The sequence below is a fragment of the Phragmites australis genome, chromosome 20 (assembly GCF_958298935.1).
Source record: "Phragmites australis chromosome 20, lpPhrAust1.1, whole genome shotgun sequence".
NCBI classification, from domain to species: domain Eukaryota; kingdom Viridiplantae; phylum Streptophyta; class Magnoliopsida; order Poales; family Poaceae; genus Phragmites; species Phragmites australis.
This window is the reverse complement of record NC_084940.1, coordinates 7,246,153-7,314,526: the sequence shown is the minus strand read 5'-3', so window position 1 is coordinate 7,314,526 and position 68,374 is coordinate 7,246,153. Positions and strand designations below refer to the sequence as shown.

Sequence of the window (68,374 nt, the reverse complement as noted above, 5' to 3'; positions counted from 1 at the left end):
GTGGTGAGTCACGCTTTGAGAAGCGTGCAAGCAGTTTCGCGGTTTGGTCTCAAAATCGTGGGAGGACTGGAGGAGTATGTGGTACCATCGCGAAGCTTACGTCGAGGTAAAGCTAAGTCGTGAAGGCGCTGTGACCGTCTGATGAATGGAAAAAAAATGAACCAAAATACCCTCGGTGGTAGGTTAGAGTGTACTACACGAGAAGGGTATTTTGAGGAAAAGTTATGAAATTTAAGGGTTAAGTTTCTTAGACCTATAAATAGAGGGGTAAGGCTAGAGAGAGCTTTGAACCAGCCACTTAAACCCTCTTGTGCCACCCATTTGAGAGTCTTAGAGTTAGGGTTTTAGAGGAGAGAATGATGAATGTTTAGCCTATGTAATAGGTGAGAGTTTTGAGAGATAAATCTTTGTAATCCGTATAAAATAGGGCTGGCTTCTTTGAATAATTAAGTTTATGTTTTTGCATATGCTTGAATTCCGCTCCTTCTAGTTTCCCTCTATTAGTTCCCTTGCAAGTTTGCAAGTTTTTCGGTTTTCGATTTTGATTTTCGTTTTGATTTTTGGGCTGAAATTTTAGCACATTGTGAGATCATTCTTCTTGCTGTTAGAGACATAAAAACTCACATACAAGTGTATGCTCATGAGTCTTGAGTACCCTTGCCTCTAGATCATCAACTTGGAGAGGTTCTTTACCCGGAGATCTTTTCTTTGAGCTGCAGTTTTTCACCTTTGCAGTGTTATTTTTCTTGATGCTAGTGGCTTAAACACTCACATACTCATGTATTTGAGCGGGTCTTGAGTCCCCTTGCCACTAGACTATCATCTTGGAGGGAAACCTTGTCCAGTGTCCATCTTCTCTAGTTTATTTGAAAGTTACGAGTTTTTATGCACAAAGACACATGGAATGATTTTAAATGGAATTTATGGTTTATATTTCATCTGTGGAGTCATGTTGCCATGAAACTAGTCTTATTGTTTTGTCTCTCTAATTCTTTTGCTTTCGTTTGAGCGTTTTGTGGTGTGTTAGGTGAGAAATAGAAAAAGATTATTTATTTCAAAATAAATTTGTTGAGATGTCTGTGCACCCGGCCGGCCGTGCAGTTTCCTTGACAACACGTTCGTTGGAGATCTTCCGATCGGCGCCCCAGCTAGCTGGTTCCTTGACAATACGTCCGTTGGAGATCTTCCGATCGGCGCTTTCCGTCGGTGAGATTCCTCACTCTGCCGTTCCCCGGCCATACCGCGCGGTCGGGCGGATTTCTTTTTTCCCCTTCGAAACGGACGGGTGGGGCGGAGCTTTCTGGTGTGTGTGTGTGCGCGCGCGCGCGGGCGTGCCCCCCGCCACGAGAGCGTGGAGCGAGTGCAAACCGACGGCCGTGGACGTGATGGGATGCTGTGGTTCACCATCAGTCGCCTGTCTCGGCTACACGGGAAAGACGGACGTCACGTCCGGGCTGGGGAGGTGGGCCGGTCGCCTTCCAACTCCCGCCGACGTCGCAGTCGCAGTGATCGAGCATGCATGAGCCGCGCATGGGCGGATGGGAGCTTCGACTTGCCGAAAACAAGCCGACGTCGGCAAGAGAACTCCCACCGCCAGCCCGCGAGGAACTTGACGAGCAGTCGACTCACCCCTTTCTGTCCGAGCCGAGGCGACGCGGATCGCCCGGAATGAAGTGGACCGCGGCCCGCGGTCTGAAAACGCAACCGGCAGCGCTGCTAAGCCCCCCGCCGGCCGCCGCCCCGGGTCCGTCAAATTTTAGCCGCCGCACGGCCGTGGCGTGGAGTGGAGGCCGCCAAACAGCGCGACTCCTCGGCGCAGCAGGCCTCGATGATTCGCGTTTTGGAACACGCCTCTCCGATCGTTGGGCTCTTATCTTTTCTATGATCCTGAACATGCTCGAGAAATTGAAGTTCTGCAAACGTGTTAAACACATCATTATCCAATTTCATAAATTCGTTCCAGTGAGATTTTCAGCGACAAGCAAATATAGAATCGCCACGACTGCCCGTGAAACGCGGTCAAAATTAACTCGTGATGCACGCTCAACATTACATTGCAGGCGCGCTGTTGGCAACAGAATGTTCAACAGACAAGCATGAAACAGAGTACAGTAGCCAGAGCAGAGTGTGTCAAGAACATGCCACAGAAGGATGAAACAAATATACCTTCGTGCATTAGTGAGACTAAACCATTGCAAAATCTCGTCGTTGCGTGCGTGCATCGAAGCCAAAAGACCTACTAGAGTGGTGTTACCTCACGTCACTGAAGAGGAGAAAACAGGAGGCAAATCCTAATCTTATACAGGATAAATCTCATCCGACTATCTTGTGTTCTCAAGAAAGGAGTCGCTAGTTTGAAACACGACACTATTGTGTAATAAAGTATGCTTTGAGAAGAAATATGTAAGATCTCCTACTGAGGTCGTTTGCTATGCTTGTTCGTCCTCGAAATATTGGGCAGGGCTTCAAAAGGCTGAAGATCGGTATATTTTGGAGGAAGGGGCTGTGAAGCTTCAAGCGGCAGAACTGAGCTACCACCCACAAGCGGATCCAGTACAAGTGCCGGCTGATCAAACGCAGGAGATGCAAGACGACCATCAGATGGTGATATTCATGAGAAGGACTGGCTGACTAGCGACAAGATTCTCAAGCTGGACATAGCTCAGTGGTGTGCGTGCTGATGACCTTGGGGTCTTTCTGTTGCAATCAGTGAGTTGCAACAAGTTAGCAGGGGAACAGGCTCCGATAATGATTTTGGGGGTCGTAGCTCTGTACGAATATTGTCAGTGACACCCGTTCCACCTTTTCAACTTTCCTGCCTCTCTACTTCGGTAGGGTTTTGCCGTAAATTTTCTCCTTCACCCTCCTCTCCTCTCTCTCGGATAAGTTCGAAGCAAATAGTGCGCTAACATCAGCAGGGCCGCACCGACCAAATTATACGCGGACATCGCAGCAACGAAGAACTCGCCCGTTCAGTGGGCGAGATCAAGATCTCGTCCGTTGAACTGGCGAAAGCTTAGAAAAAATTATTTAATATACTTTAACCGTCGGGGGATGATAGTCTATTTATGTTATTTCTTGAAATGGACGTGTACTGTTGCAAATATTATTATTATATATATAAATAAAATTCCCGCACAAGCAGGTCAGGTCCCCAAACGGAATAGGCCTCCGCGCGCAAGGCCAACCTCGGCCGAAGCTTAGCTGCTCGGGAGTTTTTTTTATTTTTATATTTTTTTAGTTAAAATTTAAATAAATAGATTACGAGGGAAAATATTTACAGAACTAAGCGCCCGCAGCCCTCTGAGAGGGCGGTTAGGGGTCCTAACCGCCCCCTGAGAGGGCCGCTGGGGCCTTCCCGCCCGGCCCCCGTGCTTACCGCCCCCTGAGGGGGCGGGTAGAGCTCCTTACCACCCTCTCAGGGGGCGGTAAGGGCTCCGCCCACCCCGCCACGCCGCACCAGCCCTCTCGGCTATAAATAGCCCAAAAAATGAGAAAAACTCATAAAATTCGGAAAAAGTGAAATTTGAGAAGAGAGGGAAGTAGAGAGGAGAGGAGAGGGGAGGAAGAGAGGTCGGCGAAGCCCTGCTGCATTTGGGCTGTGGATTTGAAGAAAAAGTTCAGGTAATTTTTTTTCCTTTTTATTTTTGTTAATTAGTTCAGTAGTAGTATATGACATATATTTTAGACATTTATGACCTAGGGTTTAGATAATTGTCAAATTTAGTTAGAAAATGGTACGATAGCAGTTAAATATAGAATATTATTTTTAGTATATTATTTTCAGTATGTTATTGGTAGTATATAATTTTCCGTATGTTATTTGTAGTATATAGTTTTTAGTATATTATTTGTACCTGTGGACGTATGAGGCAACATTTGATAATAATTTGCGAACAAAGGGTACCATTTAAAAACTATTTTATCCGATAATCAGAAATATAGTTTGTTGTCTTAACATGGGTTATATTTGCGGGTGTTTCCAGGGATGGCAGACAAATTAATTTTTCAGATATATTATGGTGAGGGTGAAATTAGGTATGGTCCCAACGGGGTAGATCTCTCTGGATTTCGTCATGTCATGAAGGGACTTAGTAAGGCTAATGAGAGGACTATTGTGGGTGTATGCAAATGGCTCATGCGGTTTTTCCAACTGGATCCGCAGCAATATGAGCTGAAGTTGAAAGCTGTTCTGAACCGTGCTAGTCAATGATACATTGGTGAGCTTGTTCCCATCGAAGCCACATCAACTTGGAGGCAATATGTAGATATATGCTGTGAACGTGGCCTGCCGCTTGTTTTATTAGCTGAGGTGTACTTGAAAGATCAAAATGAGGTGAACTCTGCAGAAGCAGTAGCAGGACCAAGTGAGGCAGTGGAAGATGAGTCAGAGGCGGCTAATGTAGGGTCCAGGGAGGAGGATGGTGATGTTCCAAAGCTGCAGCCGATGGGTGTAGCTAATGAAGAGGAGCACATCCCTAGCATCATTGAAGATATGAATTTGGAGACTGAAGAGTTGGAGGAAGGCCTTGCCGATGGGGATTCGTCTGATGAGGAGGCTAATACTCCAGTTCCTGCAGAGTGGCGGGATCAAGAATTTTTGAAGTTGGTGGTTAGCGAGGTTGACCAGACACCGTGGCAGTACCATGAGAATGAGGTGTCACAGGGTGCTATGTACCCTACAAAAGAGGCAGTTATTGATGCAGTGAAATTCTGGTCGTTGTCTCTTCGTAGGCAATTCAAGGTTGTTAAATCAAGTAAAAGAGAGTATGATGTGAAGTGCTTGGTTCCTCAGTGCCCTTGGCGGGTGCACGCATTCAGAGGAAAATGGGCAGACTACTGGCAATGCTCAATAGTAAAGGAACATAATTGTCACATTGAGGAAATAGAGTTCGCCCACCGGAACCTGTCTTCTGCTTTCATTGCAAATGTTATGTACGGAGAGATTGTGGACAACCTAAGGTATGAGCCACGATCAATAATCCGTGCTATTGAGCAAAGGTTCCAGTACACAATAAACTATGTGAAGGCATGGAGGGCGAAATAAAAGGCTATTGAGATGAGGTTCGGTACATATGAAGATTCGTATCACAACCTACCTCGTCAATTAGCCACAATTTGTGCAAGAAATCCAGGCAGCTACTATGATATTAAGCATTACCCCTCTACTGATGTGGAATACAGCGGAAAAAGAGTGTTGCAGCGTGCTTTCTTTGGATTCGGTGCAATTATCAAAGCATTTAGATATTGCCGACCCATCATATGCCTAGATGGAACATTCCTGACTGGAAAGTACAAGGGGCAGATTTTGTTTGCAATAGGGGTCAACAGTAACAACCAAGTCCTGCCACTAGGGTTTGCGTTCGTGGAGAGTGAGAACGGGGACAGCTGGTATTGGTTCCTAGAGCGGGTGAAGCATGCAATTGTTCTTGACAGACCAGATGTATATCTCATTCATGATAGACATGCAGGATTGTTGTAGGCTTTGCTGGATATGCAACACGGTAGCGTGCGACGGGGTGTGCCAGTACAGTGGCCAGATCTCAAAAGCAAGTGGTGCATGCGCCATATGGGTGCGAACTTCTACAGACAGTTTAAAAACAAAGAATTAATGAAGCTCTTCAAGAAGTTGTGCAGTCAGAACCAGTAACGTAAGTTCAACGCATTATGGGCAAGATTTGATGAACTGACTCTTAAACAAACTGCGGAGGCTGCACCTAATGGTGAGGAACCAATAGCTCTCGGTCCTCTCCCAACCGATACTCCGCAAATTGTAAGGAGATCGGGCTCATCTATTAGGAGCTTTTCACAGTGGATACGCAATGAGCCGAATGAAAAATGGGCTCTGCTGTACAACAGTGGTGGTGCCAGGTATGGAGTAATGACTACAAACCTTGCAGAGGTTTATAACTGGGTCATGCGAGGAATGAGGTCCCTACCACTGGTTGGAATTGTAGAAGGCATTTTGCATGGGACCTAAAAGTACTTCATTGATCGGTATGCAGCTGCTAAGGTTGTAATGGAGGACAATCGTATGCTTTACGGCCGGATGTTGTGTGAGTACATGGAGAAGGCAAATAGGAAGGCCCACATGCATCGCGCAAATCAAGAGGGCACTGCAGAGCACAAGTTCAGTGTCCTGTGTCGGGATAAGGGTCGCAGGGGGGGTAGACGGGAGTGGCATGTTCAAGAGTATGTGCTAAGGACTGGGACATGCATATGTAGTTGTCAAAAGCCACAATTACTCCACAAACATTGTACACACGTCATAGCTGCGTGCGCGGAGCACCATATGCTTCCGAGGCAATATGTGTCACAATATTTCATGAAAGATCAAGTATTGAACACATGGAACCAGGAGCTGTATGGTTACGGCATTGTTGACACTTTTACAAGTAACCCAGGGGCTGCAAGAATATATGTGCCTGATTTGGGAAAGATGAAGAATGCACCGGGGCGAAGACAAACTCGTCGGATTCGCAACGATATGGATGAATCCGAGGCTGGCCCTAGGATCAAGCGATGCAGTCAGTGCAATGAAATAGGTCACACTTACAAATATTGTCGCAAAACTACAGGCGGTGATGCACCTGTTGTCTAGGTGAGCTTCGTGTGTGTTCAGCTTGTTTTGTACCATTTTAATATGTGCTAATTTCGCATATAGTTAATTTGCATTGAAAGTATATTGTTGTTGTATTTATTTATCAATGTATTAATGTACATGCCTTTCAAATGCAGAGATGGCTCACCCTTCGACTCCGGAGCTTTTGGACCCTGTCGTGGACAAGAAGCATCGCAGCTTCTTATCCGCCGAGCACCAGACGGAGCTAGGTGTTTTTCGCCCACGAGGCCCCGGAGAGTTGCTGATGGTAGACGAGCGATGGACCCACAGGTACTAACATAATTTGATACGAAATTGTCATATCACTGCTGTTGTTACATATTATTGATGTACTGCAATACTTATAGGTTGGCAGCGGTCGGACTCCTACCGCTTTGCCGGTTGGTCGAGGCCCGATCGACGGAGAACCCCGAGGTTGCAGCCCGTCGTTTCTACTTCGATCGGTCGCTGATAGCAGCACTGGTCGACCGTTGGAGGCCGGAGACATATACGTTCCACCTACTGTGCGGAGAGATGACCCCGACCCTGCAGGACGTGTCCTACCTCTTAGGCCTTCCTTGCGCGGGAGCGGCTGTTGGGGTCATCGATATGCAGGATGACTGGATCAACGACATGCATCAGCGATTTGGGCCAGTGGAGCGAAAGGCGGACGCACCCCCCTATGTGCCTGAGTTCTTATCCGATGCACGAGGGCCAACGAAGAAGTGGATCCTGCAGTTCCAGGTACGGTAACATGGAACCTATGGAATACTAACAAAGTATGTCGTAATGATCCTTTCTGACACCAGTCATTTTTGCAGTCGGCGTACACCCACCCACACGCCAACGCATACGCGGTCTCCAGACATTTGGAGGCCTACCTCCTTTGGTTGTTTGGATGGGTGATGTTCACTAGTGGCCAAGGCCACCTGGTTACGCGGACACTTGTCCCGTACGCCCGGTCGATAGCGGACGCTGATGCGGAGGACGTACCGCAGTTCAGCTAGGCATCCGCTGTTCTTGCAGCGACGTATCAGGCGCTCTGCGACGCATGCACGAAGAAGGAGGCACTTGCCACTTTCGCCGGGTGTCCACTTCTTCTTCAGCTGTGGTCGTACGAGCATTTCGCCATAGGGAGGCCGGTGGTGGATCGCTCCCCGTACCCAGAGGAATGGTACGGCGAGACGGACGAGGACGCGCCCACAATGGCCTCGCTGTGGTGTCATCGACGGGTACATATTTTACATTAACAGTTTCGTTCGTACTATGTTAGTCGCTTAATATTTGTATTCATGTTTGTCACTCAGTCACACTGGGCCCACGAGCAGCCTCGCAACGCGTACGAGCATTTTCGTATCCAGTTCGACAGGCTACGTCCCAACGATGTGATATGGGAGCCATACATCGTTCGGTCCGTGCATACACGGGCAGGGTTGGGTTTGTCACCATTGTGCACCCGCGATGAGGAGTACTGGCTCACCAAGGCGCCACTTGTCTTCGACATCTACGTCGAAGAGTACTCACCGCACCGCGTCATGCGGCAGTTTGGCCGTCACCAGGCATTCCCGGTCGTCCCCGTCCGTACCGTCCCCTTGCAAGTCCACAGGTACACTTGCAAAGTTACAGTTTGAGCAACCTTCTGTTCAGTTTCACTTACATTTGCCGTGGTATGAATGCAGGTATACGCGGAAAGGCCAGCCAGCTGGCAACCTCTGGGCGGACCGCTTGGCCCCTTACGTGGCAACATGGGCCCAAGCGCTACAGGACGTCGTTGATGAAGCGTGTCCCCACACCGAGGGGAACTTCAGGGAGTACCTACGGTGGTACGTGCCACGTACTCGCACACGTGTCACGTACACCCCTGAGGATGTCCGGCCCCACATCGCATCGACAACGGAGACATACCCGGTGCATTGGGACGAGGACGCCGCTTTAGCAGTAAGTAACTTTTTCAAGTCCGTACTCCATATTGAATGAACATAACCATATACTTCAATTGTTCACTTTTGTTCATTTCCGCAGACAGATATCATTTATGACGTAAATAGGGATGCAGCTGCTGCCATGGAACGCGTCCGGCAAGGGCATCACCTAAGTGCGTCGGATGTTGCGAGCTTCATTAGACGGGTTTTCGACAAGACGACGCGCGCCTTGAAGCTCACCTCCTTCCGATCTAGCACAGATGTAGCAGGGCCGCCTCCCAGGACGAGTGGTGTACACGCCGAGTTGTCTCGGCCGTCTGACGTGCACCGACGTTCTTCAGTGTCGGCACCCACACGACCCCTTCGATCACGTCCTGGAGGGTCCGAGCAACATGATACGAATTATACTTTTGAATAATACTGACCAATATCCTTTACTTATTGTTATTAAACATTCATTAGGTCCGTCTGCACAAGTCTCGATGCAGCCTCGCAGATTGAGCCCTGTGCGTCCACATTCAGGTACTCCGGGAACTCTTCTTCCTACTTTCTAATACTTTCGGCAGAATAAGTTATAATTGTGCTCAGGTTACTTCGGTGACGAGGCCGGTCCATCTTCGGCGGCCCCACGCCCTACCCCCCCCCCCCCCCCGCAACGCACTACGGCACGTCAGCGTGGCTTTCTTCTGCTGCACCGTCGTACCACGCAGGTACAATGATACATTTTTTTACTACTTTCAAAACCATATTGTTCGTATCTAACGTGATTATTTGTTCACATGCCCCTTCAGCCAGTACACATGGACGCCTGCCGAGCCTTCACAGTCCTCCTACCCTAGTCAGGAGGATGAGGCTGGCCCCGACACCGCATAAGACATCGTCCGGGACTTCTTCAGGGGCACACCTGACTACGACGTCCTTCAGCGGTCCCAGGTTTCCAGTGCACTGCTTCGGACACAGCCCACGCACGACGAGCCCTCGACACCGGTGGTCCCTACTAGGCATACCAGAAACGTCGGCCCACCCGACCCCCTCACCTACTCCAGGGGTCACGTGAGGGTTAACCAGCGACATCGAGACCACGATGGGGCGCACGGGCGATGGCAACGAGAGAGGCATGAGTAGCATTTTACATGTAATGTAACTAACATATGCATACGCTTCGTGATGTACTCCTATGTATTAAGACACGTTCACTTTGTATGGTCGACTTAGCATTTCGTAAATGCATTTCATTTTCAGACACGTTCAATGAAGAAGTGACCACGGCACTAAACTTTAACCATGACTTGACAACACATGCCTCCTGCAGCAGGCTTTAAACAAGATGTGACAACACATGCCTCCTGCAGCAGGCTTTAAACAAGATGTGACAACACTACCTAGCTTTTTTCAATCAGTAAATGACAACACGAGTACCAATAAACGTGGAATCTCTGACCATGGGCAACGACAAAACTTTCTCATTCTTCAAGATGGAATCCGATGCTCGTCCCGGCAGCTACGCCCATGCACTCACTCCTTTCTTCAAGACCAAATCCAATGCTCCTGCCTCCCCCAACTATAAATAGCCGAACCTCCTTATGGTGAATCATCGCTCGTTTCTCCTATCTCTCAAGGGCAATGTCTTCCTCAGCTCCATCAAACCCACCAAAGAAACATTGGGGGACTACCATACCTGAAGGTCTCGAACCACCAATATATTTCTGTGGTGACCTTTGTAAGCTCCGCGAGTCTCAGGACATCTCATACACCTATGGACTGCGCTTCTTCATGTGTGCCAACTACGAGTATGACAAGCATCGCCATGCAACAACTGGTTATCGACCGGTACGGTAACAGATATCCGCCTCATCTCTTCCGATTACGCACCCTCTTTTACTAACCGCTCATCTTGTTCCATTTGTTCAGTCCCCTCCACCGTTCTGTGATTTTATTCAGTGGCTCGACAATGAGCAAAATGACTCACAGAAGCTGTGGGTCGACATGAACATGAGGTGGAGAAGGGAAGCCTACGCACGTCGCGAGTACGAACAACAGCAAGAGGAGTTTCGCCTCAAGCGGGAGGAAGAAGAGCGTATGAGGAAGGCGGCCCACGATCGTACCGTGGCTCAGGCTCGAGAAGTTGAGAGGGAAAGGAAGCGGGAGAGAGCCCGCCGTGCTAAGGCGGCAGGTCCCGATGCCCTCCGAAAAGGAAAGTATCCTAGATGCACGCAGTAGAGAGTACCTAATGTAACCCGACATACGTTCCTTCCCTAAGGCATGTTATGATTAGGATCGGCGCACTAATAAGTAGGTCTTAGTGCGAACCGTACATGCCACCTTTGTTTCCTCATCGTATCGTCGCGGTTACAGTGTATTGATATGTTTTCACTATGTGTTCAATACTATGTTTGTCCTCGTTCCCACCCTATACCCACGTAAAATGCTGCAACTATTAATTATTGATTTTTTCTCCCGTTATTACATAACCAACTCCAAATTTAATTTCTTAATTTCCTTAGACCCCTTCCTTTTTAATTTCTTTATTTACAAAAATAATATATTTTTAGAGGATAAAATGGGGAAAAAATTAATTTAACATGAAAAAAATGGCCCTAACCGCCCTCTAAAAGGGCGGCTAGGGCTAACCGCCCCCCTCAGGGCCTAACCGCCCCCTGATAGGGCGGTTAGCCCCTCTTGCCGCCCTCTGAGGGGGCGGGTAGGCCTACTGCCCTCTCAGGGGGCGGTTCAGAGGGCTACAGCCCACTGAGAGGGCTGCGGACGCCTAGTTCTGTAAATATTTTTCCCCGTAATCTATTTATTTAAATATTTTTTAAAAAATATAAAAATAAAAAAACTCGCTGCTCGGCCGCCGAATTAGTCGCAGGCGTCATGCCAGCCCAGGGTCATGGTGCTGGGCTTTCACGGACCCTCGAGTAGATTGTCTTGGCGGGTCTGGGCCTCTGGCTGCTCCGCGGGCGTGAGGTGCCGTGGCCGGCACACCGCCTCTCGCTAATCCAGCTGCAAACGCGGGATCTGCCGCTCTGGGGAGCGCGCTGTTTTTTACTCGACGCGCAAGCGATCATGGCGTACTGTACAGGAGTGGCATGGTTTTTTTTTTTCCACGCTGAACTGAGAGCTTGCATCGGCAGGAGAGACCTAGGCTCACTTTGTTAAGGAACATCATGTGAGTGCACACAGCTCTAATCACGAGAGGAACTGGTAGATTAGCGATTTTAAATTGTAGCTAAAACCTTACCAGAAGAGGCTACTGAGCCAATGGATGTATAGCCATAAGGTGCGAAGTGCGAGGCAAAGTGACCAATCAGAAGAAGCACTTTTGAGAAGAAAGCAAGAATATTTGGACAGAAGGGTAACAAAAGGGGAGAAGTGTTGATTGGAGATAAAAGGAGTGCCTTCTATATATAAAGCTTTGTCTGTAGTGTAATTTACTTGCCTTCCTTTTCTAAAATTTGATTTGGTCAATTGAAGGCATATTAGAAAAACATGATATTGCCACCTGGACTCTTTTCTTTACCTTTTTTCTTGAACATGGCCTTCAGTTTTGTTGGCACTCTTCAACAACTAGTAACCATACACGTGCGTCGCACGCGTAATTTTTTACATCTATGGTTTTTAATATGGCTTTAGAGCATCAAGAATAAAAATAAACGATACAGGAAATAATATATGGTTAAGTAGATAAGCACGTGCAAATATAATATCACAAGTAATTTATCTTTAGAAACATCAAATGCCTAACACTCTTGACAATTTCCCATACACGGGATGAGATGTTGTCTTCCTATCCGTTCCCGTTATACTTCAGTAAGTACCAAAAATTACTTTCTTAGTACCATCTTGTATGTGCATTGCATGTCAATAACAAGGATCGGTGCGAATTATGCATCATTGTGCGTTGGAGAAGACTTACTCTATGAATTGTTGGTTCTAGCCTTTCTACATTCTATGTGCGCTCGCACTCGATAACGAAGAAACCAAAAGCGTTCCTACAAAACAATTATGAAACCGATCTTATCTTACTGTTGATTAACTTTGTAGCTGCTCCAATTAAAAAGGAGGGAAAATGTATAGATGAGATACAACATATGAAACTAATGAAATACTAACTGAAATAAAATCATTCTTGATCTTTTTTTAGAGCAGTTCTTGTGATGACATCAGCACCTTGTTAAAAAAGAAGTGGTATTCTGTTTGCAAACCTAAAACTATTTGGACCCTGAACGAAGCAGACATATAGTTATATAAGAACTTTAATCCTCGATGGAAGAATATTATGTGACAATATCTTGTTAGCAAGTTCAAATACAGAAATTAGAAGGGCAATCCCCATAATTGGAGCTCAATGTGTGATACTGACACAAATAATTATATTTACTCCTATGGTCAGATGTTTCGACATTAAATCAATAAAGTGGTGAATCTAAACAGTGCAGGCATCTAAAGCTCGAGATGTATCATATTCCAGATGCTTTGTTTCATTCATCAAATGTATCAGAAATTCAAGACCTGAAGCAGCTTGGTACATAGTTGGCATAAATTTAGTAAAATCTCAAAAATATTTTTTAGAAGGCACATTGAAGAACAATTTTTACACTATACATGCTTCTTCGATACTCTTGCTCTGATCAACACAACAAATAAAAATGCATATAAATCTAGAAGCACCTAGTGTTCGTGAAAGGATTTAATCAGCCACAAGCTTAGCATAATCTGCAGTAGGAATGTTCTCAGTAGAGGCAACTACACAATACAGAGCTAACTAAAAATGCAAAAGGAAAAAGGGGTCAACCATCTGTGACACGAAAATTCTGAACACACGGAAGCAGCGGTAACTAACAGGCCACACCAAATAAAAAAATCATTACCATTGAACTGTAAACTAACTATAAAAATACAGGCATAAACCATCCATATAATCTCTAATCCAATACTTAGAATCAAAAGTTATCTCACTCTAAACAAACTGAATTATGGCATTCATATTTTTTATTTTACATTGCTGCATAAAAGAAAAAGGAGGGAGACATATATTCACTAACAAAATTACCGACAAATAAACAATAGCATTAAGCAAAGAAGGGCAAGGTTCAATGAATAAAAAAAAATACCATAGTAAATTGGAAAACTTACAAACACTATGATAAGTATCATGTACAATCATTTCTAAATAAGAAGCTTTTTTGGCATAAAGCCGAAGGGATTTAAAGACCAACATAAATGGGGAACATACATTGCAACAGGGGAACCCAACCACAAGTCCTTAGTAAGATCCATAGGTGGGCAAACATACATAATTAGAAGAAAAATAGTGGGATAAAAAAAAACTACACAATGATGCAAGGGCAACTTGAATTCCATCTTCAAACTTACAAGAATGGGCCAATTGTTTGAATATCCCGCCATTTCTAACAAATAGATTGAGTATACAACATTTGGCTATGACCCAACACCTAGTCTAGATCCTACCAGAAGTCCAGAATTTCTCAGAAAGAAGGCAAACATAGCTATGGAGGCTTATCTACATCTAAAATAAATAATTTATGGTCCATCTGACTGTTGGATAGTGGCTTTCCCACCCTATCTCCTAACCCCACAATGTAAAAGGTATACAAAAGTAGCTTGTCCAGAATTGGTCGAGCAAGGCTGGAGAAGTTCAATTTCAGTGTCAGGACATATCCTTCTTTAGGTGGCTCGATAATCTCTGCGAACTTCTGATACATCTTCCTCGTCTCCTCTAGTGTGATTTCAAGCAACCCGCTCGAGGAGGGTGAAGCTTCGTGGGAGAGAGATGGTGTTGATATCAACAAATATATGTTCTCAGAATCTGATGCTGAAGTCTGCAAGATTTTGCAGATATATAGGCTGCTAAGAACACAGAGGCACAAACATATAACTATTCTAGGTTTCGTTTTAGTTAAAAAAGACATATACGACCGTCCTCCACGTGTTCTATGTTCGTTTCGACTTTTGAGCTGCTGCATCCTATGTGCTTACCTCTACATGATATCGAATTGATCCAAACTCGAAGAAGGTGTGATCAACAGGCACTGGTCTTTCAGCACTGAAAAGAAAACCATAAAATGGTTTGTGACTGAGGATATATAATGTATGCATGCATGTTGGAGCCGCACAATTCTAGCACTGAGGAGCACCAAGCTCATGGAAGTTCTCACATAACAAATAGTTTGCCCTTTTTTGCGTTAAGAAAACACATAATTCAAACTCCAAGGATTTCAAGATTTTTCTCGCAGTATTCGAATATTGCAGTATATATACTCTTTAAGTGACTACAGAGTGCAGAATCCTCATGGCCAGCAAGAACTACTCAGCTAACCATTGCACACATAAACTTTCTGTTTTTACAGGCAAAATACAAAAAGATTATCAAACTACAACTCACCTCTGTTGAAGAACGCCATGATGTTGGCCCCGTTACTGCTCAGCACCCATGGGTGCCTCCTTATAAAGATCAAATAAAAAAGAAAAGGAAAACATTTCATCTTTTCATCTTTCCAATGCACTCCACAATCATTTCATCTTTTCTGTTTCCCCCATTGCTGCAACAGTGATGATTTGCTCCACAATTGAATATAGAAATTCTTGAACAGCAGCCAAGCATTGGATCTGGAACAGACCAGTCCAGATCGATATCCAACTGGATGTTTTCATTTTCCTTGGAAGAATCTCCATTGATGGAGAATTCTCCAATGCCGATCAAAAAGCTCTAATCTTTTTCCCCAATGAAAAAAAGCTCTAATCTTTTGGAACTATCATGTGATTCAGTACCAATTGCCAGCCGTGCGAAAGCTCCAACAACTCAAGAACTGGAACCGAACAGTTCAAACAAATAAAAATCCCAAATTCAATAAAAATTCAGAACTAACCAATCCAAGGCGGTGATGACAACGTCGGCCCAGAGCGGCAGGTACCCCCTGCTGAGGATCTTGATGGCGATGGCACTACCAATGACCTCCTGTATGTCGGCGCCGACCATGGCGACCTCGGCCATGAGCCAGAGCGCATGGCGCGCCCAGTCTGGGTACTTGTCCTGGCAGAGCTCGGTGAGGTGCCGGCCCGTGGCAACCCCGAGGCGCACGGTGAGGAGCTGCACGAGGAGGCCCATGGCGGTGGCCCACATGAGCAGCCACAGCAGCGTGTCCCCCGCAGCGGCGCCGGCCTGGAGGTCCCCCTCAAGGTTGCTCAGGTCCAAGAACGTGATGCTCATCAGGAACCCGGGCCCTGTGAACAGCCATAGTTTTCGCCACGAGAAGGGCGGGGCCGTCCCGGATGCCAAGCAGAGCGCTGCCTCGCCGTCTTCGTCCTCCGGGTCAGTCCCGTCCGAGTGTCCGACCTTCTCCGTCGCCTCGTACGCACGCTCCTCGGTGCCCCGCCCAGACCAATCGCGCCCATGCCCGCGGCACTGGTCGTGTGGTGCCTGCAACGGAAGAGGCCTGATCTCTCCTCCCGCTAGCCGTCTTGAATCAGAAGTCATGCACCAACACAACACTCTACAAGCAGAGTCCAAGTAAGCACCTTCCACACATATCAAAATTCTGGACAGGCGTGCTACCAGCCGACCATCCCCATAGCATCAAATTTCACATAGAGAAGACCAAAACATGCATGAATGTCTCTAGCATAGCACCCTAAACAGCACATGAACGTCTCATAAATAACAACTTGTCCCATTCCCCTAAGAAGAAACGCTTCACCAACAAACGCAATCGGCAAACTGAACAACACTTGCATACCAGTGGGGTTTCCTATATATACAGATCTCACTACAAGAGTAATCATCTTCCATGGCCATCAAATAATATAACCGTAAAAATATAACGCAATTGCCCGCAGGAGTCTCTTACTCACCTCACGGTTGAACGTCGCGACACAGATGCCGGTGCCGAGCCCAAGGAGGCACCCGACGAGCAACAGCGCCGGCGCACCGTCCCTGAGCTCGTCGTTGTCCTCCTCCCTCCGTGAAACCCCACCTCCCCGCCAACCCCCGCGGCCGGGGTCGAGGCCCTGGCTCGAGAGCCGGCGGTCCAGGCTTCGGTGCAGGGTCGCGGGCGAGTCCGGGTCCGATGACAACGGCAGCGCTGCGGCCCTGGAGCGCAGTGGCTCGAGGTCGCTCCCCGCCATGGCGGGCCACGTAGGGGTAGCAGCATCATACTCTGGAGTTGAAGCTAAGGCGATCGCATCAGAATAGTTTCAGGGTTTTGAGCCCCTGATCTCGTGTCGGATCTGGGGGATATCCAGCACCGGATCTCGTTGGCGGTTGGCAACGGCGACGCGGGGCGGGGCGGGGAGGTGGGCGAGTGTTAGGAAGCAGATGAAGAAAGCTAGGTCGTTGTCATCACGGGGCATTGCCTCTTCTCCCTCGCCGGAGGAGTCCGAGGTCCTTGCGCAGGGTCGATGCACGCCGAGCGGTGACTACGGTAGAGGTCGACGGACACGGCGGTCCAGCCACCGATGGGGGCGGCCGTCACAGTGTGTCCGGGTTTGCCACCGGCTGCGATTAGGAGCATGGCGGGGGTGATAGCCGATCGGGGATCAGGAGGGGGAGGGCGGAGGGGAGTGGATGAGAGAGGCGGAGGCGGCGCGTGTTGGGGTGGGGGATGTTTAGGGTACTGGGTTTGGTCGTTTTTTTGGCGGTTTTGTTTCGGTTTTTTATTAGGTGGAAGGTGGGATGCAGATTTTTCTGGTTTTTTATTAGATGGGAAGAGGAGGCAGGAAACAGATCGGGGCAGAATACGGTGGGAACGAGGGGGGGCGTTAGATTGGATATGAAGGGTTAGATGGTGTGCTCCACATCAAACGCATTCGCGCTTTTATAGTTTAGATTACAGACGTATATGCCTATATTTTCATTCCTCTCTCGAGATGATATTTGCACAAGAAAGAGCTAATGTAAACGGTAACCTCTTTTTTCGAGTTTCTTTGTTATTCCCTCACTTGTAATTTGACTATTTGAGCACCTCCACGACACTATCATCACCAATGCGTGACATGCATGATATTTAATTTTTGTTTTGAGGAAGTACGACTTTTAATTCAGGCTATATTCGAAACTAGTGATGACAGATGACTCTACTCCTAACTCTACTTCTGTCCAAACTGTGGGGTAAATGTTTTTCTAAATGTGGTACTTCTTTAGTTTTTTTTCCAACGGGGCTTTGGCTTGTCGAATCCGTCTCAATTTCATATTTTCATATGTGAAAAGAAGTATAAATATCCTCTTAGACTAAACACTCACTAATTAGTACCGCATCTTCAAAATTGTAACCCTCCAAGACATGTAAGCTATTAAAATATTTTTTTCCTAAAGCAAGTTCCCTACCAATTATAGTTGCTCTCTTCGCTAAAATTTACCTTTTTTCTAATGGATTTAGGGGTTGTTTGGTTTGTGTCTTTTGTTAGCCATACCAAAATTTGGCGTTACCAAAACTCAGGCAATGCCAAAAACTTGGGTGAAAAAAAAATTGTTTGGTTTGCTACCATACCAATTTGCGGGCAATGCCAAAACACAATAGAAAAAATAGTGTTTCGACTATAACCCTACCAAACCTTGAAAAAGTTATAAGCCCCACATGTCATAATTTTTTTCACTGAAATATAGCCAAGTGTGATATTGTTTTTAAGATTTAATTTCAAGGAATATTTTGATGCAAACGGTTTGCAAATCAAATACTCGGTTTAAGATATATTATCATTTGAAGATACTTAGTCTCAAAACTTTGGACTATGTGCAACCATTTAGTGCTGCTTCGCTTCTGCGCCAAAACCTGGGTGAGCGTTTTGATCGCCATGCTTTGCCTTCGTTCCCTACATTGGCAATGCCAAGTTTCTGCGGGCACGCCAAAATTTAGTAATGAGCTATATAGCGGCAAAATCTAGTGGACATGTCAAATTTTGGTAAGGTATTTGTGAGCATCAAACCAAAACACACCCTTACCCTGCAGAACCCGAGGCTTTTGGCCTCTTTGGAGGGCTCAAACTATTTTTTAGGAGTTTCTGCTAAATTCTAGATAAATTCTTCAAACTCCTGAGTTTTAAAACAAACCCTTAAGAACAGGGGCGGATCCAGCCCAATGCCAAGGGGGTGCTGGGCCTCTTGTTATTGGACCAAATTCATAGTTTATAGGCTAAAATGATGTATTTTTTCTGGATTTTTCATTTCTTTCTCTGGGTTTTCTAGGCTTGTAGGCTAAAATGATGCATTTTTTTTCTAAATTTTACTCTACTTTCTCTGGGCTTTCTGGGCTGGGCCCGTGCTGCAGCCCCCGGATCCGCCTCCTGCTTAAGAATGTTTGAAATGTGACCTTTTACCTACTCTTCACTGCAAAATTCCGTGCCAAAAATAGCCCCCAAGAGCCTAAAGTAGGTAGCCTACCCTGCATTTGCTTTGTTTTTTTGCACCTTGTCAGGGTAGGCATTGACCATTGTGCACCAAAGAACCAGCATAGAATAACCAAGCTGGTCGCGGGGGCCACACGGCGACAGCCTCCCTGGCTTTTGTTCCGGTTTTGCCCCCGCCGAGCTCCACTGCAGTTAACACCGCTTCACGCCAGATCCAGCCTCACTCGCCCCATGGCTGCCGCGCCGGCCGCCCGCTTCCGCTTCCGCCTCCTCGCTGTCGCCGTCGCGCTCCTCCTACTCCGCACCGGGGATGCGTCCGTGCACGAGTACCGCGGCCTCGGCTTCGCCAACAAGGGCAACGCCTTCATCCTCCACGCCGGCAGCGAGGGCCTCTACGCGCCCGCGGCCTCCCCCACCAACGTCACCGCCGAGGAAGATGACGACGCCTCCGCCGTGGCCGACGCCTTCATCCGGTAATGTGCTAGCTAGTAGCCGTTTTGGTTCGATCCTCCGGTGGCTAATTTGGTTGGTGCGCGCGTGCGTCTGCAATGCGGCTGGCTGCGGTCGACCGGGGCGGCATGGTGGCTGTCGGCAGCCGGGCGGATCTTGGATCCTTCTGTCCTGCCGTCTTGGGGATTCTGTCGGATTTGGATGGCTGGGGGTTTTGTGGGAATTTAGTGCAGTGTGGTTGGTGGCTGGACGGTGAGATACGCTGCTCTGATGCCTAGGTGCAGATTTGTTACGAAGTAGAGCATACTGCTTGAGCTATTGGACTCGTTTTTACTTCATGGGAAGCGAGAATTGAGCTCAGTAGAGTGAGTTTGGACCTTTATTTTGCGGATGATGGACGGGAGTTGCTATTTCTGAGGATTGAGGAGCACAAAAGCAAGCTTTTTGTAAGATCAGTTCTTCACGTCAAACATAATAATGTAGGATGACTTTGGAGAGGGGCAACCCCAAGCAATTCCATGTTCTATAATCATATAATTTTAGATGCATCTAACAAACTTAAGAGAAAGGAACTTGCATCATGTTCTCCATGCAATTGCAATTCGAAAGCCAATAGGTCTCGTGCTGATTACTTTTAAGATGCTGCTTACTTTTTTATCTCCTTTAGATTTACTTACAAGTTGGTTACTGCAATTCAGTAACTTATTATTGTAAATAGCAGTACAAGCATGTTGACACCGTTCAGTACAAATGTGCACATGCATTTTGTAGTCTTGTTTTTTGTTACTTTGACCCATTAATTCAAATTGCAGCTATTCAATTCAATCTAATGAGACACTATGCTTCAGAGATTTGACCATCCCATTTCTACAACTTTTCAGGTTTGACAAGATTACTTTTAGGAGACCAGATGATGCCAATGATTCTGTAAAGGAGACTAGTTCGTCTAAAGTTCAGATACTCGTTTTTGAGATAGAAGACCGTGAAATGATCGGTGGATCAGCGTATGGAGGTCAGAAAGCTATTTGTTGTACCTCAGATCTTGCAAAGTTAGGAGCTTGCGCAGAAGGTTCTGTCATCTACCGCTCATCCCAGGTAAATCCTGGTTGGCCAAAGTTGTTTGTTGCATCTTTTGATGGAAGTGATCTGATTGCAACGCTGCCATCAAGGACCATTCCAATAACCAAAACTGGGATGTACAATATGTACTTTATACACTGTGATCTGTCACTTGCTGGTTTGGAGATCGAGGGGAAAACCATATGGAAAAATCCTACTGGGTACCTTCCAGGTCGTATGGCACCTCTTAAGAACTTTTTCGGACTGATGTCTTTTGCTTTTGTCGCACTTGGGATTTATTGGTTCTATCAGTACATGAAGTTTTGGAGAGAAGTTCTTCCACTTCAGAACTGTATTACTCTCGTGATTACACTGGGCATGTTTGAGATGGCATTGTGGTATTTTGAGTATGCTGAGTTCAATGAGACTGGAGTTCGATCAAAAGGCATCACATTTTGGGCTGTCACATTTGGAACTGTTAAGAGAACAGCTGCTCAAGTTATTATTCTCATTGTCTCAATGGGATATGGAGTTGTCACGCCTACGTTGGGTGGCCTGACATCAAAAGTGGTCATGCTTGGAGGAACATTCTTTTTAGCAACAGAAATTCTTGAATTGGTAGAAAATCTTGGTGCTGTGAACGATCTATCTGGAAAAGCTCGGCTGTTCTTGGTCTATCCGGTGGCTATTTTGGATGCCGCATTCGTTGTTTGGATATTTATTTCTCTAGCTAAGACCCTTGATAAACTTCAGGTGAGCAAAACCTCTTCTTCGTATCATTTATGAATTCTTTTGCAGTATCAGTTTTAGTGCACTATCCTTTGTGCTTGTATTATTTTTTCCAGTTAAGATGCACTGACTTACATGATACAACACACTAACCATTCCTGATCTTTTTTCTGTGGATGATAGGCAAGAAGGCTGATGGCCAAACTTGACATTTATAGGAAATTCACAATTGCATTGGTTGTATCTGTTCTGGTGTCTGTTGGCTGGATCGGCTATGAGGTATGCTTATGCATTTCAAAACCATATTTAAGTCTAGAATTACCAAGAAACATTGTTGCATCACACAAAATTAGATTACTTTCTCTTCAGTCTTTGCAGAGGGAGTATAACTTTAAATAACCTTTCTACTTTAAGAATCTGTCCATTTTTCCTTGTTCGGATTCCTTGGTTTGCACCTTACTTGGTTATGCATCTGTTTCATAATTCATTGGTATCATAGCAATTTCTCTTCTGCAGATTTACTTCAAATCAACAGATGTATTCAATGAACGATGGCAGTATGCATGGATAATTCCTGCCTTCTGGCATGTCTTGTCTTTCTCTCTTCTTTGTGTTATTTGCTACCTGTGGGCACCTTCACAGAACACAATGAGGTATAGTCCTAATCTTTTTGTAATTTTCAGCTGGATGATGTTTTCGTTGTACTGTCTCATTGGGATTTCAGAACATTTGAAATGAAATATTACACTAACACAGTAAGTTGGGACAGTCCCCTTTACCTGTAGAGAAAAGGGAAAGCTTACATCTCTTTGGCTTTCCATTTCAGATTCGCTTATGATGCGAGCGAATTCTTTGATCGAAAGGACAATCTATCATTAATTAGGCCAGCGCCAATTGCTTCCAAGAATGGATGGAGTTTATCTTCTACACCAGATGCCAAAGCAACAGGGAACGTGAATACCATAATATCTTTTGATGGGGATGACGAGGAAAACAAAAGGGAGTAAAACTTACTATCCATTCGATCAGGGGAAAGTAAATTCAACCACATCTGATCCTCAGAACTGGACGTTAGAGCAATTTTGGTATTTAGCAGAGGATTGGCCATGCTAATTCGCCACTTGAGGTTATTTCTTTACTTGATTCATTTCCTCCATAGTTCTTCACACGGCCCATCATGTTGTTATCATCATAGTCTGAATGATGGTATATGATAGGAACATTTAATCTGGTATTTTGAGGCATGTGATGTATAATATTTTGTTGTAGACATCATGTTGCTTCTTGTCCGTGTGGGCTCAACTTATGCCATGTATGGTAGAAGATTTTTTTTTTGCTAGATCTTTGTTCTATTCGATTCTAGAAATTTCTTGATAGATAGATTTCAGCAGAATATCTGTGTTACTGTGTTGCAACTTGCAAACAAGTCCACCTGCACCATAAAGTTACACTTTGTAGCTTCTGGCTTCTCGAAAGAACAGCAGATTTACGTTTTTAACACTTCAACATTTCCATCAACGAAAGAATTCTTACATTTAACCAGAGTTTTCTGAAGCATGTAGTAAAACTGAGCACGAACTCGATGTTACAGAGCAAGCCAATCGATCGGTGTTACCCAGTTTGGTCAGCAAGGCAGCAAGGGTCCACAAACAAAACTGTAGTCAGACCAATCGACATTGCTCTCTGCTCTTAATCCAACATGCATTGGACCAACAGGCCAAGGGAACATGCACAATTCTTTCATGGGCATAGTCTTCAGTGGGATGAGATCATTCCTTTGCAAGTCCTCGCCGTGGCCTCTCCAGAAGCAAACTTTTTCAGCATCCACACTCCCGGCCTAAACCGGCACCCAAGTACCCAACAAACGCACACTTCCTTCCTCACTGCCTGTACGGAGCTCGCCTCTGCCTGTGCGCGGCTGATTGGACGGACGGCAGCGGCAGCGGCAGCGGTGGCTCCCGTGGCCCGAGCCGCCCGACAACTAGACGTTTGCCGCTGGGACTCCACCAAAGCAGTGGCCGGCGCAACGCGGCCTTCCGCGGTTCACGAGACCCGCACGGCGCGGCCCCGCTCACGGGCGCGGCCGGCAGAAACGGCCCCTCGTCGCTGTCTGTTCTTTCTCCGGGCACATTGGCACCCACAGCGCCCAGGCACAGACGAGAACGACGTGTATCTCGTCGACTCTGTCACGGTGGAAACGCAGTCTCGTGTTTGGTTAGTTGGATAGCAAAATTTCTAGATGCATCTGCAATTTGCACGAAAATTGTTAGAAAATAAAGCAAAACACAAAATTACATCCTATTATTAGTACAAAACTTCTTTACCTTCTTTTCAATTTACCTTTCTATCATAACCTTCCACTCTTTAAATACTTCTGATTTATGCTTTAAAAAAATAAGACCAAACTCTTCTCGAGTAATTATCAATAATAGTTAACATATAACGAGAACCACCTAGTGAAGACCTACGAGATGATCCCTATAAATCAGAATGCACATAATCAAGAATACCTTCTGTTGTATGAACTGAAGTGTTGAATTTGCTTACCAAAAATACAATACTCACAAAATTTTAGCTTGCCGATACTATATCCATCAAGAAGATCTCTCTTGCTCAATTCTGCCAAACCAAGTTCACTCATATGCTCAAGACGCATATACCAAAGATTAGTAGCATCAGAATCTGATAATGAATGTGAACTTACAGCAGTATCACCTGTGATGGTAGTGCCTCGAAGATGATATAAATTGGCAGATTTCAAATCACATTTCATTACAATAAGGGAACCCTTTTTCACCTTCAAAATACCATCTCCACATAACCAAACATACCCTTTATTATCAAGAGTACTAAAAAAAAGGTTCATTTTCATACTTGGAACGTGCCTCACATCTGTCAAAGTTCTAAGAATGTCATGTATCTTTATCATAATTGATCTAATTTCAATAATTAGACTTGGTTGTCATCACCCATCCTAACAGAACCAGCATCTTGAACAGAATTATAAGTGATAAACCAATCTCTATGTATGCATATATGAAAAGACGTAGCAAAGTCAATAACCCATTCATCACCACTACTAGCACATCCAGCAAAAGCAACGAGAGTCTCTCCATCAGAACTATTATCAGAAGCAGCAACAGAAGCTTTACCTTCTTCATTAGATTTACCTTTCCTCTTTTCTTTATTCTTCAACTTGTAACATTCAAATATATCATGATTATTTTTCTTGCAATACCTGCAGAATTTTTCTTTTCCTCTGGACTTTGAACAACCCCTGTAACCGTTCGAACTTTTATCTCTTTGGCTATTATACGAATTCTTCTCATTTGTCCTGCCACGCACAATCAAACCTTCTCCATTAGAAGTAGAGCCATCAGTAGACACCATCTGTTTCATCTTTTCCTTGGCATGCAAGGCCTCATAAACTTCTTTCAAAATTAGTGTATCATGACTGTATAATATGGTATCTCTGAAGTTTGCAAAAGAAGTAGGTAATGAGCACAAAAGAATAAGACTCAAATCCTCATCATCATATTTTACTTCCATAGACTATAGGTTAGCAACGATCTCCTTAAAGGCCGAAAGATGATTCAACACAGAATCACCCTCCTGTAATTTGTACGTGAATAACTTCATCTTCAGATGCATTTTACTGGGTAGATCCTTAGACATGCAGATCGATTCCAGCTTTAGCCATAAAGCAGCAGCGGTTTTCTCCTGCAAAATCTCATGCAAAATATTGTTTGATAAATGAAGATAAATTTGTGACAAAGCCTTACAATCCTTTCTCTTTTCTTCATCAGACCAAAACTTTTGATCCTTATTTCCAAAATTATCAAGCGTATTATCTAGATCAATGTGCGCAAGAATAGCCCACATCTTTACTTGCCATAGAGAAAGTCTTGTATCATGATCTAGCAGCGAAATATCATATTTCATAGAAGCCATGACAAAGAATAATTAGGAACAAAATAGCTTGCAGCCCCTCTGGTACAGTCCTGTGTGCACGAAGCAAAAAAAATTGCAGAAGTTCTGGTACACTTTGTGTACGTGCAACAATTAAACAACAAAGCTCCTGGTAGACTTTCTCGGGTGCACCTAGCAAAGATGCCAAGAATTGGCTTTTCGCATTAGAGCAAGCCTTTGTGTCCTCGGGACTTGAAACTATCCTTTTTCTTCTTTTCTTCATGTGAGAGGTCACGATCTTTTCTTCTTTGTGGCAGAAAGCAAATGCGGGCCGCAAACACGAGTGTTCGGGATATGGACAGGGCCTAGTGACGAGCGAACGATGAATCCGGCGAATCGAGAAATGAACTTGACAGCGAGACGAAGAACTCGAAGGCGACGAAAACCGATCTGTTTTTTTCTCGTATTCTCGTGTATGCAATCTGGCTCTGATACCACTTATTAGAAATAAATCACGATATGATCAAACATGAGACACGATTTTTACGTAAAAAACCCTTACGAAAAAAAACCACGGATACCAATCGACAATCTTCACTATATTATAGATGTATACAATACAAGAGATTACAATAAACGTCTAGACTCTCCTTACAACTTACAAAATATATTTATAGGAGTGAACACATACGATTCTAGTCTAATACGAACTGTTCCGAAATATATACCGAAAACGTCCCTTGTCTGGCCAACAAAAATTCGGATCACAATCCAACAAAAATGGTTCGATAGAAAAAGCAGCTCCGAGTAAAGTAACATATCCAGTCAACAATATGGTCATTTGCATGAAAACGTTCGACAGAAAAGCTCCCAGTAAGGTGGGGAAAAAAAGGGATTCTGAATCTGGCGTCCATAACAATCTAAAGAGAAATATTAGTTCTGACGTCCATAACCGCAGCATCGCAAGCAGGTAATCGTTTCCCTGTTCTTGAACAAACCATGCACATGTCATCAGTATTACATCACATAGTAGCCATTGGTGCCTGCCGTTAACCACCTTCTATGTTCCTTCAAGTCCAGATCACCTATAAATATATTTTTAGGAAATGCTATCTACAACATCTGTACGCCACTACCATTCGCTAAAATTCTGATTGTGACAATACTGCAAGGAGGTGGTTACTCTAAAATTAAGAAAAATATTGACTTGCAGCATAGGTCAATACAGTTTCCTCCTGCATCCGCAGAGAACCAGTAGGAATAGTTCTGATGTAACAAGCAGAAAGAAAATACTATATGAAGATTTATGACTTAGAAAGCCCGATAATTGTATATCTCCTCTCAAAGGAACAACATAATCTCAATTCAAACGAAGGAAAAGGAAATTGTTCCCCTACATCATGGAAGTGTTTGATCAGCAAAAAATAAATGTGTGCCACGTTCAGCAGTAGATCAAGAAAGTAAGCAATTTATCACGCACCAAGGAGAATAATGATAAAGCAAGCCCTTTTGTACTAGTGATCTAATGGTGATAAAGCATGTTGTCTAGTACGATCAAATTGCACTGTTGCTTCAAATTAGTAGAGCAAGCACTAGGTCAAACATGAATTCAATTTTACATGTAATTATAGGCCCTAGTAAAACGAAGGCCATTGACATACTACAAACCACTACTGCACTGCAAGGAAGGACTAAAGGAGTGTTTACCAATTAGCGGGTCATAACACTAGAACCTCGAGCCTATCCATATCTACATGTATAAACCAAGAGGTGGGATTGAAGGCTGATAAAAAAAAAGTAAAATTAGAAAAAATCTCACATTAGTCAAGAGAAAAAGAGAAAGAACACCGCTTATTTGTAATCATGTGCAATAGAATTGTTGTATAGAAAATATAACTGTAACTTTGACTGTAGACATTATAGTGAGTACAATTGTATTTTCAAATCAACCATGCTTGGTAGTGTAGGCTGTTTGGCTAGTTTTCCTTGAGAGTTTGTGTCGCATTATTCGTCCCTTATTGGCTATCATGGTTGTAAAGAGATATAAGGTAGAAAATCAACAAAAGTGATATTTTAAGGCCAGAAAAAGGGTACATAATCATATATCCGTGACCCGGCACAATAGTGCTTTTTTCTCTGGCATCTAATCTATCAGGCAGAGCAATCTTCAGATACATGTCAGCCACCAAAAACATGATGAAATACTCAGCTAAATGTCAAATGAATACCAAGTAACAGGTTACAACTATGTAACATGACTAAAAGAACATTCCTATATGAACACACTACTCATACAAAATACATAATCGTAGTGTAAAATGAACAAGCTCGCTTACAGAGGAAGAAAAACTGGGGCTTTTGACAGCTTCACTAACATCCTGATCCCGTTTCAGATTACCTCTAGTTGAAGAAATCATCACCAACCATACCCCTGAGCCTCAGGAGAACAAAACAAAAGACCCAACCGCCTGTATTTGCCTTCCCCAAAGAATTAAAGAATACATGGCAAGAATACTCATCGGCCAGCAGATAACTCTTGTAAGCTTTTCCATGTCATCTTTCATCCATGGGATCTCCTCCTGTTATGTGGCGATGGCGATGCTGCCTCAAAGAAATCTGCCATGGCTATCTCAAGGTCCTCGACCGAGTACTTGATGTACAACTCCGGGTGCCTCCCATTTTCTATGTGATGCCGGAATCTGCCAAGGAAGGACCGATAAGCTGGGAGCAGCTTCTCCGATATTGAGATCCTAAGCTCTTCTCTCAGCTGAGTGTCTGGCACATACCACCCTGACTGGATCCTATGTGCCTCCTCAAACGCAGCATTGAAAGCCTTGAATCGCTCCCGGAGTGCTGACTTGGATATCCCTGACGAAAAGCCACCGCTAAGATGAAGGCCCTCATCTCTCAGGCAATTCAGTATTTTCAGCCACGCAGTTCGTTGGTAGCTTGTGGCTGCCTGCCGGAACTTGCCTGTGAGTCGCTTCAAATATTCATCCCCGATTAGCCCCCTGAGCTCAGATGAATCCCTTGCCTTGTGCACGATATAGTGCACATTGTTCATGAGGAACAAATGAGAGAGCGCCGCATCCTTGTAGAGTGACGCCTTGCTCTCAAGGTTGTGTTCAAGAACAACAATAATCCAGACAAGATGAGCGGCAAGGGGCAACTGACTGTCAGGGTCGGGAAGGTCAAGATCAGGGAAGGCCGGTGTGGCCTCATTGCCCTCAGCGGCAATCCGGGAGCTAGCTGATGGCCGAGAAACGATCAGCTCAGAAAGCGTGGCCTTGTAGTCGGAGATGAGGCTGCTGTAATTCATAACGTAGCGAGTGAGCGGGTGGATGGTGCCACCGGGCACCGGAGTCTTGGACGGGTCGCGGAGCACAGCGCTCTCAAACTCGGAGAGTATCCCACGCACGGCGTCGGCTAGACGCGACCTGATCTCGGCAGCCTGCACGTATATTGAACCGGCGGCTTTGGAGGCGGCGAAGATGTCGGAGATGTCAGGCAACAGATCAGCGAGCGCGTCGTGCAGGTCAATGATCTTGAACAGCTTCTCCGGGGAGCGGCGCCCGATGCTGATGGCCTCGGCGAAGCCGAAGAGCTGCAGCGCCGCGCCCTTCACGGCCTCGGCGAAGGGCGCGTCGTGGGTGGCGAGAGCTGGGGTGGTGACGGCGGAATTGGACACCGCAAGGTCGTGGAAGATGAGGAAGCAGAGGCGGCGTTCGCTGGCGAAGACGCCGCGGACGGCGGCGCGGGCTGCGCGGATCCAGCGGCGGATCTTCGTTTCTAAGGCGTCCCACTCGAGCCGCTGGACGTCGCCGATGCTGAGCTTCTCGACGCCGAGGCGGCGTAGGGCGGAGTCGACGGCCGGCTTGCGGACGGAAGCGTAGACCTGGACGCACTCGCGGCCGTACCCCGCGGCGGCCATGCGGGAGGCGATGGCGTGGAGGTCAGTGATGGCGTCCGCGGGGAAGAGGTCGATCTCACGGATACTCCGCATGGAGCGGTAGCTGCTGCGGCGGCCGACGGAGGACGACACGGAGCCTTCGTCGTCGTCCCCCGCCGCCTCGGTGACGTCGGAGTTCCTCCGGTCGCTGGACATTGAGAGCGAGCTGAGGCCGGCGAGCGCCTCTACCTCGAGGTCGAGCGCGCGCGCCGACAGCACGTGGCTGAACTCGTCCTCGAGCCGCGCCATCGCGACCTGCACGGCGCTGGAGCCTCCCCCCGCCGACGGGGTGCGGCGCGGGCTCCCGACGGCCGCCAGCGACGGCGACGCCAGACGCCGGAGGTCGTCCACCGCCCGGAGGAACATCTCCGCCTCCGCACGGTCGCCCCCGCCGTCGAACAGCATGTGCTCGTCCCCTCCCCCGGAGGACGCCGACGCCGTGGAGTCCCACCGCATCACGGCCCTCTCCGCGGCCTCCAGCTCCGCCGCGGCGGATCCGTCCATGCCGCTTCCCCCTCCCCAATTAACGCCCGCGCGGCGGCACAACGCTCTCGGCCCGGCTTCGCCGCTGGTCGCGCGCGGCGGAGGCGGAGGCGGCGATGAGTAGTAGAGTAGCCAGTAGCAAGCTAGCAATCAGCGACGGCGACGCCAGCAGAGGAGGAGGGCGCTGTCTGCGCTGGTCCCGCTAAAACCGGCCGGCTGCTTTATCAATCACGCCTTTTTATCTCGACGATTTCTCTGTGCTCGCTTGGGCTTCCTTGTATAGCAAGGTTTGGGAAGGCAGGTCACTGGCTGCCGGCGGCCGGAACTGACTGGTGGGGGCAGGGGAGGGAAGGGCTCGCCTCTGTGCGCCCCACCCCCCCCCCCCCCCGCCTCCCTTTAGGTGACTCTCTTGTGGCAGGATTAGCGAATGGCCCACTTGTTAGTGGGGGACGCTGAGCTTATGGTCGGCTGCTTGGCAGCGTGGAATTTTTTAATTGAGCCCTTTTAAAAAAAACCTTTTCTACAGTACATATGAACATGTAGGGAAACAATGTGTAAAATAAATCTTATTTATAGCATCATGATTATTGATGACGTACTTTAATAGTATAGTGCCGTAACAATTAAAGTGTAGTTACTATATATATCATCTTGCAAGTTCAATACTAAAGATTATATATGATAATTACCACGGCACTGTGCTATCCAACTACAGCCCATACAAAATGGTCTATTATTAAAATTATTTCTTAAAAGATCTATTTTGTAAGTTTTTAAAAAGGATAAAATGTAAAAATTCCACCTTGGTAGACACAATTACATACTTCCTCTATTTTTCAATATTTATCATTTTTAACTAAACATACATACTAAAGTAGTATCAACTTTAAATAGGAAATAACAAAAATACCTTGAAACTAACCAAATATTTTAAAAATCCATTATAAATGGGTGAGAAGAGATACTATTTTGTAAAGATAAAATTGAAACTACATCTTAAATTAAAAAACGTAAAGTGACGAATATTTAAAAATAAATAAAGTTATTAAAAGTGATAAGTATGAAAATCGGAGGTAGTACGTACGTGCGTCTCGGGCGGCTTTGGCTTTGTGGCAACCTTGACCTTGACGTGGTCAAATTCGTCATTACGACCCGCCGTTACGTGTTGACAGCCCGGCCATGAGAGCGAAGGGATGGTGGTAAGTGGTAACCGTCCATGGCGTCCTCTCAACACCAACAGTTATTGCTTATTCTGTGCCCTCTCGATAACAAAACTGTTTTGCTGCTAATTTCAGGTCAAGAGACAGTTATGAAACAACTCAGATGACGATGAAACGAAGCAGGTAGGCTGGCAGCTCATCCAGCTGCTTCTTGAGTGGACGGCACAACAGCAGCAACAGCTCTGGTGTCTGACAACCGCCAAGCATCAATAGGTCTAACAGCCTAATCATGGATGGATCAGCCTCAGACGATCAAGAAAGAATCTCTCTGATCATTCCAAATCACTGAACCCGTGTTAGAGTTAGACCCAGAGCAGAACAGCACACGCATGCCTCTTTTTTCTTCAAGGCTGTGGAGACCTCATCACCAGATCGAGAGCTAGATCTTTTAATGACCAATCTTGGCTTATGTCTTCTAAGAGTGTTGTAATCGGCATCCTTTCACATCGTTGCACGGAGGCAGTTGTCAGGAGCGAGTTCAGAGTGTTTGTTTCGTCAACGTCTCTATTTTCTCCCTTTGGATCACCTCCTTTCGGTTCGATCCGTTGCTGTCTTTTGCGGCTTCTTTCCTAGGAAAGGTGTTGGTTATCCAGCCTCTTTTCAGGGAACGGATTAGCGATGATGATGATGCTGATGCGGCAGAGGTTTGCCTTCTTCATGTTGGGCCAGTTTGGATTGCTACCGATAGACACTGTTAATTTTTGGTGGTTGACTGCGACTCACGGACGGTCATTTCCTCTGCCAAATAATTACCTTGCCTATTTTTGGCGGAGCAAGCGTGAACCAAAACCAATGTGCTAAATAATCTGTCGCGCGTCACTCGAACGCCGGAAGCTGGCTAGCTTCTGTCAGAAAGATAGCGTGTGATTCGAGTGCATGTAACTCGTGACAAAATCGCGCTCTCGTTTCTTCTAGATATGTAGATTAATCACGATATATATGTATATATCCTGATATCATATTGCGATGGTATATGTTAAACGGAAGATTTGCTTACGAACTTCATCTATGAGCATATCACCCTGTCAGCGACTCTCTGGACAAATTCCGTTCATGTTTTTTAAGTAAAAGTGGGACGCACACACTCACGCACATACACACGTGCACGTGGATGGATTCTAGCACACATCTAAATAAGATTGGTGGTATAACATCACGAAGCGCCGTGCTTTAACTACTGAATGCACTCATATGTATATATACTATTCCTCTCAGAATTTAATGAAAAGAAAATACGAGCATCCGAACTGAGTCTGGAATTCAAACCGGTGGACAGGTTAGGTTCAGTTCGCGATTTCATTCATGTTTTTCACGTACTAGCAGATACATGAATTGTCATCTGCTTCAAACACGTACTGGAGATTCTTTTCTCACGTTGCGGTGGTCGCCATCTTGGTGGTGGCTTGGTCGGTTTCGGTTTGAACCGCTGGCTTCTTCTGTAGGTTTGCCCCTACGCCTTCGATTCACGGCATCTTTTTATTCTGGTTTGGCACTTTTTGATAGTAATTTGTTCCAATACGCGCTCCTCCGAAGTGATGGGCTGCCGACTCGTGTGGTAGAGAAGCAGCGTGGGAATAGGGCTTCGCCGACCGAGTTGTGTTGTGGCGACATGGGAGCAGGGCTCCACCGACCGAGTTGTGGCGGCGTGGGAGCAGGGCTCCATCAGCCGAGTTGTGAGAGAGACTATGGTTTGGTTGGTTAGCGCACAAGTTGAGTTAGGTTAGACTTAACTGTTGTCTGGTTGTACCTTTGGTTTGGGTGTAGTTTTTGTTTCGAGATCGTATTGTCATCTTATTGTTTTCAGATCGTATTGTCATCTTATTGTGCAATTTGTGAGGTTTTCAGATCCAATTTTGCTTTATAAACTGAGTTAATTCTCTCCTTTTATAAAAAATCGGCAATGCTATTGCTGTCTCTTGAAAAAAAAATATGGATAATGTGACCACGTTAACCTGGTTTCCGAATAGATTTAAAGTCCAGAGTTATGTGAGCCCAATTTCATCTCTATACTACTTAAAAATATATGTAGTGTTCCATCCTCAAGGGCAGGACATCCTGCCCCTTCCTCCCCTTTATTTCTGACAGGTGGTTCCCTCCTTCTAGTCCAACCTCAATCCCATGCCCCTCATGTACCCCTCCGTTTCGCACCGCTGAAGAGGATCTAGGATGTCCTAAGAGGGGATGAATTAGGACACTTAAAATTATTGGCTCCAAAATTTTCACAAGATAAGTCTATCTCAATTTCTATCTAAATGTACTCTAAACTTATCTAATGTGTCTACTCTACCGCTTAAGAGAATTGCAAGTAAGTAAATACGGAAATGTAAATGAGGTAGAGAGACAAACTCGGCACGAGAGATTTTTATCCCGTGGTATCAGTGGCACACAAGCCACCCTTAGTACACGTTGGAGCTCCACAAAAGATATGCTCCCGGTCGCCAAATCTCTTCCGGTCACGGCTCTTAAGATACTAAGTCACCGAGACAAGACCTCAAGCACAATGAGCCACCAAGGTGAGGTCTCACCACTAACCACTCTTCCAGTCACTTGTACGCCGTCTTCACTTCGAAGCTTTAGTCACAAAGACAATGGCATCTGCGTCCCTGCACAATTCTCTTGCCGTCGCTCCACATCAAGTCGGAGAGTCAACAAGTTACCGACGAGTCATAAAGATCCCAAGGTGCCAGCGTACCTAAAGTATAAGCTTGGATCACTTCTTGATCTACACTCTAAGTTGTAGCACTTAGCAACTCTTCTCTCTAGACCTATAAGCACTAATCACTTGCTAATAGTGTGCTTAATTGTCTTGGATAAACACTTTATACTCTTGGATGGCTTGAATTTCTTCTTATGTGTACAAGGGTTTCTCTGGACTCCAGCTACTCCAAATGAATGAGTGAAGGGGTATTTATAGCCTCAACCCCGTGGACTAGCCGTTATCCCAACGGCTCAAATATTCTGTGAACACCGGATGATCCGGTGTTAATAGAAGTACAAGCACCGGACCATCCAGTGTGTACATTCTCATAAACTAGCCGTTAGAATTCCACTCAGAGTTCTTCTGAACATCGGATACTCCGGTGTATACATCCTCTTCATCACTGGATTATCCAGTGAGTTATCCTGAGTCAGACCGTGCCAAACTTCTTCTCTGCACAAAATACTTTGGTGTGCATTGTCTTCATCATCGAACCTTCCAGTGTGTAGAACTTCTTCTTTTCTGGGTTTTTCACACATTCTGTTAAATGCTCCGGTAAAGCCTCCGGTGTGCACTGTCTTCATCACCGGACCTTCCGGTGTGTAGAACTTCTTGTTTTCTGGGTTTTTCACACACTCTGTTAAATGCTCTGGTGAAGCCTCCGATGTGCACTGTCTTGATCACTGGACCTTCCGATGAGTGCAATCCACTCTGACCCCTTCTAATAGAATTGCTCCAGCGTGTATATTCTTTATCACCAGATCATCCGGTGAGGCAAATTGCCTCTGGATATAATGCTCCGGTGAGTGAAATTCTTCTAGCGCCAGACCTTCCGGTGAGAACAATTTCTCTGAGACATTTTCAATTCAATCAAACTTTATCCCGACTACGGTGACTTCTTCATGTATTGCATCTATGAGACCTACTAACATATATTATTAACAAACATGTTAGTCTCATTGACCATATTGTTATTAATTACCAAAATCACAATCATAACCTAATAGGATCATTTTCGCTACAACCGTCCCGTCAAACAACAGAATGAATTCCGTTGTCGACACTCCACGTGAATCATGCCTCCACTATGCCATGATTCTCACCACCATGAATTCCGTCATCGTTAATCTCACCACACACTGAGGCCACCGTCACCACCCGTCCTCGCTGCCTTGTTGCCACTCCGTGCGCCTCCAAAGCCTGAGGTCACTGTTTCTTAGCTTGTCTCCATCACCACCAAACCGAGTCGTTGCCGCATGGGTTCACGTTGGTCCGAGCCACCTCCACATCCTCTAGATCCTGTGTGCCACCGCCAGATCCACATCATCGCTGCCAAAAGGAAAGCCACCGACACCGGAGAGAGCCGTCGCGGTTAGATTAGTGCCGAGCCACCGCCACCATCACTTAATTTACTGGTGCCGCCACCTGCATCTCACACTACCACCATCGCAAGGTGAGCCCTAGCCTTTCCCCTCTACCTCCGACTTGCCGCCGACCCTCTTTCCCTTTTCCCTACCCCGGCCACCACCCCCGCCGCTGCCGCCACCGCTAACCCTAGCGGCCTCCGTCACCTACGTGTGTGAGAGACGAGAGCCAGAGAGAGGGAGGCCTGGTGAGGGAAGTAGATGGGTCGGTAGGCTGCCGGCCGTATAGGAAGAGAGTGCGAACTGAGAGAGAATGGGCCGATGCCCAAGTAGTTGGCTCGCCCGAGAAAAGGAGAGAGAGGAGTCAACCCATAGAAAAGAGAAAAGAAAGAAAAAATGAGAGCCGAGAGAATGATGGGCATAGCCCATTACCACAGAAAAAACCAGCTCACATGTACAGTAAAGTTCCATAATTTTAGTAATCAATTTTAGAAAATGCTTTAATTAAGATTTATGATAATTCAGATTAGACAATAATCAATGTCCACTTATACAGTATTTAACAACCTAGCCATAGCAAGTTTTATATACTAAATTAGGAAATTACTTAAATGGGTAGGGTGTTTAATAGACAATTAGATTAGTACGTCATAGGTATAAGTAGTGTACATCTATATGTATACACACATATGTGTATATAGACACAAACCCGCATATACATAGGCCCATACATATATTGCTCAATTTTGTGTTGTCAAATTGATTTTTGTTCTGTAGCAATGCATGTGTTTCACGGGACAACTATATTTTCTCGTGGAAATTTTCACCTCCCATTGCATCACATGGGTCTTTAACTAGCTATTTAAAAAATACGTAGTGGTCAAAACTCAATCACGCAGGACGTCCTGCCCCTCCTCCCCTTTATTCCTGACAAGTGGTCTCTTTTTCCTGTCCAACCCCAATCCAATGCTCCTCCTAAACTACCTCATTCCTCTCCAATTTGCACCATCCCTAACTGTCGGCATGAAGCCAAACCGTCACCTTTCCTCGCTCCCGCATGAGCGACTGCAGGCGAGCAACCTTGCAGCCACCTCCCTTCACTCCTGTGTCGCTGCATGAAGCTGTGCTGCCTTGCCGTTATCGTCCGCTCGTGCACGGCCTCGATCCAAGCGGATCCTGCCAGATCCACTCCCTCCCCGCATCACATGCAACTTGGCAGCACCAGATCCGTGCCACCTCCTGTCGTCAACGTCACTAGAACGCACGCCGCTGCCTCCCTCTTCCCTGGCTCTGGCACAACAAGTTGTCGCCTTCTCTACTTCGCGCGTGCACGCCGCCTCACCCTCAATTCGGCTGCCTCACAGACCACCGCCAACGCATGCACGCTCGCTCGCTCGGGCTCCCCGTCACCCGCTCCCATTCAGGCTCCTGCCATTGCCTGCAGCAATAGGCTGTTTCCACCCATGCGCGCAACACGCTCGGTGGCTAGGGATGGAAACACTAGCCACCGGCTTTGTTCCGGGCGAATGAAACACCACGGGTTATGTGGTTGTTCTGGGCCAGGAGGAATTAGGCTGAACCCTTCTAAAGAAATTGGGTCGATTCGAAACCAGTCCAACTAAGGTTCGATTGGGCCGGCCCATAACGAATTGGGCTAGAAAAAAATAGAAAATAAGAAAAGTTTAAACTATCAAAGCACAAGTAGAAACCATCCTATGCACACAAAAATATATCCATATAATAAGCAATACCCTCGGATATGTTAACATCTAACAAATCCAATAATCACGATTTATTTGATGGTGTTTTGTTTGCTGGTTCTAGAAGAATCAATAATATTATCGTATATAAATTTTTAACTCGTATCGTAACGCAGACAGTGACGTGTACGGTTTTTAAACGGCAGCGACGGCGACCAACCGATTCGTTCGTTGTCATGTCCGGACGAATGCGATGACACGCAGACAGAATAAGCAGACTGGTTGCGTAGACCACAGATCCACCATGCGTGCTCCGGCAGCGCGACACAGGGTCAACAACGGCCCAACTTTGTCAAATCCCATCGGTGAGGTATCAGGAGGACATTACACTTCAGCCATCATCCTGCAGATTAAGCCGGTTCTGCACAACACGATAGTTTGATTAGACCATGCAGACATATGATTTATCAAGTTTGATTTTTCGTTGAGATTTGTATCCGATGAGTAAGTGAAGAAATTTATAAAGTATGTGAAAGAATTAACGAATGAAAGAGTATCAATTTAGAGGAATAGATAATTTAGATCAACAGTGTGTAAGTAAAGACATGCAAAATTGTATTTTCCCGGTTCTTTACCTGACCAGCACCAGCTACAATGGATTATTTGTGTGGCTCGCACCAGGCCCCTAGCCTCAGAATTGAGACTATGTTTAGCGCAGTCCAATTCAGATTTCAGCTCCAGTCGAGAGGTGTCAAAAAAAAAAATACTAGGACTGATGTATGGATTCTCTCTTGGATCAATTCTTGCGGAACAGCTCGGTTTCATGGTGCCAGTAGACAGCAGCTTTGAACGAGTCGTAATGCCATGCGACAGGCCGACAGCCGGCGAACACGCCGCCGAGTTTCTAGTTTCTACCCGGTGGAGTGCCCTTGTTGGCAGGGAAGATGCTTGTCGGCCGGTCATCAGCAACGTGGGTTCCCACATGCAGAGACGAACAATAGCTAGGACGAGTAGAACTCTAGAAACGTCGCCGGCTCTGCCTTTGTTAATCCGAATCGTACAGGTACTAGGTAGCAGGGACAGTTTTTAAATGCTGCCTGCAGAGGAATGCAAGTCTCGAGACTGCACGAACAGCTAGGGACTGCTATGGAATGACACTCACAGCACATACTGTACTTCATTTGGGTAGTTAAATTGAGAGGTTCTTAGTGGGACAAATGTCAGGTGTAGTTAAAATTTTTATCATCTATAATATTATTGTAGTATCTCTCAATATTATTATAGTATTTTCTATTTTTTATCTCCAACAGCTATCATATTTCTTACCTTCTATTACTCTACTCTTCTTCTCATATCCACCCACATACGTATAGTACAGTGATACCGCAGCTCAACATGTCCGGCAAAAATACAGCCTCTGTCCGGCAAAAATGCAGCCCCCTATCACTGTAGGGGCAAAAAGGGCATCCGTTGGAAAGGGATACGACAAGAAATCAACCGTCGTTTTTACTGTAGCGCTGAAAAAGGTGTAGATGCAAGAGTCCGTTAGGGAAGGCCTAAGGACAGGGTATAGATAGAGTAGGTTAGTACTAGCGGTTGGACTTTATCAACGGGCTCATACTGTCCTGTCTCCTCCTTTTGTTTACTCGGTTGATACTCCAGCTGCTGTATCTCGATCACACCATTCTCCTTCGTTTGTGTAACACCACACAACAGCAGCCGGAGCTAGTAGGCGGGTGTTGCAGAAGCATCTTGTTCGTTTCCATTGCAGCATGTCGGAGTCAGAGTGCTGTGTCCAAGGTCACAGCCCTCATAGGCATCCATGAGTAAAAATGGAAGAAACAACGAATACCAAATTTTGCCTAGCATGATAGCATCTCATGATTTCATCATAGAAATTACCAAGTACAAAATATTGACTACTGCTTTCTCTGTCTGCAGTAACGTTTTCAGTGGGACGTGAATGCCTGCAAGACCAGAGCCAAACGCAGCAACATCTTGTGAGCCATGCATGCTGGAGAATCAGAAGCAAGCAACGGCACGCGTGCAAACGTGCTCGTGACAAAGCTAGGCTAGGCACGTACCGAGAAGATGTTACAGTGTCCGGGGTCGGCGAGGTGCGCGAGGAGGTTATCGATGGGGCCCTGGCCGGTGTAGACGGCCTGGAACCAGAACCCGACGAAGGCGAGCATGGCGAGGCGGCCGTTCTTGATCTCCTTGGTGCGAAGCACCATCACGGGCTCCGGCGACCCGCGGCCCCAGTTGCCCCAGTCGAACCACAGCCCGCCCGGGTACCCCACGTCGGGCGTCGGGTTCTTGCGGTTGGGGAACCGCGGCTCGATGTCGACGCACCCGGGGTTGAGGTAGTCCGCCCACCGCCGGCCCTCCGCCCACCCCATGAGCGCCATCTGCGCGACGAAGAGCGTCCAGGGGTCGGCGAAGTACTCGCGGGACCCGGCATCGAACCAGGAGAAGCCGCCGTCGATGAAGCCCCACCGCGCCAGGAGGTCCGGGATGAGGATGCCAGCCGCCGCCAGCATCGCCCACCGCCCGTGCATCAGCTCCGCCTGCGCGAACCACCGCAACAGCTCCGGGTCCGACCCTGCATGTACGCATGCCCACACACGTTCATTGCTTCTGCCCGTGCGGCGCGCCACATTTACCGTGCACGACGTACGTAATCACAGTTGATAGATTTGTTATGGATACAACTTCGTTTTCAGGCAGTCAGGGTGGAGAGTTTGTAGTACATTGAGAAGTCTAGCTTGAACGGACATCAACCGGTGGCACATCCACGTTATGACTATAAATGCATAAGATACTAGTTAATTTTTTATTTTTTATCATCGTATATAGCAACTTATATGATACATCTTAATCTAATAAGTAGGACACTTGAGTCTGAAAAGTTAGCCACCTGATTATTTTTTTTTGGATCCGTCACTGATACAAATAGAGCATGAATCACACAGCGTCAAGATAACTGACTAGAGATTTCGCACAACTGTAGCCAGTCTTGCATTGGTGCAAAGAACTGTGAAACCACTTGTACTATCAACTGCACATGTGTTTTACACACGTGTAATCAATTCAAGATATAATTATCGGAGTATTGAGTAAGAGGGCAATCGAAATATTGAGTAAGGGGACATCCTAGCTAATAGGCCTTACGAGGGATATGCCGACCAACGGGAACATTTTCTGAATCAGATCCAAGCTCGCACAACCAGCGCAAGACTTGCGTGACCAACCTACTTATGATATTATTAGATTCCGCAAACAGCCCTTGCTGGTTGGGCTGGTCCTTACCTAACCTATATAATCGTATTTATTGTTATCTACTCAAGTGTTTTCTTTTCTTAGACACCCCATCTAGTAAATAAAGTCATGGTCAGCATGATTAGGAACTACCTCATCCCGTAGCATTAAATGTTACGGATGGGTTATCAGAAAACGTCTTGCAACAAGCCCGTAGATACTCCCTGATAGAGGGATGCCTTTACCGCTGGGGGAGCAATGACAATTCACTGAAAAGCATCACTCAGGAAGTGGAGAACATAGTTCTCTCTGATATCAAGGAGGCATATGTGGTAGCCACGTTTCGTACTGCACTCTAGTCGGAAAAGCATTCCGGCAAGTATTTTATTAGCCACTGCCCCTCAGGATGCTTGCGAGTTGGTGAAACGGTGCAAGTCATGTTAGTACCATGGCCGACAAACCAACCTACTAGCCCAAGCACTGTAAACTATACTACTCTCTTGGACTTTCGCTGTCTCGGGCTCGATATCGTGGAACCATTCCCTAAAGTCCTAAGCGGTTTTTAACTCCTGTTCATGACAATTGACAAATTCACAAGTGGATAGAGATAGAGCCCATCATGAAGATCATCGCCGCAGTAGAGATGAAGTTCATATGAGAGCTGGTAGTGCGGTTTGGCAATCCAAATCACATAATTATGGACAACGGGACTCAGTTCGCCAGTAGTGCTTTTCAGGACTACTACGAAGAGATCAGGACCAAAGTTTGCTATGCGTCAATAGCACACCCATAGAGCAACGAACATGTCGAAAAAGAAAATGGGATAATACTGCAAGGGATCAAACCCAGGTCTTTGATCAGCTTATAAGTTATTCAATACGCTGGATGAAAGAACTACCCACAATACTCTGGTCACTGCGAACAACTCCCAACAGGGCTACAGCAGAAACCCCTTTCTTTCTTGTTTTTGGTGCAGAGGCAATGCTTTCCTTCAAGATCTCACTTCAGTCACCTCAAGTGGCCAACTACTCAAACAATGACCAGGTGGCGTGACATGAGGATGATATAAACCTGATCGAAGAGTTCTACGAGCGTGCTCTAATCCAAGTTCCTGATATCAGTAAAGCCTCAGACGCTATCACAACCACAAGGTGAGGGAGCGGAGACTGGTCCTAGGCAACCTCGTCCTTAAGCAAATCCAGAATAAGGCCGGTCAGAATAAATTCTCCTCGAGGTAGGAAGGGCCCTACAAAGTAGTCGATGCCACCTAACCTAGTACAGTCAAGCTAGCCATAGAGGATGACCGTGAATTACATAACTCTTGAAACATCACACTGTTGCGCAAGTTCTACGTGTAGGGTTGCTCAGAGACGGGTTTGTTTCTCTATTTTGTAGAACCTTTCGGACGAGCATGGAATAAAACTTATAAGTTTTTAAAAGTTCAAAAGATTAGACTCTCTGTTTTGCAGGATGTCACGACCAACAACGGACCCCCGCCGGATTAACTCTCCTACCACTACGGGATATGTTGATGAGGAAGTTAAAACGACCAATTGGTCGTGGGCTCTAGCACAGCATGGTATTGCTGCTCGTGCAATGACAAAGGTACTAACGGTCCGGGATAACGACCGCGAGGCCACAAGTCCCCGCTCGGGTCAAGTGCTTACTGTTGCCGAGAGACTTGTCGTGCTAATGACTGTCCTGCACATCGAGAGCCTAACTGACGGGCATGACAGAACAATCAGAGCCTAAGCTCCGTGAACAACATAGGGAAAACTCTCTAAACACTCCGAACAGAGGCCCGAACTAGACGATCCAAAAACCGCAGGGCCCATGTATAATCTTCCGGCCATCGGCAAGGCCATCAGAAGTGGTCGGAACATTTTTCATTCATAGAAAGGATTAGTTACAGACAGGACGATTACATATGATCAGACTAACTATCCTATTACATGCTTATTCTTTCCCTCCTGACTTATGTGGCTAACGCACAGTTGGTAGAAAGGTTCTGCGTAACTCTTGTAAGGCGTGGGGATCCACCAGCTACAATAATTTAGAGATATGTTTACCCCTACTTACCCTTGAATGAGTCAAGAAACCTCTTATACTCTTCCCTAGGGCGGCAGTTGGTTGCCCTGAGAATCGAACGACAGCTTGTGTAGGGGCCAAGCAGGATGACCGGTGTGAAGACCACGCACGGAGCTGTTGACCGGTGCCGGTGAACCCACCGGACCCTTTTTTTGCTCCTCCTCCGTCTTCTGGTGCTAGTCGATCTCCTTCTACAGAAGGTCCTAATCGATCTCCTCCTCGTCATCGAAGATGTCTATAACCTCCCCCGGGACGACCGCTCGGACCGGTGATCGAATGGGAATGACAAGAGGAGGCCCTCTCTGCAGCGAGGGAAGCACCAGGGTGGCCGGCTCCAACCGTGAAAGCAAGTCCTTGAGATTGTCTACCCTTGAGGGCACCACCGCCAACAGAGCCGGCGTCGGAGGTGGCTTAAACCTTTCTAAATCCTCCAAACCTATCGACCTTCCCAACGAAGGATGAGAGGAGGATGCCACGATCTTCAGGGAGAGTTGTCTTCTTGCCTTGTAAAAGGCATCAATGGGTGGCCAGCTAGGTGAACTCCTACTTTTATAGCCTAGCCAGCCATTGATTCACGCCTGGGGTGGAAGGCAGAAACACCTTGGAAAATGTCCTCGCGATCCTACCATTTACTACGCAAGGGACTCATCGCTACGCCTCAGTCAAACCCTTGCGCACGTCGCGGAATCTGGGCAACAACACCCTAGTTTTTTATACACAATCCATCATAGACACCTCGCCCTAAGAATTGCTAAGGAATCTCAACCAGCGCGGCATTTGAACCGCTCGAAGTCCAAAGGGGCACGCATGAGGAACCAAAAGCCCCTCGAGCCTAGCAACATTCATTCTCTCTCTATCTTCCTCTCAGGACGCTTAACCTCCTCATGTGACGTGAAGTTCAGAGTTAAACTCTGAAAGCTAAACGGCCTCAGCGACCACTCTGGGTGAACTATGTTCCCTCAGGGTCCGAGTAGTGCGACCAAACCTAACCACGACCATAGGGAAGCTTGGGGGCTACTATCAGAGTATTGAGTAAGGGGGTTGTCGGAGTATTGAGTATGGAGACGCCCTAGCTAACGGGCCCCATGAGAGATATGTCGACTAACAAGGGATATTTTCTGAATCCTGACCCATCATGCGATCAGGTCCAAGCTTGCATGACCAGTATAAGGCTTGTACGACCAATCTCCTTATGATATTATGAGATCCCACGATCAGTCTTTGCTAGTCGCAGGGCCAATCCTTACCTAACTCATCGAATTGCATTTATTACTATATACTCAAGTATTTTCCTTCCCCAGACACCCCATCTAATGAACAAAGTCATGGCTACCGCGGTTGGGTACTGCCCCATCCTGTAGCATTAAATACTACGGATGGGGCTTTACGGGCCAGTGCAACACCGCACAGCTGACGAGACAGGGTTTACAGAACGAACAGACATTTTGCAGGTAGACTCGCAGAATGCAGGGAAAGGATAGCTTGGCAGATGATCTTACGGCGCACGGCGATGAGATAGGCCGGATGGCCAGGGGAGGCAGCTGTGGAGGCGTTCTATAGTTGGGATAAGCACTCAAAGCTCTCAGGGCAAGTTGAACTCACCCGGTTCTCAGGATATGATCCAAGAGTAGAATATCTAGCTAAGCGTAGGTCTGCTAATCGAGGCTTATTTGTAAGTTCTCCCTCTCTTTGGTATATAAAGAGAGAAGGATCTGGTTTATAAAAGGAGGATCAGTAACCGATTCATAAACACTCATAACAAAATACACAGGACGTAGGGCTGTTATCCTTTAGGAGGTCTGAACCTAGATAACCATGGTGTTTTTAAGTTCAATACACACCGACAAACACACACCTTAAGTGTTGTTCATGCGTCCTTCGACCGCTACACTCCGAAATCATTGTTAGGGATTAACCCTCGACAATAGCAATGTATGAAAGTTAAATATTTGATGTCTAAGTATGAAAGACAAATAATGATAGATTGAATGTATTTTTAGAATGAATGAAATATAAATATTAGATATTTAGATATAAAAGATAATTAATATGAGATTAAATGTATTTTTAGTAAGAGGGATATGAATAATCTTTGTACAGTATTCGTTTGATCAATTTAAATGAAAAGTGAAAATGGTTAAATTATACCACCATTCGTATATTTTATATCAGTACAGATAATTGACCGTTGCCTGCACACTACTGTGGTGAGAATTGCATTGTTGTCATTGGCAATGTCTTTCAGATTTCTACTGAGTAAAACCCCCTCCTTCACCGCCTCGTGTGGCGAAGCTCTAGCGCGAATCTTAAAGTCATTTCGACGGCACTGTTAGCGCAAGATCGTTGCACAAGTGGAGAAACTACATTGGATTGTTGAGAAACGTAAGCAGGGGTCACATTACCTAACCCAAGAGGATCAAATCCAAAGTCTCCAGGAAGGCTGCCAGGCAATTCGCCAAGAGGAAAACGTCAGAACGAGTAGTCCATCTCCAGCTCTCCAGTACACTGGCAGTAGCGATGCTCACCTGCCGTCGAGCCACGGGGGAGGTGAGCTGCCGGGGAACCAGATGGGCCGGTCGGGCCCCAGCGGCTCGCACACGGCGGACACGCCCTTCGTCGCGTTTGCCCGGCGCCCCGTCCTTGCGAACGATGCCGCGGCGGCACCCTGCAGCGGCGGCGGCCTCGGGGCGTGGCACGCTCGGATCCTCGCTCTGCTGCAGAAACAAAGCGCGCGCGCGGACGCACGACAGCGCCGTGAGCGTAACAACCAAGGCGTGTGCGGGAGACATGCACCGCACCGGCAAGATGATTACTGTGGTGTAGCAGGGTAGGGGGTGCCGTGGTTTACCTTGGCTGGAGGCTGCATGCCGCGAAGGAGCCGGCGGACAGAGCCATGAGGGAGGGAAGGAGAAGGCGATCGGGGCTCCGGAGGGATGCGGGTGCGCTTTATCTGCTGCGAGTTTCAGGATAGGGAGTGAGAGGGCGCGGCATGTATGGATAGCCAGCCAGTGAGGCGCCCAGGTGCGACAACTGACAAGTTGTTGCATGGCTAAGAGACCTCATTGGGCTTCTGATAAGCGGATGAGGCCCGTAGAAGAACTTGTCACGGTCAGTTTTTTTGGGCTTTACACATTTCTGCTTTACATTACCTTTCTTTTTCTTTCCCCCTTTTTTATACTGCAATAAGTTAACTTCGAAAGTCAAAACAAGTCAAATGATAGCATCGGGGTGACTTATCATTTGCAAATTATGGGATGCTTCTTCTCTTCTTTACTTTCAGCTCACCTGTTAATTGTGATCCTGCTGTCATCAAACGCTGTGCCTTCCTTCTACTGGACCTGTAACACTGTTCTCTGCCGACAAAGGATAAAGCGGGCTGCTTATTAAGAGAAATCCCTTATCTTAAGAGAAACGCTTCCATGCTTTTGTAGGAGACAAGTTCACGCAAAGATCGAAATTTCAGGTGACCGTAGGAGTAGGTAACAATAGTGAAGTAAGGGATTTCAATTTCGTTTTATAATTTTTTTTTACCAGTGAAATTTATAAAATTTTGCTCATTTTTCATCTTCTGCTATATGGTACTATATGTCAATGAAAAAAAATCAGAATTAGATAATTCATTTCCCTTTGAAATTCGAAATTTTAGCGAAATTTTAATTCGTTGTGAAGTTGAAGCATCCATGCACCGTGTTACCTGAGAACAATGTAACCACTCTGATGACCTAACTTATCTCTATCACTTAAACTTAAGATTTGCCACTCCATTTCGTTGTCGTTTCAGGTTTGTCAGTCATTGGCTTAATGACATGTAGTTCCAGGCCCAAATGTCAGTGATACATCATCCTGAATTCCCACCCGAGCAAACATAACACAACAATCATAATTCATAACCTCCACTCCCTAAAACACAAAGTAGCATTGATCTTCGACACATGTAATTCATCTGCCTTGTGATTTAAAAGAGGAGCCAAAGCAACTATTCTTTGAACAGCCGAGCACAACAATTACAGATGATGCTCAATTGTTCTTTGCCCTACAAAATAATGATCGATACTTACCACTTGCTCCGGCATCTTCCCGAGTACTAATCCAAGAAATGGATCTTGCCATGGCAAAACTCCATTTCTTGCCATGGCAAAACAATTGGAGACCTGTATGGCGAAGTAGTAGAGCGGGCAGCGGTGTGACCAACTTCAAACCAGGAGACAAGGTCATCTCCATCACATTCGCGAAAAAAAAAAGTCAACTCCATCAGCTTCCTGGTAAGAGTCTACTTCCATCCATGGCACCATGCCATTTACTATAGCTTTGCGGGGTTCTGTTCCCATCGAGCAATAACAATCCTGTCATCTCCGACTGGAGAAACGCAGGATTAAGAGTGGTGATTAGAATGGATGAACGTGTCTTTGTAAAAAAAATTTATGGTCTACTATTTTCACCTAACGCTTCTTAAAATGTACAAGCGGAAGTAAATAGAAAGAAAAAAATAAACAAACAAAATTTGAAGAAGTCATAGCTCTCGAGAATAAAATATGAACCTAAGGTTCTATAAAGCACTAATTCATGAGTCATTGTCACAAAGGTAAGCAACTGCAAACAAAACTTGAAACCAAAGAAGATGGTCACGGGCAGAGAAACTCTCAAATTTAATGACTTAGAGGTAAGAAAATATGAGACTAAAATTTATATCCCTAGCAACAAGAAGAATCACTTCATAAATATGAAAAAACTGCAACTCAAAAAGGAAAATGAAAACCACAACCGAAAAAGAAAAAACTTGTAAACTTGCAAGGGAACTAATAGAGTGAAACTAGAATGAGATGAATTTAAACACAAGAGTAAACAAAAATTTTATTTATTGCTGAGATCAGCCCTATTTCAGACGGATTACAAAGATTTTGCATACAAAAGCTCACACCTAATATATAAGCTAAGTACTCATCTCCCTCTCCTCTAAAACTCTAGCATAAGGCACTCATATGGATGGCATAAGAGACTCAAATGGCTGATTCAAACTCCCTCATAGTCATACCACTTTATTTATAGGTCTAAGAAATTTACTCCTAAGTTTTCTAGCTCGTTACCAAAGTATCACTCTCTTATAGTACACTCATACCTATCATTGAGGGTATTTTGATTTATTTCTTGATCCATCCATCGAACGGTCGCGGTGCCTTCACGACTTAGCTTCGCCTCGATGCAATCTTCACGATGGTACCACATACTCCTCAAGTCCTCTCACGGTTTGAGGACTAACCGTGAAACCCTCTGCACGCCTCTCAAAGTGTGACTTGCTACTTGCTTACATATTAAGTAAGCGCTCTGATGTTGACACGTGTACTCCATTTTACGATCCTGACCGCCGGTAAGTCTCTCCCACTCCCGATCCCTTGGATCGGCTTGTCACTTGCACCAGCATCCATTTCGCTTAACTTTGTCAACACTCCATCTTTATCCTCTGTTTCATACTTTGCTTGACTTTCACGTGTACAGTTAGGATCACCATTGACTCCATCAGGCCTCCTTGATAGTCTGGCACCAAGCACCCACTTAGCCCCATCACCTGTCGTCGACCGTCAAGTTGCATCCGTCATCTGCACACCATAAAACAAGTAAACATATTTCTCCAACTCCAACTCCAACTCCCGTTAGTCTATAATCAAAATGCTCAAACCAAGCTCAAGCAATCCAAAACTCGATAAATCAAATCGACAACCTTATCAATCACTCATCACATATGAATTAATGAACATTTCAACTTGGTTTTTTTTAAAAAGATTTTCATTTGTGAATTATAATGGCATTTCTTGATTAACACATTCTTGGATCATTCTCCATGTGGAAGATTGGCGGCTGGCTCACAGAGTACGAGGTGGCACCGGTGTCGCTCACGGTGGCACGACCGCCTGAGGTGTCCGCAGCTGAAGGTGCCAGTCTGCCAACGGCCACGACCACTGCGCTCCAACAACTGAAGACCATGGGGGTCAACTTCGATGACTCTGGCGCCAATAATCCCCAAAGAACGTGCTGGTCACCGCGGCCTCCGGCGGTGTCGGCCACTATGTCGTGCAGCTGGTAAAGCTTGTGGGCCTTCACGTCACGGCCACCTTCGGTGTGTGCAACCTCGGTGCGCGCAACCTCAACTTCGTCAGCTTGGGAGCCAATGGGGTGCTGGAGTACAAGATGCCCGAGGGCGCCAAGCTGCAAAATCCCTCTGGCAGGAAGTACGAGGCGATTGTGCACTACGCGATGGGTACCCCTGACAGGTTTTATTTACCGATAGTAGAAATTTATCGGGGTCAACGATTAATGGGATTTTCGGATGTATCGGAATTATATCAGTGATAGACACATTTATTTGGTCAAAATTAAAAAAAATTGGTTCAATTTCTCTAGAAAATAACATCGATGGTCTTCAAACCATTTAACGTAAAAACTACACATAATAATATATAAATAAAAGAGTATCACTGATTCAAAGATACAACGATAGTGGTGTATTAGTGTGCCACTAGGCTGGAAGAAGAAAAAAAATTCAAGCGGTAAAGAAATTTATCGGGCTCAACTAATAAACTGAAAATATTAGAAGATAATTTTTTCCATGCCCCCAGGTAAGTGTTCGTGTTGGTGCTGTCTGACAAGGCCACGATCGTCAACTTCACACCCAAGCTCGGCGCTGCCTTCACGTCATCCCTGCAGAAGGTGACCTTCTCCAATAAGAGGGTGGCACCGCTACTCCCGATACCAAAGGAGGAGATGGAGTGGCTGATGGACATGGTGAAGCAGCGAAAGCTCAGGATGGTGATAGACTCTAGGTACCCGTTGAGTAGAGTGCAGGAGGCATGGGCGAAGAGCATGGAAGGGCACGCCACCGACAAGATCATTGTGGAAACGGGAGGTGAGGAGTGAACCGGTGAGAACATTGCAGTGTGCAGTATGTGTAGTTGTGGGTTTGATTTGATTTTTTGTGTGGTAATAAGAAGGAATATGCTATGTTCTGCACTCTGAAGTCAGATTCAAGGCATGATGTTCGAAGGGATTGAAAGAGTGAAAGAATGCAAGAGAATCCACCACACTTTGTATTGCTTTACTCATCACATATATACAGAGTACAAGCCATTCGGTTGTAACCGATGCAACTGAAAAGATCCTGCATGTAAGCAGGTGCGGTGCATGGAAGCCAATGTGCTGGCGGAAGACTAGCAATGTTCCAAGGAATTAGCTAGATAATAATTGAACTATAAACACGGTCAGCTAACTAACTCAGCTGTTTGACACCCTCCCGTAGTCTTTGTGTCATTGCCGCCAGTGATGCAGAGGCTGGATTTGATGTTGTTGAATGTCGCCATATAAAGACCCTTGGTCATGATATCTACTATTTGCTGACGAGTAGGAACATGAACAACTCAGAGCCGTCTGATGGCAACCTGTTCGCGAACGAAATGAACATCAAGCTCGACTTGTATTGTGCTCCCATGGTGCACCGGGTTGTCAGACATGTAAACGGTAGAGATGTTGTCGCAGTAGACAATTGTTGCTGTGTTGATGGAGACATGGAGCTCATGAAGTAGATTCTGTAGCCAGCAACACTTGACCGTGACATTGGTGACTCCTCAATACTGGGCCTTAGCAGAAGAATGTGACACAATTGGCTACCTCTTTGATGACCGAGACACAAGAGAGTCACCAAGGAAAACACAGAAGCCAGATGTTGATCGGTGTGTGTCGGGGTAGCGAGCCCAGTCTGTGTCTATGTAGGCAATGAGGGTGCACGATGTAGAGGCCTTGATGTGGATACTGTCCTGCAATGTCCTGCGGATGTAACACAAAATCCACTTGACTAGCATCCAGTGCACGTCCTTGGGCGCATGCATGTGCAAACAAGCTTGATGCACAGCATAGGCAAGATCAAGATGCATTGGTAGAACAAAGGATCAGACACCAGCTCGTTGAAAGTAGAGGATACTTTATGCTTGGTGTTGACTGGAGTAGGTGCTGGCTTACAATTCAGCATGCCGCCTCGTTGAAGGATGTTGTTGGTGTATTGTTCCTGTGTCAAGTGAAATCCATTGCTAGTGCATTATACCTTTATGCCGAGGAAGAATGCAGGGACCCAAGGTCTTTCATAGAGAATGCTTGTTGTAGCTGTGACACAATGAGGAGAAGTACCAGCTCTGTTGACGCTGACAAGACAATGTCGTCGACGTATAAGACTAGGTACGCGAGTTCGGTGTTGTGCCGGTAGACAAACAAAGATGAGTTAGTGTATGAAGATGTGAAGGCATGGCGATGAAGATGAGTAATGAACATCTGAAAGTAGGTGTGTGGTGCTTGCTTCAAGCCATAGAGTGGTTTCGTCAACTGGCAGATGTTGTCAGGATACTAGTTGTCGATGAAGCCAACATGCTGATGGCAGAAGAGATGTTCCAAGAGATCACCGTGAAGGAACTCATTTATAACATCAAGCTGGTGGACCAGCCATCAGCATGATGCCACAAGATGAAGAACAGTGCAAATCGTCGCTTGTTTCACATCCGGAGAGAAGGTTTGGTCAAAATCAACTCCTGGTCATTGTGAGAAACCGCGGATGAACCACCATGCCTTGCACCGTTCGAGGGAGCCATCGAGCCAAACTTTTTTGTGGAAGATCGATTTGCCGGTGATGATGTGTGCACGGAGTGGACGTGGGACAAGCTTCCATGTACCATTGGCCTGGAGTGCGGCAAACTCGTCATGCATTGAAGTGTACTAGTCCGGGTCACACAAGGAAACATGGACAGAGGACGACACCGCATCAGCACTCTGCATGACGAGAGTGTAACACAGATTTGGCACGACGATGCTAACCTTACCACGAGTGACCATGGGATGCGTCGGGCGAGTAGGTGGCATGGCAGGTGGCACTAGCAGTGTAAGTGATGGAGGAGGCGTCGAAGCTGGTGGTGAAGCTGTGGGCCTGTGGACGCTGGAGTCGTGGTCACCAGATGGAGGTGTCGATGATTCAGTGGATTGCTGGAAGGCAAAGGGCGATGGAGCTGGGTCATCGCATCGCCGAGCAGGTGTTGTCGGCATGTATTTAGTATGACAACAGGCAGCAGGTCGGTGCAGGTGGGTGGACAAGCAGCGACTGACTTTTGTGGCACGCGCGATGAAGAACCTTGGCGAAATGGGAAGGTCGACTTGTCAAAGTAAACATGCTGGGTGGTGAGAAACTGCTGTGTAGATGGATCAAAACAACACCGACCCTTGCTATGCACAGAATAATCGGGAAAAAATAGGGCACCATACGAGGCATTAACTTATGAGGAGATGTGGCGCTTGTGTTGTGGTAACGAAGACAACCAAAAGTCCGTATATGGTCATAAGCTAGTGCTGAGCCGAGAAGCAGCTCGTGTGGTGTGGTGTGATTCCGAACTCTGCAAGGACAAATGTTGAGCAGGTGTGTGGCAGTAGAAAGAGCATCAGCCCAGAAAGTGGTAAGTACTAAATCATGAAACAAAAGAGCACGCAAACATTCGTTCAGAGTTCGCAACATGCGTTCAGCCCAACCATTTTGTTGCAACGTATATGGACAGGTGAGACGCAACAAGATACCGTAGGTGGACAGAAAGGATTTGAACATATGGTTGTCGAATTCTTTACCGTTATCTTTTTGAAAATAGAGAATCAGGCACTAAAATTGTTTTCTGATGAAGGCATAAAAAGATATCAGAGTGGGGAGCACATCAGATTTACAGTGAAGAGGAAATGTCCAAGCAAAATGTGAATAGTCATCGAGAATTATCAAATAAAACTGCATGTCGAAGTTACTTAAAATAGGAGAGGTCCACACATCGCAATGTAAAAGGTGGAAAGGGTCACTAGCAATATTATTTGAGTCAGAGAATGGAAGACGAATGTTTTTACCAACATGACAAGCATGGGAAATGTGATTGCTAGATTTATTACAGGAATACGAAAATGATCACAGAACGTGAGATAAAAGGAGCTTGCCCTGGATGTCCTAGCCGAGCGTGCCAGAGTTCAGTGTTGACATTGGCTTGAAAGGCATATGTAGAGCTGTTGGAGCTGCCAGGATGGAGCAGATAAAGGTCGTTGGAGCTGTTACTATGGAGGAGAACCTTCTGGGTGCGAAAATCCTTAATGGAAAAACCGAAAGGATCAAATTCGACAGTAACATTATTCTCTTTTGGAAGAGCACGAGCAGAGATGAGATTCTTAATCAAAGCAGGGGAAATAAGAATGCGACGAAGATGCAATAAATAATGATTTGTGGGAATGGACAATTCTCTAGTGTGAGTAACAAACAAAGTATCTCCATTGCCAACAATAATGCTAGATGAAAAAGGAGTAGGGGAGAAGGATGATGTGCTACTAGGAGATGAGTCCATATGTGATGATGCTCTTGTGTAAGGAACCAGTCTTGATAGGAGTAAGGAGCCTGCGTGGACATGCCATGCGGAGCTGAGTAAAGCACTGGTGGCTGGTGTGGTCAATGTAGCCAATGCGTGTGAGTGTGTTGACGTAGCCAGGCGCCGCGAGAAGACTAGGGTGGTAATTTGACATCTCGTCGGGGGCCACCTGCGCCGACAGGTCGTGCGAGAGTGTGACGATGGGGTGAGGCCCGACAAGACTAGCGCTTGATGAGCGTGGTGTTGGAAGAGGACAGGCATGAACCAGGCCGGTCCAGGGATTCAAGCCAGGAGCCCATATCAGTGGCGGTGCGAGCGGGCCACCGGTGTTGCCAGAGGAAGCGCGAGCGCGGCCAGTGCACTTGTTCTTCTTCTTCTTGTGCCGATCACCGCTGTTGGAAGGCGGTGCAGAAGAGGTGGACGGTGGCGTCGATGATGAGGAGGCAGCATCAAGCAGTAGGGGCGGATTTATGGCCTGTGTTGGGTGGGCTGTAGCACCCCCTGGCCCAAAGTACATCAAGTTTCTCCTATGTTTCCAATGCCCAAAAATCGAAGTCGGCCAAATTTAAGAGTCCCAGCACTCCTTCCGTTTGCCCAGAACTCATTCCGTCGCTTGATGTGTCGATCCCAATCGTCAATCATCGACTCATCGAGCGAAGTCAAGCAGGCGAGCAAGCCTAGACGGGTCCATCGCCCACCGCCGCTTCTCCCACTGGCTGGCTCGTCTCTCCTCCCTTCGACCTCCACGGTGCCGTCTTCTTCAATCGCGCGGGCGTGCCAGGACTCCACTGCAAGCCTGCGATCGCACCAACCACCAGGACTCCGCCCTCCTGCCCTCCAATGCTTCCACGCTCCACCCTACGTGTCCCTGGCGGCCTAGCTTGGGCTATCGGCCTAGCGCTCTCCAGTGCCTCCAGACTCCAGTGACTCCGCTCCTCAGCTCCTAGCATAGCTGCACAGGGGCAATCGGGCAACTGGGCAAGCACAACGTCATGGTTAAATAGCACGTAGGTGAGACCACTGACCGTGCATCAATTTTTGAGGTATGAGACTAGTAGAGTACACATAACACATAGATAGATCGCTAAACAACTAATTTAATTTTCATGTTGCTAGGATTTTTAATTTGTTATTACATGGAGAGGTATTATAAGAAGGATGTTTCTAAGAAAAATGCCGAAATTCAAGATAGCCATGTTGAGCAAAAAAGACCACATGTTGAGCTTAATATGGATGACATAGTTGCTGTTCCGGGGCTTCGGAAGCCGATTCATGAGTTCCATCCTGACATTAGAGATGATGCCAGGAGAGCATATTTGCAAATGGGTCCGTGTAAACCATTCGGTCATAATTTTCCATGCAAACAAGAAAAAAAGCCAAACGAGGGGTTTTGTTGAATCATGGTTAGGAAAATTTGATTGTCTAGAGTACAATGTGCACAAAGATGCATCTTATTGCTTTTATTGCTACCTCTTTAAGCCACCAAGAACCAATGATTTTGGTAATGATGCATTCACCAAAGTAGGGTTTAATAATTGGAGGAATGGATTGTATGCTTTCAAGGAGCATGTCCAATCAATTGACGGGTATCACACTAATGCAAGGAGGAACGTCGTTGCTTTCAAGAATCCGAGACAAAGTGTGGCTCATGTGTGGAATGTAAAAGGCATAGAGGAAGAGGAGCAATATAATGCTCGCATGACTATCATATTAGGAATTGTAAGATTTCTCCTTTTGCAGGCTCTTGCTTTTCGTGGGCATGATGAGTCTTCAACATCAATCAATAGGGGGAATTTTTTGGAGATGCTTGAATGGTACAGAAAGAAAGACCCCAATGTTGCTAGTGTGACCGGTGAGAATGCTCCTGGGAATAATCAAATGACTTGCCCAGAAATACAAAAGGATTTGGTTAGAGCTTGTGCGGAGGAGACAAGTAAGTCAATTAAAATTGATATGGGAGATCGTCTTTTTGCGGTGCTTGTTGATGAGTCTTGTGATGCATTAATAAAGGAGTAAATGGCAGTGATTGTAAGGTATGTGGCAGCATTAAATTTTTCTATATGATATTATTGTCATTTATCTGTTATTATTTCTCAATAAGCTTTTCTTTTTGTCATGTAGGTATGTCAATGATCAAGGGCACGTGATTGAGAGATTCCTCGGCATTCAGCATGTTTCCGATACTACAACAACTTCACTAAAGGTAGAATTGGATGCTATGTTTGGAAAATATGGTCTATCTATTTCTAGATTGCGAGGGCAAGGATACGATGGAGCCTCCAACATGAGAGGACAGTTTCATGGGTTGCAAAGATGGGTATTGGATCAAAACCCATATGCTTTTTACATCCATTGTTTTGCCCATCAATTGCAACTAGTGGTAGTTTCTATTACCAAGTGTTGGCAATTCTATTTTTGATTTCTTTGACTATACATCTTTGATTGTCAACACTGTCAGTGCTTCTTGTAAGAGGAGAGATCAACTTCTCTAAGATCATCATGAAAAACTTGTGGACAAGTTGGAGAGAGGTGATATTTTTGCAGGAAGAGGAAAAAACCAAGACACTAGCCTTGCAAGGCTTGGTGATACACGTTGGGGCACACATCATAAAACTTTGGCTCGTCTTCAATTAATGTGGGTCTCGGTATTGGAGAATATTAGTGAAGATGCTAATGATGGGAAAAGAAAACACAAGCAGCCGGTTTGATACAAAGAAATGGAGACATTTGAATATGTATTTATATTGCATCTTATGATAAGAGTATTAGGGAAGACTCAAGAGCTGTCACGATGTCTGCATAGGAAAAATTAGAATATTGTTCATGCTATAGGACTGATTGGGTCTGTGTTGAAGAATATGAATGTCATGAAGACAAAAGGCTGGGATCAACTTTTTGATGAGGTGAAGAGCTTTTGTCTCAAAAGGAACATAATCATGCCAAATATGGAAGATACAATACCAATTAGGGGTCGTTCAAGGTGTCGTGGTGCTAAATTGGTGAGTTACTACCATTATTTCCACCATGAAATTTTTATTGTTGTGATTGATCATATTATTGCTGAGGTAAACAACCACTTTGCTGAAAGATCAACTCAGTTGTTGAGATGCATTGCTTGCCTTGATCCGAACAATTCTTTTGCCAATTTTGAGAAAGACAAATTGATTGAACTCGCTAGAATATATGTTGCTGACTTCTCTGAATATGATTGCCTAGTTCTAAGGGATCAACTTGCCATATTCATTGTTGATGTTAGAGGTGATGATGATTTCTCAAGTTGTAGAGATCTTGGAAGCCTTGCTGTGAAGATGGTTCAAACTAATAGACATACATCTTACCCATTGGAGTATCGCTGAATTGAACTTGCATTGATTTTGTCTGTGGCAACAACCACAGTTGAACGAGCCTTTTCTGCTATGAAGATCATTAAGACTGAGAGGAGAAATAAATGGGTGATGAATAGATGACAAATAGCATGATATGCTACATTGAGCGAGATATTTTTGCATCCATTGAAGAAAGCATCTTGGAGCATTTTCAAGCCATAGGAAATCGAAAGATTAATTTGCCCTGTAACAAATGAGTGGTATGTTTTTATTTCTCAATTTACCATCCATATTATTATCTTGTTTATGTGAGTTACTCTAATACTTTATAAAATTTCAATGTAGATGGTGGCTAAACTGGCGTAGAGGCATGTCATGACATTTTGGTGGACCACATCTTCCTAATTTGGTATTTATCTACCCGGATTACTTTTTTGCATATCGATTGCACATTTCATCTATGATATCATTGAGTTTATAGCTAGTGAGATTTCTAGTCTCATAACTTAGCACCCCCTTGCTCCATTCCTGGATCCGCCACTGGCAAGCAGCGCCGTGGAGGCCTCCAACTTGGCAGTGTGCACGAGGCGGTTCTCCTCCTGAAGTAGATAGGACCGGGCACCGCAAAAATTCATGTGTGGAACCTGCGCGGTGATGGTGAAGATGGCATGACTGAACTTCGAGTTGAGGCCGTGTAGCATGTTGATGACGAGTGCCTGATCGGTGACGGGGGCACCAACATCACGCAAGTTGTCAGCGAGAGACTTCAGGAAGCCATAATACTCCGTGATGGTCATGGTGCCTTGAAAGAGGCTCTGGAACTCTTGCTACGTGTACATGATGCGCTGCATGGAGTTGTCGAGGAAGAGACCTAAGATTGCCATCCACACGTAGTAGGCGGTGTCAAACGGCTTGATGATCATGCTCAAAATCTCAGGGGAGATAGTGGAGTGGAGTATGAGATGATGAACTAATCAATCTGGGTCCATTTGGCGTCACCGATAATCTGTTGAGCATCGACGGTGTTGTCAATGTGGTCCAGCAATCCGAACCTACGGAAGGCGACCATGAAGATCGCGTGCCACAACGAGAAATTGGAGTTATGCATTTCGAGGGTGATTGGCACATGAGACTTGATGTTGATGAGTTGCACAACAAAGTTAGCAAGGGGAGCAGATGAAAAGGGATTGGTGGCAGAGGAGGTGGGGCTCTGCGCCATTGTTGGTGAGATCAGGGGCTCTGCACCATTGTTGGTGAGATCAATGGAAGCTCTAGGAAGATCGAAATGTAACTGATACCATAAAAGAGTGCAAGAATGCAAGAGAATCCACCACACCTTGTATCGCTTTACTCATCACATATATACAGAGGACAAGCCATTCGGCTGTAACCGACGCAACAGAAAAGTTCCTGCATGTAAACAGGTGTGGTGCATGGAAGCCTATGTGCGGTGGAAGACTAGCAACATTTCAAGCAATGAACTAGATGCTAATTGAACTATAAACCCGGTTAGCTAACTAAGATGTTTGACAGGGATTAACTGTGTTCTGTGCTACATTCCTGCTACAATTCTCAATGATTAGCTATATCAGCGCCGGCGTCGAAGTGGTTGCAGCATTCGCTCAAGTGGGACGGTCTTGCTTTTGCATGCCGGGCCAAATGACGCACAGGCATGCATCAACAACAAAGTAGCTATGACTACAGAGTAGGTTGCCCCGTTCAAGAACCCAGATAGCGGCCGGGCGCACTACGGTGGTGACGATGTTGTTACGGTAGGGCGGCCGATGAGGACCGACGCGAGGGTGGTGCCGTCCAGGACGCTGCTGGTCGAGGCCGAGCAGTGTCGCCGTCTTCATCCGCACACAGAATGGCCTCGCTACTGCTCTGCTTGCGACACAAAGGCTCAGAAACTCCGTCACCTTCTCCGGCGGTGGTCGAAGGAGAGGCGTGGAGATTTCACGGTTTACACGCGACATGGCTTCATCCAGGATGGTTGATAAAAGGATATAACGGCCAGGTGGGGTGGACGGTAAATGTAATACCGATCAGGCTGGATCTTTGGTGACCTTTCGATCCTAGTCGTGTGGTGACTGACCCTAGGAGGAGTGTACTAGGAGGGAATATTTAGGGAAAACCCCCTACAAAGTGCTTTTCTTTGCAAACGCACCCAGGGAGGAAGAGGAGTTAGGGTCTTAGGGAGCACGTCCATGGCGGGAGCCGAACTTGAATCGAACAGGTGGATATTACGATGGAGTGATCAGACAACACCTCATTGTTGGCGGGAAAGCGATTGAGTCTTGACCCTCGTCTTGTGGAAGCAAGCAGAGACCAAGTTCTTGGGCTCTGCTACCCACCGGCTACTTGGCGGCTGCGGAGGCAACGATCGATGTCTTCTGTCGCCGTGATGGAGAGTAGCCAGCGCGCAAAGGAGGCCGTCGACGAGCCTGTCGTAGCCCATGCTGAGTTGCCCAGACGTGGGCGTCCATTCATCCCATGCGCCCCTGCAAGGCAAAGCAAAACATCTATATTAGTGCTGGTCACCTAAGCATCGATTCACGCTTCAAAGAACTGTCATGCCCGGCACATACATGTGTCTGTCCTACCATGGATTATGGTGAATAGGAGGAGGAGAGACTAGAGAGGGGAGACGTCCATGGATGCCATGGCTTGCTCTATTGCTAGCTTGACTTGCAACCAATAAAGCCCCAGAGAAGCATCAACATTTGGTCTTGTCGTTTCCTAGCAGCTAACACCGCTCGATTTAGCTCCTCTATTCTATCCACGTGAATTGGTTGCTGACAAAAAGACTCAGATCATTCGTCCACGTCATGTTCCTCATTCAAAACAGCCTCGCTGTAGACGCGACCGCAGCTCATGATGGGAAATCTCATAAACAGGCCGCTTTGTGCATCCAACTCTGTCGCCGGTGGTGGTAGGAGATAAGCGCGGGAATTAAGCAGAATGGACCATTGTTCTGAAGGACGACTTTCTCTAAAGTTACATGCCAAATAGCGCCACCCTGGGTGTTCGGTAAATGAAAGAACGAGGGGTGGACGGTAAATCAAAACCGACAAGGCTGGGTGTTTATCAGTCGTTCGATGGAACTTAGGCGGCCCAGATTTATCCAAAGAAATATGTTCTGGAAGGAAGTTTTTCGGAAAGCCCCCTATGGAGTGCTTTTCGTAGTAAGAAGACCCTCGTGGATCACACAACGGCGACGGCGATGCTGAGTTGAAGGCGGTCGTCGAGGGCGCGCACGGGGTGGAAAATGTGGAACAAAGCGCGTCAATGGAGATAGCGGAGCAACGAACCATGATGTGGCCACTTGTATTTGGCGATCGAGTGAATGGAGACCTGCATTTGCGTTCTCCACCAGCACACGAAGAAGGTTGTTGGTGGCCCATCGTTGTTCACCGTTCACGACGAGGCCTCAAGGGTTCATCTCGTGCACCAGCACAGCACCACGCCACAACAGCACAAGGCAAAGCAAAACATCACCTACTGCTTGTAGGGAACTCTGAAGGAGCCGTCACCATTGATAGGCAATCGAGACCAAGACAACTGAATGTAGAATGAAGATGGCTCAAGAACAACTGAACAAAGTCTATGTCAAGGCTGCTAAACTATGAATCCTATATACATGTGCTGAACTACTTTGCTCAGTTACTCAGTTTCAGACAAAATCGGACCTAACATTTCTCTGGAAAAAAATGAAATCTGACAGCGGTGTAGTAGGCTGCAGTTGTATGGGAAGCATAAAGAATGTTCTATTGTCTATTCACCTTGTCAATCATGACCTTTTCTTTACTCTGTTCTTCTAAATCTTTTCAGACTCTTCCTTGCATTGCATATTTGCATTTGCTCCGGCAATGTTTTCGTTCTACTCGACAGTACTTGTTATACTCGTCTCGAGATTGAGACCATTATCCTCTTGTGAGAAAATTCATGATTGCCCTGAACTTTTTTTACAAAACAAGGTCTGCGTCTGGTGGTTTCAGATTCGCAGGGCAACCATGCTAAATGCTTCACTTCTGACATGGAACATGTGAGCTTCTATCCTTATTATATTTGCTTAGCGTCAGAACGTATGAGCATATGAATTCCTTTATCCTCATTGTGATAGTCACTTGATCATAAATTGATTGGATGGAAGCAATTTGCGCAAATCTACAGGTTCACCAACTGACACTGCTCCTAGCGACATGCATCGGTTGTTGGAGAAGCTCTCAACGAGTCATTACGGCCGCACAAAGAGACGCACAACCACTGGTGATGTACGCCACCCAAGGAGACACGACAGTGATGGTGGGAGGAGAGATCGGTGGAGGTTTCGCGATAAGCGCACCACACACCTGCAAAATAGCGCCGCCCAGGGTGGTCGGGAATGAGATAACGACTCGACTGGTCGGAGAATGAGATACTGAAAGTGCATCTAGCCTCTATATGTGATTTTGGTAATTAATGATAATACTTATGAACTAATAATTATGTTGAGAATTATTAGTAGGTTATTCCTATCTATGGACTAACATAAAGAAGAGATGCATCAAAATGAATGGGCTCTAAGTAATACTCAGGTAAGTCAATGACAATACCTATTGACTAACAATTATATTGAGAATTGTTATTAGATTATTCCATAGGAGATTCATAAATAATGAAGTATGAAGTAGTTGAGAAATGTCATGAGTTCAAAGACTTGCATCAAAGTTATTGAGATCTTAGTGATGCTCATAAGAAAAAGAAGAAGCTTGAAGAATGAATGCTAAGTTATTTATGGAGATCAAGTAACTAAAGGTATGCCATTGTCAATAGAGTTTTATGGACTAACCCGTGTTCTATATGCTTCAAAATGAGTGAAGTTCCATATGAAGAATGACAATAAGCATGAAGACTAAGTTACTTACAGAGATCAAGTAACTTAAGGTATAAAGTTGTCAATTATATTTTATGGACTAACCCATGTGATTTGTACTTGAGTGAGTTGGGGGTTAGGATCAATAAGAAGGCATAAGTTAAACTAAAATCCAGTATGCCAAGAGTGAAGAACAAAGATTGGACTCCATATTTGATAAAGTGAATTCATTGAAGATGTTGGATACAAAGTTATTTCTATGGTAAGACGGTGAAGGGCAAGAAAGACTTGGCTGCGATGGACCATCCGGTGGTGACGAGTGAGTGAAAGACTTGTGCCAATACCATGCGAGGCCAGGGAAGCTACAGTGATTCACATCAATCACATAAAGAATCAAGAAGAGATGAGTGAAGATGATATAAAAGTTGGTAACCCTCTAAGTTTGAAAGAAAGAAGCGGTACTTGAAGGTATTCAAAGGCTCAAAGTGGTTCAAACGAATTTTATCTTTGAATTTGAGTATAGGTTTACCGCACTATTAAGAGGAATGCAACATAGAGCTAATTGTCATATCTCAGTGCTCAAGAGTTTCTAACCAACCCAAAGTAAGAGTTCGCTTTAGGAGTCCGATATGGAAAGTGTAGAAGTGTTCGAACGGAAAGTATGAAAGTGTTTGAATCGGGTTTCGGAGTATTTCTAGTTTTGATCCAATGTGTTTGAGATCATAAATTCGGTTGGGATGTGTAGCCCTCTAAATAAGCTTTCCGTAGAGTCCAAAATCGGACATTAGGATCAAAAGTTATCGCTATTTTCAGAATGTTAGTTCTGTTGAACTCGGAAGTTCCAGGTGGAATCCAGAAGTTCCGGGTTGCCAGAACCTCCAGATGAAGTTTTGAGTTGGGATTCTCGGTTGTGGTTTGAAGTTTCAATCCGAAAGCCAGAAGTTTCGAGTTGGGGTCCTCTGTTGGGTTTAGCTCGTGTAACCTGGAAGTTCTGGGTGAATCCAGAATCTCCGAATCGTACTGACTTTTGAGCATAACGGCTAGTTTTGGGGGGTTGGGTATAAATACCCCCTCACCTTTTGAGGGGGCTGTTTCTTGCGCACGAAAGAAAAAACATTCTAGAGCCAAAATAACTCCTTCCCACTCTGATTTAGTGTGAGATTTAAGAAACAAAAAGAGTTGGGTTGTGAGATTAGAAGATTGAGTCCAAGTGAGATAAACTCTATTCTTGAGCACTCGAGTCATCGGCAAGAAGTTCGTCATCGCTTTTGTTACTCTTGCAGCTTAGGGCTCCTAGGCGGCTAGGCGTCACCGACGAGCACCTAAGATTATGGTGTTCCGCGGGAAGTTTGTGCAGGTTTCAATTTCACCTCCACGTGAAAAGAAATCAGTGAAATCCAAGCTCAAGTGTGATCAAGCTTGGAGAGTAAAAAGGTTGAGAGAGACCAGACTCAAGTGTGACCGAGCCCCTCAACAGAGATATAGAAACCTCTAGAGGAGGTGTCTGAACTTTGGAAAACAAATCACGTGTCTCCCCTCTTGTTTCCTTATTCTTGAATTCTTGTTCACTATTTGTGCATATTGTTCGATCTACTTGTTCGTGTGAAATTGATTATAGATTCTCCGTAGATCTACTTGGAATTATCATTTAGAACACACGACTTCATTAGGTTTGAGCTAGAACTCATTAGACGTTGTTTAATTTTAGTTTCAAGTTCTGAACCAGAAGTTCCGGATTCTATTTAATCCGTTGCAAAGTTCTAAACCCAGAAGTTCTAGATTGAACCCGAAACTTTCGGTGAACAGTATTTTAGGATTTTTAATTAGAGTTTTGTTGCATATCTTGCTAGATTTGAATAATCTTTGCCACACCCTAGGATTGTAGCTTTCACACTTATTTAGTGTGTTTTTACACTAGTTGAGCCTAACATATTTAGGATTTTCACTTGTGAAAAAACCATCAGTTTATTTTCCGCTGCAAGTTTAGACCAACGGTAAAAAAGAACGAATTTTTGTAAAAATGTCTATTCACCCCTTTAGGCGATATCATTGTCCTTTTAATACCGACTAAGTGGGTCTTTGATAACCGTTTGATTGCAGTTGGGCGACCCAGATTAACGCTAGGGGAATTGAACCAAAAAGGGAATTTTTCAGAAAACCCCCTATAGAGTGCTTTTCGTTACAAAGAGAACCTGTAAATGGATCGACCGACGGTGGTGGTGATGTCAGGGTAGAAGGTTGCGGCACACTAAGGGTGGTCACCGGGGAGGAAGAGAAGGCGGTGGAGCTGAACTCGACCCTTTGAATGGGATTTGACGATGGAGTGGTCGGACATCACCTCATTTTCGAGGAGGTGAGATGACTGACTAGCATCTACGGGCAACAGGGGATTGGGCTCTCAGCCGCCCACCTGTGTCATGGCGACCGCCGGTATGGTCTCATTCGGCACCATGATGAACTAGCGGAGATCCGTGTGTGGAGAACGAGTTCGTTAGTGACCTTGCCGTAGATCACGTAGAGGCTGTGAGGGCACATGCTCCCCGCAGCCGCAAGGCAAAGCGAAGCATCACTACCATCTCAGTTCAGCAGCTTACCTCAGCATCAGTTCACGCTTCGCAAAATGAGGAGACACATGTAGCTTTCCTACGATGGAATGCAGTGAACAGGCGAATAGAGGAGCAGAGTGGAGAGGAGAGATGGCCATGGATGTCATGGATACTGTACTTCTGTTCCTTGACAAGCAGCCAATTTTGTGAAGCCATCCAATTGTTAGGGAAGGAAGAAAAAAACCACGTAAATTTTCTCTGTAACCCAAAAAAATAGGGATCATCAAATAAATGGGACATTTTTTTCAGCTTCTTTAATTTAACTTGCAGATTTCAAGTTCGACATAGTTTTGACTAATTATCGTACCTCTAGCCTGTCAAGGATTAGTAAATGACAAATAATATTCATGTATGGGGCAGGGTTTACAAATGGGTTTGACCTCCGAAAATAGGCCCCCGACGATTACCGTGAAAACCGCAGTAACCGCATAGTAATTTGGTAGTAACCAGCTGAATGTCGTCAAATTTTTGAATTTTGAATTTGAACTTAACCAAAAACCGATCCATTTATGAATGCGGTGCGGACCGAATCGGCTGGTAACAGCAATAACTGAGTGGTTACCGACGATTTTGTGAAACCAGGGGTAGGGATCACCTGACCCGCACTGTCAATTGTAAGACTGGAAAGAGAGACATGCGATGTAAACAAGTTCTATATGAGCGATGCAAAACCTCTGGTGACACCGATAGCTACCTCGACCATACTTGATCAGGATGAAAATGGTAAGAGGGCAAACCAGCGGGAGTACATGAGCATAGTTGGCTCCCTCCTGTACTTGATGATGATAAGACCTAACATCTATTTCACCTTTTGCTTGTGTGCCCACTTCTAAGCTTCACTAAGGATGTCTCACCGCCAAGCGGTGAAGCGCCTACTCAAGTATTTCAAGCACACCCTTAAGTATGTTTTTAATTCTCTACATCCTCTTCGTTTTCTCTTTGAGCTTTTTCAGATGTGGATTTTGCTGGTTGTAGAATTGACATGAATAGTATCTTCAATACTTATCATTTCTTGGGTATTTCTCTTGTGTGTTGATCTTCTTGCAAACATGTTAGTGTTATGCAATCAACTGCTGAAACTAAATATATTACTACCACTAGCTATTGTTCTCAGATGTTATAGATGGTTGCTACTTTGAGAGACTTTGGATTAAACTTCAAGAATGTCCCACTCCTATGTGATAACACTAGTGTCATAAGCCTAGCCAATAACACAGTCTAGCATATCAGAACCAAACACATAGATATGAGATTCCACTTTTTAAGAGACCACGGTGAAAAGAGAGACATTGAGCTGAAATACATAGAAATCCAAAACCAATTTGTCGATATCTTCACCAAGCCTCTCGATGCATCCAGATTTGCTTTTTTGAGGGGAGAGCTTGAAATTTGCCATCCCTATGGCAGTGTGTGAAGGGGAGTAGCAACTGTACATACTCTATCTTACATTTGGTCCATTTGCGTTGCATCTAATCTTGTAAGATATAATAGTTAAGCTTTGACTTGTATGTCTTAAGTATTTTCAGGTGCTAGACTCAATGTTGAGTAGGTGTGCGAAGCAATCTTTTAATTTTAGGCTCCTCTTGATGCTTTGACATGAAAATATTTCGAGCAAGCTACCTTTTATAAAGATGATATTTGGTGATTTTATGAATCATGTAGATTGTGAAATGCTTCAATCTTGATCACCATGTATGTCATTGCTTTGGCTTAATCAATACTCATGTTAAGGCTAGTTTGATGAATATCTTGCTCTATGCTTCTTGGTTCGACACAGTGGATTGAGGAACGTTGCACTATATTTCCTATCTTTGTCAAATGTTTAGCTCATGATACAATCTTAGGAAAACATGTGTTCCTTATGTCACAAAGATGCTACTTGACTTGATCTTGTGAAAAAATGATAATTTATGAAAATTGAAAAATCTTATAGAATCATGTTTCTTGTGTTCAAATATGATCCAATACTGTTGTCTTGAAGCCTCGAGATATTTACCGTTCCCAGTCGCACGACACTTCGCTTGGATAAGAGGCAACTTGAGGATAAAAAAAAATAATGAAAAAATTGTGCCAAAATGATTGATTTTGTTTTAATCACTTGACCTAACTAAGTCTTAGTTTTATATGTGAGCATTTGTAAAGCCTTCTGTCCTGAATGCTTTTTTGCCTAGTTTTATATTGAAGTTGGCTAGTTCTTAATACTTATATTACCTCGGCACGAATGGATGCTTATGTGGCTATCTCATTTAACATGACTCGGCCATGTGAACCTAAATGCGTCAACAATTCTTCGGTTTAGCTTGTGTAGCTTCATGTTCTTATGTAACTATATCTTTTTGACCATTTGTGCAATTGGGAGCTCCTCATTCCACTCTTCATAGCTCTTTGACGTTTCTAACTCCTACAAATACTTTATGGTATACTTGTGAAAGCTCATTAGGATTGCATGTTCATGCAACGTATAGTATTTTTGTCCTTGAAGTTGGCATTACCAAAGTGGGAGAAAATATGCAATGAACAAAGAATCTTGCATAAATAAAAATGGGAGAAAATGTGCTATAATGAACCTATGCATTCATCGTGGGAGAGCATTTGAGTTTTCATTGTGATCTTCGGGTTTTTGCAATCTTCTTATACCAAGTGACATCTTTTTTTCTCTCTTTTTTGAGTTCTTGGTCACTTGGATGAGCTTCTTAGGCTTTCTTCAATCTAATTAGTTGTGTTTTGTGAAGTTGTCAATGCATTCACCAAGAGAGAGATTGAGAAACCAAGTTGAAATGTGTCTTGGTTTATATGTGATGAGTGATTGACAATGGTGTTGATTTAGTTTGATTTTGAGATTGCATGGGCATGGTTATGTACTACAATTATGATCATAACTAACCAAAGTTGCAAAGAAAATAGAGTTGGTGTGTTTGTGACTAAGTCCAGGAAAATTGTATACACCGGATGATCCAAAATTGAAGAAAATGAACTCATCAGATGATCTGGTGTTCATATGCAGTACAGGTAGGGGTATTTCAATGAAGAAGCAAAAATTGAAGTACACGCCGGATGGTCTGGCGTTGGGCATCAGTGTACACCAGAGCTTTTCTTTTAGAGAGGTTTCAAATTGGCTTTGGCGGAATTGTATATGTCGGATGGTTCGGCGCTGGGAAATATGTACGTCAAATGCTTCACCAGAGTAATTTTTTCAGAGAGGGTGCAAAATGGGTTCCGACAAGAACGAATCGCTGAATGGTACTGTGATGGGCATGAATACACATCGGACTATTTCTTGCAAAGAGGATTTCAAACAACATACTTTATTGAGTTGAGCACGTCGGATGGTCCGGCGCTCAGGAGGAGTAAACACCAGATCATCTGGCGTTCACGATTTTTCAGAGATGTGTAATTTCTGCAGGCATTTTGATTTTGACTAACTTGTGATTGAGTTAAATGGTATTGGATGTACATGTTTGCTTGTCTTATGGTGTGTAGGTGATGGATGAAACTTGACAACCGACGGTGAGAAGATCGGGGCTAAGTAGGGAGCTTGGTGCCGGACGATCGAGGGTGTCGGACGGAGTCAAGGGTGATCCTAGCTGTACACTTAGAGATCAAGCAAAGCATGATATGGAGGATGAAGATGGTGTGTTGACAAAGTCAAGTGAAAGGGATGCTAGTGCAAGTGACAAGGCGACCCGAAGGATCGTGAGCGGGAGAGACTTGCTGGCGGTCAAGATCGCAAGACGGTTTCCCGGTTTGACCACAAAATCTGCAAGAGGATAGAGTGCACGTGGCATCATCGAGAAGCTTGCGTCAAGGCGAACCTAAGTCATGAAGGCACCATGGCCATCCGATGGACGGAGAAAAATTTGGATGGAACTACCTTTGATGATAGGTGGGAGTGCGTTGTAAGTGAATGACAGCTTAGGGACATAATTTCTTAAGGGTTAAGCAAGCCCTCTAGACCTATAACTAGAGGGGTATGGTTGGTGGAAAGGGGGTTACTTGGAGAGTTTTGAGAGCTTTTCACTTGTGTTGTGTGGCAAGAGAGAGGAGTGCTTAGGCTATGTTTAGGTGAGAACTTTTGTGAGAAAAATACTTTGTAATCTGTCAAAAGAGAGCATTCATCTAAGCTTAATGAAGTGTGTGTGTTTGCATATGTTTGAGTTTATCTTATTCTAGTCTCCTACTTTTGGATCCCGTATTTTGGTACAAGTTTTTGTGTTTTCTTATTGATTTTTGTTTTTCTTGAGAGCTGCTCTTTTGGGGTCTCGTAAGAGACGTTCTTCTTGTTGCTAGAGGGTTAATCTTCTCATATGAGATGATCTTGAACCATCCCAACCCTCTGAATCCATCAACTTGAAGAATCTCTTCTTTTAGTGACTAGTTCTCTTGTGCTTATGAGTTTTTCTTCAAGTTGATTGCTTTCTTGTGCTATGGCTCTTGATATGGCCTTAAATGTAACCTAAAGTTCTCATTCATCAAAGAGGAGTGTTTGTTTTGAAAGTTTTGCAATCTGTTTTTTTCTCTTTTACTTCCGCATGTGGTTGTGAGGTGCGTTGGGTTAAAGAATAGGAGAAGATCATCAATTTCATAAGAAATTTGTTTAGGCGTCTATTCACCTCCTCCCTCTAGTCGCCAATCTTGGTCCTACATAATTAAACCCTAGCAGCCTTCCTCTCCCTAAAACCAATCTAGGGAGCGCTTTTGACTGATCTGAAGGCTGACCAAAGGGGAGGGACGACTACAAGGGATATCGAGGTGCTGATCAAAAGAGGATTTCCATCAAATTGAAGGATTACATCTCAAAACTCATGTTATAACTCTTTATTTCCATGTTAATTAGTGTTGAATTCATGTTATTAGTGATAATCTGCTCAATTTTAACTATGGATGGTTGAAACCTTAATCTGTTCATGGTTAATATCTTTTGGTTTAGGTTGATTCTCCGTTCAATTAACATGGTTGTGTGCTGATTTGAATCTAAATTAAGTTAGACCATAGAATTTTTTTTACCAAACAGTAACTCTCCCCCCCCCCTAGGCCATGAAACACTAGGTCAATTTTGGTAAATTCTTAATTGGCTTACATGTTTTAGCTGCTAATTGCTTTCAATCAGCATCTATTTGTCCTGTTTGGATAGAATTGCTCAATAAGGATCAAAACCCTAATTAGGTTGTAGAAATTCATGTCCATTCATGGTGTTCTTGATCCAATTCAAATTCTAAACTTAGGTTTCGCCTGAATTCAGCAGCATTTGTGGTAGAATTGAAGTAACATTTCCCTAAAGCCAAAACCCTAGTTCTTGGACCAGAGTAGTTTTGATAGGAATTAGTACATGTTTAGCCAAATCACTGTGCGACACGCGGTCTCTGCACAAACAACCATGCTATGC

The 68,374-nt window shown here is 45.3% G+C and overlaps 4 protein-coding genes and 1 pseudogene across 5 annotated transcripts; 2 read left to right on the top strand and 3 right to left on the bottom strand.

Annotated features, from left to right (window-relative positions):
• Nucleotides 1–13,861: 13,861 nt before the first annotated feature.
• LOC133902513 (uncharacterized) lies at nt 13,862–16,521 on the bottom strand. Its single transcript, XM_062344128.1, has 4 exons — nt 16,396–16,521; nt 15,414–16,037; nt 14,524–14,590; nt 13,862–14,366 (listed from the first exon to the last, which is right to left on the bottom strand). Exons 2-4 carry the CDS (start codon nt 16,019–16,021, stop codon nt 14,034–14,036), a joined length of 1,008 nt encoding a protein of 335 aa, XP_062200112.1. The 5' UTR covers nt 16,022–16,037; nt 16,396–16,521; the 3' UTR covers nt 13,862–14,033.
• A 2,491-nt stretch (nt 16,522–19,012) lies between these two features.
• On the top strand, nt 19,013–22,575 carry LOC133902328 (uncharacterized). The gene is made up of 5 exons (XM_062343923.1): nt 19,013–19,358; nt 20,217–21,147; nt 21,307–21,402; nt 21,640–21,776; nt 21,950–22,575. The coding sequence occupies exons 1-5, from the start codon at nt 19,117–19,119 to the stop codon at nt 22,128–22,130; spliced, it is 1,587 nt and encodes a 528-aa protein (XP_062199907.1). The 5' UTR covers nt 19,013–19,116; the 3' UTR covers nt 22,131–22,575.
• A 4,651-nt stretch (nt 22,576–27,226) lies between these two features.
• LOC133902069 (exocyst complex component EXO70A1-like) lies at nt 27,227–29,841 on the bottom strand. The gene has a single exon (XM_062343646.1). It carries the CDS (start codon nt 29,483–29,485, stop codon nt 27,593–27,595), a length of 1,893 nt encoding a protein of 630 aa, XP_062199630.1. The 5' UTR covers nt 29,486–29,841; the 3' UTR covers nt 27,227–27,592.
• An 8,428-nt stretch (nt 29,842–38,269) lies between these two features.
• On the bottom strand, nt 38,270–44,799 carry LOC133901316 (photosystem I chlorophyll a/b-binding protein 6, chloroplastic). 2 transcript variants are annotated; one of them, XM_062342628.1, is made up of 5 exons: nt 44,641–44,799; nt 44,318–44,506; nt 44,195–44,232; nt 38,531–39,048; nt 38,270–38,413 (listed from the first exon to the last, which is right to left on the bottom strand). In XM_062342628.1, the coding sequence occupies exons 1-5, from the start codon at nt 44,685–44,687 to the stop codon at nt 38,396–38,398; spliced, it is 810 nt and encodes a 269-aa protein (XP_062198612.1). In that variant the 5' UTR covers nt 44,688–44,799; the 3' UTR covers nt 38,270–38,395. The 2 variants fall into 2 exon arrangements, with proteins under 2 accessions (XP_062198612.1, XP_062198613.1); XM_062342629.1 differs by having other exon boundaries at nt 44,318–44,503; nt 44,641–44,794.
• A 38-nt stretch (nt 44,800–44,837) lies between these two features.
• Nucleotides 44,838–48,701, top strand: LOC133901418 (chloroplast envelope quinone oxidoreductase homolog; annotated as a pseudogene).
• The last annotated feature ends 19,673 nt before the right edge of the window (nt 48,702–68,374 follow it).

What these genes read in the sequence shown, in the direction of transcription:
- LOC133902069 (XM_062343646.1), bottom strand. Translation starts at nt 29,485, where the DNA reads ATGGACGGATCCGCCGCGGCGGAGCTGGAGGCCGCGGAGAGGGCCGTG.
- LOC133901316 (XM_062342628.1), bottom strand. Translation starts at nt 44,687, where the DNA reads ATGGCTCTGTCCGCCGGCTCCTTCGCGGCATGCAGCCTCCAGCCAAG. An exon ending in GCATGCAGCCTCCAGCCAAG is followed by an intron (nt 44,507 to 44,640) that starts GTAAACCACGGC and finishes TTGTTTCTGCAG; the next exon opens with CAGAGCGAGGATCCGAGCGT. An exon ending in CCCCCGTGGCTCGACGGCAG is followed by an intron (nt 44,233 to 44,317) that starts GTGAGCATCGCT and finishes ATTGCCTGGCAG; the next exon opens with CCTTCCTGGAGACTTTGGAT.
- LOC133902513 (XM_062344128.1), bottom strand. Translation starts at nt 16,021, where the DNA reads ATGACTTCTGATTCAAGACGGCTAGCGGGAGGAGAGATCAGGCCTCTT. An exon ending in GTCATCACCGCCTTGGATTG is followed by an intron (nt 14,591 to 15,413) that starts GTTAGTTCTGAA and finishes TTTTCTTTTCAG; the next exon opens with TGCTGAAAGACCAGTGCCTG. An exon ending in CAATTCGATATCATGTAGAG is followed by an intron (nt 14,367 to 14,523) that starts GTAAGCACATAG and finishes AAAATCTTGCAG; the next exon opens with ACTTCAGCATCAGATTCTGA.
- LOC133902328 (XM_062343923.1), top strand. Translation starts at nt 19,117, where the DNA reads ATGGCTGCCGCGCCGGCCGCCCGCTTCCGCTTCCGCCTCCTCGCTGTC. An exon ending in GTGGCCGACGCCTTCATCCG is followed by an intron (nt 19,359 to 20,216) that starts GTAATGTGCTAG and finishes ACAACTTTTCAG; the next exon opens with GTTTGACAAGATTACTTTTA. An exon ending in TTGGCTGGATCGGCTATGAG is followed by an intron (nt 21,403 to 21,639) that starts GTATGCTTATGC and finishes TCTCTTCTGCAG; the next exon opens with ATTTACTTCAAATCAACAGA.